Source organism: Triticum aestivum, chromosome 2D, assembly GCF_018294505.1.
Source record: "Triticum aestivum cultivar Chinese Spring chromosome 2D, IWGSC CS RefSeq v2.1, whole genome shotgun sequence".
NCBI classification, from domain to species: domain Eukaryota; kingdom Viridiplantae; phylum Streptophyta; class Magnoliopsida; order Poales; family Poaceae; genus Triticum; species Triticum aestivum.
Window position 1 is genome coordinate 515,079,873 of NC_057799.1, and position 72,089 is coordinate 515,151,961.

Below are 72,089 nucleotides of genomic sequence, written 5' to 3' on the forward strand. Positions count from 1 at the left end.
TGTAACGCCCACGATGCGGCTATATCTCCCACGTGTCGAGGCACGACTTAGAGGCATAACCGCATTGTGGCTTTGTCGCAAAAAGGGTCATCTTCACACAATCCCATGTAATGAACAAGAATGGGATAAAGAGTTGGCTTACAATCGCCACTTCACACAATACATAAATGAATTCATACATCAATCAGAGATACACACATAGGTCCGACTACGGAACCAAAATAAAAGAAGACAACCCAACTGCTAGATCCCCGATCGCCCCAACTGGGCACCACTACTGATCAAAAAGAAAAGAAACAACACAACGAACAAGATCTTCATCGAGCTCCCACTTGAGCTCGGTTGCGTCACCTGCACTGGTATCCCTGGCACCTGCAACTGTTTTGGAGGTATCTGTGAGTCACGAGGACTCAGCAATCTCACACCCGCGAGATTAAGACTATTTAAGCTTATAGGAAAAGATGGTGTAATGAGGTGGAGCTGCAGCAAGCACTAAGCATATATGGTGGCTAACATACGCAAATAAGAGCGAGAAGAGAAGCAACGGAACGGTCGTGAAGCTAGCAATGATCAAGAAGTGATCCTGAACTCCTACTTACGTCAAACATAACCCAGAAACCGTGTTCACTTCCCGGACTCCGCCGAGAAGAGACCATCACGGCTACACACGCGGTTGATGCGTTTTAATTAGGGTCAAGTGTCAAGTTCTCTACAACCGGATATTAACAAATTCCCATCTGCCACATAACCGCGGGCACGGCTCTCGAAAGTTAATACCCTGCAGGGGTGTCCCAACTTAGCCCATTATAAGCTCTCACGGTCAACGAAGGATAAACCTTCTCCCGGGAAGACCCGATCAGTCTCGGAATCCCGGTTTACAAGACATTTCGACAATGGTAAAACAAGACCAGCAAAGCCGCCCGATGTACCGACAAATCCCGATAGGAGCTGCACATATCTCGTTCTCAGGGCACACCGGATAAGTCAAGCTACGAGTAAAACCAGACCTCGAGTTTCCCCGAGGTGGCCCCGCAGGCTGCTCGGTTCGGACCAACACTCAAAGGAGCACTGGCCCGGGGGGGTCTAAAATAAAGATGACCCTTGAGTCTGCAGAACCCAAGGGAAAAGGGGATAGGTGGTAGCAAATGGTAAAACCAAGGTTGGGCCTTGCTGGAGGAGTTTTATTCAAAGCGAACTGTCAAGGGGGTCCCATAAATCACCCAACCGCGTAAGGAACGCAATATCAAGGAACATAACACCGGTATGACGGAAACTAGGACGGCAAGAGTGGAACAAAACACCAGGCATAAGGCCGAGCCTTCCACCCTTTACCAAGTATATAGATGCATTAATTAAATAAGAGATATTGTGATATCCCAACATAAACATAATCCAACATGGAGCAATCTTCATCTTCACCTGCAACTAGCAACACTATAAGAAGGGGCTGAGCAAAGCGGTAACATAGCCAAACAACGGTTTGCTAGGAAGGGTGAAAAGGTTAGGGGCTGACATGGCAGTATGGGAGGCATGATATAGCAAGTGGTAGGTAGCGCAGCATGGCAATAGAACGAACAACTAGCAAAGCAAAGATAGAAGTGATTTCGAGGGTATGGTCATCTTGCCTGAGATCCCGCAAGGAAGAAGAACGAGTCCATGAAGAAGACAAACAGACGGAGTCGAACGAATCCTCACAACTCCGGAACGAAACCGAAGCTAACGAGAGAAGCAACCCGGAAAGAAACAAACAACAAAGTAAACAACCACCACATAAACATGGCATGATGCACAAGCAAGTATGATGCATGTCCGGTTTAATGAGGCAAGGCATGGCAAAGTGCAACAAACAACACTACAAATTAAGTGGAGCTCAATATGCAACGAGTTGCATATTGACGAAACACCACATCAATTATTTAGTTCTCTCTCATTATGTACCCAACAATATTAAATGTTATTAGCCATGGCAAGAGGTGAAGCATAATTAAACAACCTATCTAGGCAAGTTTAAATGAGGCCGAAAATAACAAACGACAATTCCGATAAATCCTCATGTCATTTGATAATTTTAATGCAAACATCAATTTTAGACATTTAAATGTTATTATCATGGTGCGGATGACATATGCAAGGTATATGCAATTTTATGAAAGTGTTGGTATAAAATGATACGAGGCATTTGTTACCATGGTGGAAGAAAGGGGGTGCCACGGCAACGAATCCGAAAATGATGCCACGGCACCATATCGGTTCCGGTGGCTAATGGAGATACCGGCGCAAAAGAGAATTGTGCGGATGTGTGAAATGCGCAAGAGATGGTGGGGTGCTCCCGGATTCCGGGTTCCCACAGTACGGCGGCAGAGGGGGAAGTAGCAGGCAGGGAAGAAGAAGAAAGGGAAGGCACGGGGCACGGGGAACCTCGTGAGATTGCCTCTTGGTGGCGCTGGTCTTCGGACGCGAGGCGAGGAGGAGGCCAGGGACGAGCAGGGCTCGTGCAGGAGGAGGAGGAGCGCTGCGGGATTGGTCCAGTGAAGAAAACGAGGGAGGACTGGATCGGGGAAGAACCCGAGGTGGGAGGAGACAAAAGAGGAGTGGCGGCGGCGGCTAGGAGGATGGGACAAGATCCCTAGATCATAGGGTTGGACCTATATATATCTCATGGGATTAGATTAGAGGCTATTAGGCCCTCCGATTTAAATCGGACGATCGAGAAAAATTGGCTAGGGGAGTCCAACAAAGAAAACGGTGATGTTTTGTAGATGTTTGGGGATGATCCGAATCCAACGGTGACAACAACCCGGGTCGGGTTCGGGGAGGTTCTGGACGCGCGAGAGGGGTCTATGCACTGCGCAAGGAGGGGTTCGGTGGTTGTGCAGAGAGGGTCAAACGGTCAGACAAGAGAGAATCGAAAATCCAGTTGGTCTCGGAACGGTCAACGAAGACAAGGGGAACGCGGCAACTACGAACGGATGCAAATTTTTAAAACATGACGGCAATGAAGTGCCGATGCAATGCAAATGATGCGATGATGAAAGCAACACACAAAATAAATAACCGAGCTGACACGCAAAACATGGAACGCATCTGGAGCGTCGGTCTCGGGGCGTTACACACAAGCAGGGTGCCGTCCGTCACGAACTCTTCCGGAAGGCGATGGGTGCGCTGAGCCAGCTTGGGGAAGAGCTTGTGGATGTTGGTGTTCGCCTTGAAACCGAGGGCCTCCGGCTGGTGGACGAATGGCGTCGACTGAAGGTGGCCGTCAACCTCGGGCAACTCTAGCGTGTGCACGCCAACGCAAAGGCCGAGGCATCCCTCGCAACCTCGCGTGAGGCCAGCGCCCGAGCCTTGGAGGAGGCCAGGGAGGCAGACCATCATCGTGAGGTCGCCAAGAAGCGCAGGCAGGAGCTCCAAGCCCTGAATGCCTCCCTGGAGCAGCAAGTGGAGGCACGCAAAGCTGCCTTGGCGTCGATGAAGGGGGCGCCGTCTGACGAGGAGGAGATCTTGAGGCGCGAGGAAGCGCTAATGCGGGAGGCCACGGAGCGCAGCCTCGAGCTTGAGCGGTTGGAGACGAAGGAGCGTCAGGTTGCCCAAGCGGAGGATGCTGCGAGCGCACGCGAGGCCAGGACCCAGGAGGAAGTTGACCGCAGGGTAGCCGAGGCTCGCGCTGATCTTGCCGGTAGGTACGACCTGAAGCTGAAGTTCGTGGAAGCTGAAGCTGAGGGCAGGACCGCCGCCCTTAGGTCAAGGTTGGCTGAGGCGGAACAGCGCGAGAAGGCCCCCACGGCTGCCTTGATCTCCATGCAGGCCGAGTTAGCCTCTGCCTGTGCTGAGCTGCTCCCGCTTCAACAGCAGGTTACCGTTGCTGAGTCCGTCGCGCAGCAGGCAGGGAGGAGGCGATCCGCCGCAGACGTTGCAGGGCAAGCACACCCCCATGCTCCGGGACCTCAGGACGAGGGCCAACCGGGCGCTATGCGCCATTTGTGATGAACACGCCCCTCATCCCCACGCGGAAGACTACGCCAGCCACCTCCGCTTCTTCACTGATGTCATGACGCGCCTGGAGAACCGGGCTGAGAGGGCTCGCGAGCTTGTCGAGGAGAAGAGCCGAGGCCTCCTCGGCGCGCGTTTTCTCGCGTTTTCAGCCATCTCCAGAACATCAATCCCGATTTTGACTTCGACGCCGCCATCGCCCCGGTGTCCGAGGTCATCCGGGACAACCTCGCGCGCTGGGTGGATGACAATGTGGATGCTCTGGTCAGGGCCTTTGCTTCTGATGATGACGCGGTGGTGGTCGTGGCGGATGAGGGCGGCGTGGTTGACGACGGTGGAGATAGCGCCAATGACAGCGCCAACAGCATATCTGGGAGTGATTCGGGAGACGCGGCGAGTGACATGTCCGACTGAGCCCGCGCTCCTTTATTTTGAACCTGCATGCAAAAGCTCGGGCATGGCCCCTCACGATGTAAGAGCATTTTGGGGAGGGGGAGCCCCTCATGTAAACGGACTGCTATTTTACTCCTTAGGCTAGGCTTGAAACGTGCTTTTGTGAGCTCACGAGCCCCTTGCAGGCTCGCTGCCGTAACTTACCTTGGTCCAGGCGGGCTTCAAACCGTTTTGGCAGCTGCGGATGTGGATTTCTTTTGAGGGGAGTCCTTTGCGGGCTCGCGAGATTTTGGTCTCCTGAGGGGTCTGCTAGTCCGCCCGAGAGGGCCTCACGAGAAGCAAGTGCCAGTCACGGGGGGGTGCGCGCGTAGTGTGTGCATGCCGTGCCCAGCCCCCGCTCGCGAGGTGCTCGGAAGGGGGAGGCAGCAGACGCAAATCTCAAAACAAGGCATGAATCCAGAAACTCACAAAATCAACACGAACAAGAAAAGGTACCCCCCGCGATTGCCAATGAAAATACGGCTTCAAATTCAAAATCAAAGGCTGCAAATTTGGGCTACAGAAAAGAGGTCGAAAGCAAATGGCTGCATCCGGCGCCTAGCTAGTCTTCTTGTCTTCCCACCAGCGTGGAGCTAAGTGCTTTCACTGGCTGTGAGCATAGTCATTGGGGGACAGTGTCGACGGCTAGCGCGGAGCATGGTGCTTTCACTAGGACATGGGCGGGAGCCCCCGAGGCCCGAGGGCGGCACTCCGGAGACTCCGGGGCGTGTACAACCCCACTCATTATTACGTGAGAGTGTCACGGGCGGAGACCTTCACATGCGTGAGCCTTGCTTCATATCGCCAGGCGAGGCCCCCGCCCTGCGCCACCCTCGACGACCATTGGGGCGTCTGGAAACCAGGACAAGACCAAGGGGCAGAGAGGACGCTGGCGACGCCCTCGGCGACCACGGGCCCTCTGCCGGGGGGAGGCTCCCAGCGCTTCCCCCGGCCGAGGGCCTACCTCCGTGCCATGCCTGGCTCTGTGCGGCGCGGGGGAGGGCCTGGCTCTGGGCCTCTCCCGCGCAGCCCCCAGAGCACCACTCCCGCCGTTGGCTGGGCCGCTGCCCTGTGGTCTTCGACTGCTACCACGACCGGGGTTTCCTGCAGTTCAGGGTTAGCATAAGTCTGCTCCTGCGACACTGGTCGTACCCCACCGTTGTCGTCGCTGTAGGGGTCGGCGAAGTCTCCAGACGGCCCATGAAAGGCTCGCGCCCTGGGCCCTCTAGCTACCCATCCTGGCCCGGGGAACGGATCGGAGCCTTCCCCCGGCAGGTATTCCAGGTGCACCATGCGTGGCACGTAGGCGTCCGCGATCGCCTCGCCAGAATCCTCGCCCAGGCGCCCCACGCCTTGGGCCTCGAATTGCAGCGTCTGGCCTTGGTGGCCGCCGCGCGGTATTCTGGCGTGCCCTTGCGATGGGCTGTCAGCACTTGTCCCCCCTGGCAACGACGCGGTCGCGGCAGGACGGCCAGCGGCATTGCCCGCGCTTGTGTCGCCGGATCCCCTCGACACCCCAGGGGGCGCGCGGGCTCGTCGGGGCCTCGCGTGCGCTTCCGCCACAACCTGGGGCGTGGCCATGGAGCAGAAGGGTGGCGTACCTCTACAAGCGGCGTCCAGGAGTTTGGCAACCCGCTCCAGTACCGCGTCGCGGCCGCTCTCCATCAGCCTGCACCGCAGCAGCTCCCGCGCCACGATGAGCGCTGCCCGTATGTTTGCCTGCTCCCGTCGGGTGTGTGTTGTCGTTGCCGCAGTAGCCGGAGGATCGCGCAGCGGTGCGGGTGCGCCGCGGTGCGAGGGTGGCGGGCATCGGTCCACGCTGCCCACGTCTGCGGGCGTTAGGCAGTGATACGTCTCCAACGTATCTATAATTTTTTATTGTTCCATGCTATTATATTATCCGTCTTGGATGTTTATGGGCTTTATTATGCACTTTTATATTATTTTTGGGACTAACCTATTGACCCAAAGCCTAGTGTCAGTTCCTGTTTTTTCCCTTGTTTCAGTGTTTCGAAGAAAAGGAATATCAAACGGAGTCAAAACGGAATGAAACCTTCTAGAGAAGTTATTTTTGGAAAGAAAGCAACCCGGGAGACTTGGAGTGCACGTCAGGAAAGCAACGAGGGAGGCACAAGGCAGGGGGGCGCCCACCCCCCTGGGCGCGCCCTCCACCCTCGTGGGCCCCTCGTGGCTCCCCTGGCGTATTTCTTCCTCCTATATATACCCATATACCCTAAAACCTTCAGGGAACAGAATAGATCGGGAGTTCCGCCGCCGCAAGCCTCTGTAGCCACCAAAAACCAATCGGGACCCTGTTCCGGCACCCTGCCGAAGGGAGGATCCCTCACCGGTGGCCATCTTCATCATCCCGACGCTCTCCATGATGAGGAGGGAGTAGTTCACCCTCGGGGCTGAGGGTATGTACCAGTAGCTATGTGTTTGATCTCTCTCTCTCTCTCTCGTGTTCTTGATTTGGCACGATCTTGATGTATCGCGAGCTTTGCTATTATAGTTGGATCTTATGATGTTTCTCCCCGTCTACTCTTTTGTAATGGATTGAGTTTTCCCTTTGAATTTATCTTATCGGATTGAGTCTTTAAGGATTTGAGAACACTTGATGTATGTCTTGCCGTGCGTATCTGTGGTGACAATGGGATATCACGTGATTCACTTGATATATGTTTTGGTGATCAACTTGCGGGTTCCGCCCATGAACCTATGCATAGGGGTTGGCACACGTTTTCGTCTTGACTCTCCGGTAGAAACTTTGGGGCACTCTTTGAGGTTCTATGTGTTGGTTGAATAGATGAATCTGAGATTGTGTGATGCATATCGTATAATCATACCCACGGATACTTGAGGTGACATTGGAGTATCTAGGTGACATTAGGGTTTTGGTTGATGTGTGTCTTAAGGTGTTATTTTACTACGAACTCTAGGGCTGTTTGTGACACTTATAGGAATAGCCCAATGAATTGATCGGAAAGAATAACTTTGAGGTGGTTTCGTACCCTACCATAATCTCTTCGTTTGTTCTCCGCTATTAGTGACTTTGGAGTGACTCTTTGTTGCATGTTGAGGGATAGTTATATGGTCCAATTATGTTATTATTGTTGAGAGAACTTGCACTAGTGAAAGTATGAACCCTAGGCCTTGTTTCCTAGCATTGCAATACCGTTTGTGCTCACTTTTATCATAAGTTACCTTGCTGTTTTTATATTTTCAGATTACAAAAACCTATATCTACCATCCATATTGCACTTGTATCACCATCTCTTCGCCGAACTAGTGCACCTATACAATTTATCATTGTATTGGGTGTGTTGGGGACACAAGAGACTCTTTGTTATTTGGTTGCAGGGTTGTTTGAGAGAGACCATCTTCATCCTACGCCTCCCACGGATTGATAAACCTTAGGTCATCCACTTGAGGGAAATTTGCTACTGTCCTACAAACCTCTGCACTTGGAGGCCCAACAACGTCTACAAGAAGAAGGTTGCATAGTAGACATCAAGCTCTTTTCTGGCGCCGTTGCCGGGGAGGTGAGTGCTTGAAGGTATATCTTTAGATCTTGCAATCGAATCTCTTAGTTTCTTGTTTTATCACTAGTTTAGTCTATAAAATAAAACTACAAAAAAATGGAATTGAGTTTGCCTCATACGCTTCATCTATTTAATATCTTTCGTGAGTATGATGGAAAGGAAAATTGTGCTCAAGTGTTAGAAGAAGAATGCATTAAAATGTTTGGCACTAAATATTTGTATGATGAGCATGATTGCAATGTTGTTAGTATGAATTCTTTGAATACCCATGATGCTAATGATATGCAAAGCCACAAGCTTGGGGAAGCTATGTTTAATGAAGATGATAGTTTTTGTCCCCCAAGCTTTGATGAGCAGATTTACTATGATGAAAGCATGCCTCCTATCTATGATGATTATTGTGATGACACGTATGCAATAAAGAATAATGATAACCATGAAACTTTTCATCTTGATCTTAATTTTCAATCACATGATAGTTATTTTGTTGAGTTTGCTACCACTATTATTCATGAGAAGAATTTTGCTTATGTGGAGAGTAGTAAATTTACTATGCAAGTAGATCATGAAAAGAATGCTTTAGGTGCTGGTTATATTGTTGAATTCATTCATGATGCTACTGAAAATTATTATGAGGGAGGAATGTATGCTTGTAGGAATTGCAATAATATCAAGTTTCCTCTCTATGTGCTTAAAATCTTGAAGTTATGCTTGTTTTACCTTCCTATGCAAGTTGATTCTTGTTCCCATAAGTTGTTTGCTCACAAAATCCCTATGCATAGGAAGTGGGTTAGACTTAAATGTGCTAGTCATGTTCTTCATGATGCTCTCTTTATGTTTCAATTCTTATCTTTTATGTGAGCATCATTGAAATCATCATGCCTAGCTAGGGGCGTTAAACGTTAGCGCTTGTTGGGAGGCAACCCAATTTTACTTTAGTTTCTTGCTTTTTGGTTCTGTTTAGTAATAAATAATCCATCTAGCTTCTGTTAATATGTGGTTTTATGTTTTAATTAGTGTTTGTGCCAAGTAGAACCTTTGGGAAGACTTGGGTGAAGTCTTTATGATCATGCTGTAAAAAACAGAAACTTTAGCGCTCACGAGATTAGCTAATTTTTTTTACTGGAGAGTGATATTTAGTTGATTCTTTTTGCAGATGATTACTAGACAAATTCCTCAGGTCCACCAATTTATTTTAGAATTTTTGGAGTTCCATAAGTTTGCGTTAGTTACAGATTACTACAGACTGTTCTGTTTTTGACAGATTCTGTTTTTCGTGTGTTGTTTGCTTATTTTGATGAATCTATGGCTAGTAAAATAGTTTATAAACAATATAGAAGTTGGAATATAGTAGGTTTAACACCAATATAAATAAAGAATGAGTTCATTACAGTACCTTGAAGTGGTGTTTTGTTTTCTTTCGCTAACGGAGCTTACGAGTTTTCTGTTAAGTTTTGTGTTGTGAAGTTTTCGAGTTTTGGGTAAAGATTCGATGGACTATGGAATAAGGAGTGGCAAGAGCCTAAGATTTGGGATGCCCAAGGCACCCCAAGGTAATATTCAAGGACAACCAAGAGCCTAAGCTTGGGGATGCCCCGGATGGCATCCCCTCTTTCGTCTTTGTTCATCGGTAACTTTACTTGGAGCTATATGTTTATTCACCACATGATATGTGTTTTGCTTGGAGCGTCATTTTATTTTGTTTTGCTTGCTATTTGAATAAAGTATCAAGATCTGAAATTATTAAAATGGTAGAGTCTTCACATAGTTGCATAATTATTCGACTACTCATTGATCTTCACTTATATCTTTCGGAGTAGTTTGTTGTTTGCTCTAGTGCTTCACTTATATCTTTTAGAGCATGGTGGTAGTTTTATTTTGAAGAAATAGATGAACTCTCATGCTTCACTTATATTATTTTGAGAGTCTTAAATAGCATGGTAATTTGCTTAATCCTAATATGCTAGGTATTCAAGACTAGTAAAAACTTTCTTATGAGTGTTTTGAATACTAAGAGAAGTTTGATGCTTGATGATTGTTTTGAGATATGGAGGTAGTGATATTAAAGTTGTGCTAGTTGAGTAGTTGTTAATTTGAGAAATACTTGCATTGAAGTTTGCAAGTCCTGTAGCATGCACGTATGGTAAACGTTATGTAACAAATTTGAAACATGAGGTGTTCTTTGATTGTCCTCCTTATGAGTGGCGGTCGGGGACGAGCGATGGTCTTTTCCTACCAATCTATCCCCCTAGGAGCATGCGCGTAATGCTTGGTTTTTGATGACTTGTAGATTTTTGCAATAAGTATGTGAGTTCTTTATGACTAATGTTGAGTCCATGGATCATACGCACTCTTACCCTTCCATCATTGCTAGCCTCTTCGGTACCGTGCATTGCCCTTTCTCACATTGAGAGTTGGTGCAAACTTCGCCGGTGCATCCAAACCCCGTGATATGATACGCTCTTTCACACATAAACCTCCTTATATCTTCCTCAAAACAGCCACCATACCTACCTATTATGGCATTTCCATAGCCATTCCGAGATATATTGCCATGCAACTTTCCACCGTTCCGTTTATCATGACACATTCATCATTGTCATATTGCTTTGCATGATCATGTAGTTGACATAGTATTTGTGGCAAAGCCGCCGTTCATAATTCTTTCATACATGTCACTCTTGGTTCATTGCATATCCCGGTACACCGCCGGAGGCATTCATATAGAGTCATACTTTGTTCTAGTATCGAGTTGTAATCATTGAGTTGTAAATAAATAGAAGTGTGATGATCATCATTTTCTAGAGCATTGTCCCAAGTGAGGAATAAAAAAAGAGAAAGGCCATAAAAAGAGAAGGCCCAAAAAAAGAGAGAAAAAGAGAGAAGGGACAATGTTACTATCCTTTTACCACACTTGTGCTTCAAAGTAGCACCATAATCTTCATGATAGAGAGTCTCTTGTTTTGTCACTTTCATATACTAGTGTGAATTTTTCATTATAGAACTTGGCTTGTATATTCCAACAATGGGCCTCCTCAAGTGCCCTAGGTCTTCGTGAGCAAGCAAGTTGGATGCACACCCACTTAGTTTCTTTTGTTGAGCTTTCATATATTTATAGCTCTAGTGCATCTGTTGCATGGCAATCCCTACTCCTTGCATTAACATCAATCGATGGGCATCTCCATAGCTCATTGATTAGCCTCGCTGATGTGAGACTTTCTCCTTTCTGTCTTCTCCACATAAGCCCCATCATTATATTCTATTCCACCCATAGTGCTATATCCATGGCTCACGCTCATGTATTGCGTGAAGGTTGAAAAAGTTTGAGATTACTAAAGTATGAAACAATTGCTTGGCTTGTCATCGGGGTTGTGCATGATGAGAGCATTCTTGTGTGACGGAAATGGAGCATGACTAAACTATATGATTTTGTAGGGATGAACTTTCTTTGGCCATGTTATTTTGAGAGGACATAATTGCTTAGTTAGTATGCTTGAAGTATTATTATTTTTATGTCAATATGAACTTTTATCTTGAATCTTTCGGATCTGAATATTCATACCACAATTAAGAAGAATTACATTGAAATTATGCCAAGTAGCATTCCACATCAAAAAATTTGTTTTTATCATTTACCTACTCGAGGACGAGCAGGAATTAAGCTTGGGTATGCTGATACGTCTCCAACGTATCTATAATTTTTGATTGTTCCATGCTATTATATTATCCGTCTTGGATGTTTATGGGCTTTATTATGCACTTTTATATTATTTTTGGGACTAACCTATTGACCTAGAGCCCAGTGCCAGTTCCTGTTTTTTCCCTTGTTTCAGTGTTTCGAAGAAAAGGAATATCAAACGGAGTCGAAACGGAATGAAACCTTCTGGAGAAGTTATTTTTGGAAAGAAAGCAACCCGGGAAACTTGGAGTGCACGTCAGGAAAGCAACGAGGGAGGCACGAGGCAGGGGGTGCGCCCACCCCCCTGGGCGCGCCCTCCACCCTCGTGGGCCCCTCGTGGCTCCCCTGACATATTTCTTCCTCCTATATATACCCATATACCATAAAACCTTCGGGGAACAGAATAGATCGGGAGTTCCGCCGCCGCAAGCCTCTATAGCCACCAAAAACCAATCGGGACCCTGTTCCGGCACCATGTCGGAGGGGGGATCCCTCACCGGTGGCCATCTTCATCATCCCGGCGCTCTCCATGACGAGGAGGGAGTAGTTCACCCTCGGGGCTGAGGGTATGTACCAGTAGCTATGTGTTTGATCTCTCTCTCTTGTGTTCTTGATTTCGCACGATCTTGATGTATCGCGAGCTTTGCTATTATAGTTGGATCTTATGATGTTTCTCCCCCTCTACTCTTTTTTAATGATTGAGTTTTCCCTTTGAAGTTATCTTATCGGATTGAGTCTTTAAGGATTTGAGAACACTTGATGTATGTCTTGCCGTGCGTATCTGTGGTGACAATGGGATATCACGTGATTCACTTGATGTATGTTTTGGTGATCAACTTGTGGGTTCCGCCCATGAACCTATGCATAGGGGTTGGCACACGTTTTCGTCTTGACTCTCCGGTAGAAACTTTGGGGCACTCTTTGAGGTTCTATGTGTTGGTTGAATAGATGAATTTGAGATTGTGTGATGCATATCGTATAATCATACCCACGGATACTTGAGGTGACATTGGAGTATCTAGGTGACATTAGGGTTTTTGTTGATGTGTGTCTTAAGGTATTATTTTACTACGAACTCTAGGGCTGTTTGTGACACTTATAGGAATAGCCCAATGGATTGATCGGAAAGAATAACTTTGAGGTGGTTTCGTACCCTACCATAATCTCTTCGTTTGTTCTCCGCTATTAGTGACTTTGGAGTGACTCTTTGTTGCATGTTGAGGGATAGTTATATGATCCAATTATGTTATTATTGTTGAGAGAACTTGCACTAGTGAAAGTATGAACCCTAGGCCTTGTTTCCTAGCATTGCATTGTGCTCACTTTTATCATTAGTTACCTTGCTGTTTTTATATTTTCAGATTACAAAAACCTAATCTACCATCCATATTGCACTTGTATCACCATCTCTTCGCCGAACTAGTGCACCTATACAATTTACCATTGTATTGGGTGTGTTGGGGACACAAGAGACTCTTTGTTATTTGGTTGCAGGGTTGTTTGAGAGAGACCATCTTCATCCTACGCCTCCCATGGATTGATAAACCTTAGGTCATCCACTTGAGGGAAATTTGCTACTGCCCTACAAACCTCTGCACTTGGAGGCCTAACAACGTCTACAAGAAGAAGGTTGCGTAGTAGACATCAGGCAGCGCGCGGGCCGCCTGGAGCACGGAGTTGAGGTCTTCTGGAGCAGTTGGTGGTGGTGCCCGGGCAGGCAAAGCCGCCCATCGGTCGGCTTTTGAGTCCTTGGATCCTCAGACATCGTAGCCGCCAGACAGCGACGAGTTGGTTGATGGAGAAGAAAACTTCGGCGCACCCCTACCTGGCGCGCCAAATGTCGGATTACGGTTTCCGGCAAACCCTTGAGGTTCGAACACTGGGGTGCGCATGAAGATCTCTCTTCCCCTAGCTCACACTCTCACAACGATCTCAAGGCCAAGCTCGCCGGACCCAAGGGACAAGGGACACAAGAGTTTATACTGGTTCGGGCCACCGACGTGGTGTAATACCCTACTCCAGTGTGGTGTGGTGGATTGTCTTGCAGGCTGAGGATGAACAAGTACAAGGGATGAAAAACCTCCTGAGGAGAGGTGTTCTTGAGCTCGAGGAGCTTGCTTGGTCGAGGATGGTCGGAATGATCTATCCAAGATCAGTTCTCGATCCGTCCAGATGAGTCTCCCCTCCTATGGTGGTGGCTAGTCCTATTTATAGAGGCACCGGTCCTCTTCCCAAATGTTTAGGCGGGAAGGGATCCCACAATGGCCAATTTGAAGGGGGAGAGCTAGTACAAGCTATCCTGACAAAAGGTGGTCTTCGCCTGCCAAAGGCTCCGGTGGTGACGCCGTTGTGGGCTCCGCAATGACCTCCGTCCTGCCGTCCTGCTGGTCTTGGTCTCATTGCACCGATATGGAAACCTTTGCCTGACGCCTCGGGACTCCTTGCCTGCACCTGCTCCTTTAGCACCAAAGAGGAAACCAGTACTCTGCGCCCGCTAGCGCCCACCTGGTGCCCGCCTGGCCTTGGTCGTCATGGCTCACGTCACGGGAACCTCACGAGGTGCCCCTCGCCTTGATCTCTCCGCTCCTCGCGAGCCAGCCTAGTGAGGCTGCCCCTGAGGAGGTCTTGTGTCGTCCCCCTCGCGAGGCTTGGCCCCTCGCGAGGGTCTTGTGTGTTTGCTGATGAAGATTGGCCGTACCAGGCCGTTAGAGGAGCCACGCCCTGGGCTGTAGGCAGGCAAGCCTGGGTAGCCCGTTCCCAGGACGCCGACAGCTTTAAAGTATGAGATGCACACGCCATGTAATTGCTTTAATTTATCACTATGCGTTAGCGATAGTTGTAGAAGCAATAGTTGGCCAGACGACCACGACGCTACGATGGAGATCAAGGTGTCAAGCCGGTGACGATGGAGATCATGATGGTGCTTTGGAGATGGAGATCAAAGCCACAAGATGATGATGGCCATATCATGTCACATATTTTGATTGCATGTGATGTTTATCTTTTATGCATCTTATTTTGCTTAGTACGATGGTAGCATTATAAGATGATCCCTTAACTAAATTTCAAGGTATAAGTGTTCTCCGTGAGTATGCACGTTGCGAAAGTTCTTCGTGCTGAGACACCACGTGATGATCGGGTGTGATAGGCTCTACGTTCACATACAATGGGGGCAAGACAGTTTTGCACATGCAGAATACTCGGGTTAAACTTGACGAGCCTAGCATGTACAGACATGGCCTCGGAACACTGGAGACCGAAAGGTCGAATGTGAATCATATAGTAGATATGATCAAGATAGAGATGTTCACCATTGAAGACTACTCCATCTCACGTAATGATCGGACATGGTTTAGTTGATTTGGATCACGTATCATTTAGATGACTCGAGGGATGTCAATGTAAGTGGGAGTTCTTAAGTAATATGATTAATTGAACTTAATTTATCATGAACTTAGTCCTGATAGTATTTGCATATCTATGTTGTAGATCAATAGCTTGCGATGTAGCTCCCAGTTTATTTTTGGATATGTTCCTAGAGAAAAATAAGTTGAAAGATGATAGTAGCAAAGATGTGGACTAGGTCCGAGATCTGAGGATTATCCTCATTGCTGCACAGAAAAATTATGTCCTTGATGCACCGCTAGGTGACAGACCTATTGCAGGAGCAAATGCAGACATTATGAATGTTTGGCTAGCTCAATATGATGACTACTTAATAGTTTAGTGCGCCATGCTTTACGGCTTAGAACCGGGACTTCAAAAATGTTTTGAACGCCACGGAGCATATGAGATGTTCCAAGAGCTGAAATTGGTATTTCAGACTCGTGCCCGTGCCGGGAGGTATGAGACCTCTGACAAGTACTTTGCCTACAAGATGGAGGAGAATAGCTCAGCCAGTGAGCATGTGCTCAGAATGTCTGAATACTACAAATCACTTGAATCAAGTGGGAGTTGATCTTCTAGATAAGATAGTGATTGACAGAGTTCTCTAGTCACTATCACCAAGTTACTGGAACTTCGTGATGAACTATAATATGCAAGGGGTGACGAAAACGATTCCTGAGCTCTTCGTGATGCTGAAATCGATGAAGGTAGAAATCAAGAAAGAGCATCAATTGTTGATGGTTAACAAGACCACTAGTTTCAAGAAAAAGGGCAATGGATAGAAGGGGAACTTCAAGAAGAATGGCAAGCAAGTTGCCACTCCCGGGAAGAAGCCCAAGTCTGGACCTAAGCCTGAAACTGACTGCTTCTACTGCAAAGGGATTGGTCACTGGAAGCGGAACTGCCCCAAATACTTGGCAGATAAGAAGGATGGCAAAGTGAACAAAGGTATATTTGATATACATGTTATTGATGTGTACTTTACTAGTGTTCATAGTAACCCCAGGGTATTTGATACCGGTTCAGTTGCTAAGATTAGTAACTCGAAACAGGAGTTATAGATTGAACAGAGACTAGTTAAGGGCGAGGTGACGATGTGTGTTGGAAGTGATTCCATGGTTGATAAGATCACCATCGCACACTCCCTCTACCTTCGAGATTAGTGTTGAACCTAAATAAATGTTATTTGGTGTTTGCGTTGAGCATGAATATGATTGGATCATGTTTATTGCAATCCGGTTATTCATTTAAGTCAGAGAATAATTGTTGTTCTGTTTACATGAATAAAACCTTCTATGGTCATACACTCAATGTAAATGGTTTATTGAATCTCGATCGTAGTGATACACATATTCACAATATTGATGCCAAAAGATGCAAAGTTGATAATGATAGTGCAGCGAATTTGTGGCACTGCCGTTTAGGTCATATTGGTGTAAAGCACATGAAGAAACTCCATGCAGATGGACTTTTGGAATCACTTGATGCTTGCGAACCATGCCTCATGGGCAAGATGACTAAGACTCCGTTCTCCGGAACAATGGAGCGAGCTACTGACTTATTGGAAATAATACATACGAATGTATGCGGTCCGATGAGTGTTGAGGCTCGTGGCGGGTATCGTTATTTTCTGACCTTCACAGATGATTTGAGCACATATGGGTATATCTACTTAATGAAACACAAGTCTGAAACATTTGAGAAGTTCAAAGAATTTTAGAGTGAAGTGGAGAATCATCATAACAAGAAAATAAAGTTTCTACGATCTGATCATGGAGGCGAATATTTGAGTTATGAGTTTGGCCTTCATAAAAAAATGTGGAATAGTTTCACAACTCATGCCACCTGGAACACCACAGCGTAATGGTGTGTCCGAACGTCGTAACCGTACTTTATTTGATATAGTGCGATCTATGATGTCTCTTACCGATTTACCACTATCGTTTGGGGTTATGCATTAGAGATAGTTGCATTCACTTTAAATAGGGCACCGTCTAAATCCATTGAGATGACACCGTATGAACTATGGTTTGGCAAGAAACCTAAGTTGTCGTTTCTTAAAGTTTGGGGTTGTGATGCTTATGTGAAAAAGCTTCAGCCTGATAAGCTCGAACCCAAATCGGAGAAGTGCATCTTCATAGGATACCCAAAAGAGACTGTTGGGTACACCTTCTATCACAGATCCGAAGGCATGATCTTTGTTGCTAAGAATGTATCCTTTCTAGAGAAGGAGTTTCTCTCGAAAGAAGTGAGTGGGAGGAAAGTAGAACTTGATGAGGTAATTGTACCTTCTCCCGAATTGGAAAGTAGTTCATCACATAAACCAGTTCCAGTGATTCCTACACCAATTAGTGAGGAAGCTAATGATGATGATCATGAAACTTCAAATCAAGTTACTACTGAACCTCGTAGGTCAATCAGAGTACGGTCCGCACCAGAGTGGTACGGTAATCCTGTTCTGGAAGTCATGTTACTAGACCATGACGAGCCTACGAACTATGAGGAAGCGATGATGAGCCCAGATTCCGCGAAATGGCTTGAGGCCATGAAATCTGAGATGGGATCCATGTATGAGAAAAAAGTATGGACTTCGGTTGACTTGCCCGATGATCGGCAAGCCATAGAGAATAAATGGATCTTCAAGAAGAAGACTGACGCTGACGGCAATGTTACTGTCTACAAAGCTCGACTTGTTGCGAAAGGTTTTCGACAAGTTCAAGGAGTTGACTATGATGAGACCTTCTCACCCGTATCGATGCTTAAGTCTGTCCGAATCACGTTAGCAATTGCCGCATTTTATGAAATCTGGCAAATGGATATCAAAACTGCATTCCTTAATGGATTTATTAAAGAAGAGTTGTATATGATGCAACCAGAGGATTTTGTCAATCCTAAAGGTGTTAACGAAATATGCAAGCTCCAGCAATCCATCTATGGACTGGTGCAAGCATCTCGGAGTTGGAATATACGCTTTGATGAGTTGATCAAAGCATATAGTTTTATACAGACTTGCGGTGAAGCCTGTATTTACAAGAAAGTGAGTGGGAGCATTACAGCCTTTCTGATAAGTATATGTGAATGACATATTGTTGATCAGAAATGATGTAGATTTTTCTGGAAAGCATAAAGGAGTGTTTGAAAGGAGTTTTTCAAAGAAAGACCTCAGTGAAGCTGCTTACGTATTGAGCATCAAGATCTATATAGATAGATCAAGACGCTTGATAAGACTTTCGATGAGTACATACCTTGATAAGTTTTTGAAAGAGTTCAAAATGGATCAGTCAGAGAAGGAGTTCTTGCCTGAGTTGTAAGGTATGAAGTTGAGTAAGACTCAAAACCCGACCACGGCAGAAGATAGAGAGAGAATGAAAGTCATTCCCTATGCCTCAGCCAAAGGTTCTATAAAGTATGCCATGCTGTGTAACAAACCTGTTGTGTACCATGCCATGAGTTTGACAAAGGGGTACGATAGTGATCCGGGAGTGGATCACTGGACAGCCATCAAAGTTATCCTTAGTTACCTAAGAGGACTAAGGAAATATTTCTCGGTTATGGAGGTGATAAAGAGTTCGTGGTAAAGAGTACATCGATGCAAGCTTTTACACCGATCCGGCTAACTCCGAGTCTCAATCTGGATACATATTGAAAGTGGGAGCAATTAGCTAGAGTAGCTCCATGCAGAGCATTATAGACATAGAAAATTTGCAAAATACATACGGCTCTGAATGTGGCAGACCCGTTGACTAAACTTCTCTAACAAGCAAAACATGATCACACCTTAGTACTCTTTGGGTGTTAATCACATAGCGATGTGAACTAGATTATTGACTCTAGTAATCCCTTTGGGTGTTGGTCACATGGTGATGTGAACTATTGGTGTTAAATCACATGACGATGTGAACTAGATTATTGACTCTAGTGCAAGTAGGAGACTGAAGGAAATATGCCCTAGAGGCAATAATGTTGTTGTTATTAATATTTCCTTATATCATGATAAATATCTATTATTCATGCTAGAATTGTATTAACCGGGAACTTGATACATGTGTGGATACATAGACAAAACAGTGTCCCTAGTAAGCCTCTACTAGACTAGCTCGTTAATCAAAGATGGTTAAGTTTCCTAACCATAGACATGTGTTGTCATTTGATGAACATGATCACATCATTAGGAGAATGATGTGATGGACAAGACCCATCCATTAGCTTAGCATAAATGATCGTTAAGTTTTATTGCTATTGCTTTCTTCATGACTTATACATGTTCCTTTGACTATGAGATTATGCAACTCCCGAATACCAGAGGAATACCTTGTGTGCTATCAAACATCACAACATAAAAGGGTGATTATAAAGATGCTCTACAGGTATCTCCGAAGGTGTTTTGTTGGGTTGGCATAGATCGAGATTAGGATTTGTCACTCCGAGTATCGAAGAGGTATCTCTGGGCCCTCTCGGTAATGCACATCATCATAAGCCTAGCAAGCAATGTGACTAATGAGTTAGTTATGGGATGATGCATTACAGAATGAGTAAAGAGACTTGCCGGTAATGAGATTGAACTAGGTATGAGGATACCGACGATCGAATCTCGGGCAAGTAACATACCGATGACAAAGGGAATAGCGTATGTTGTCATTACGGTTCGACCGATAAAGATCTTCATAGAATATGTGGGAGCCAATATGAGCATCCAAGTTCCGCTATTGGTTATTGACCGGAGAGGTGTCTCGGTCATGTCTACATAGTTCTCGAACCCGTAGGGTCCGCACACTTAACGTTTGATGACGATTTGTATTATGAGTTATGTGTTTTGGTGACCGAAGATTGTTCGGAGTCCCGGATGAGATCATGGACATGACGAGGAGTCTCGAAATGGTCGAGAGATAAAGATTGATATATTGGACGATGGTATTCGGATATCGGAATGGTTCTGGAATGTTTCGGGTATTTTTCGGAGTACCGGGAGGTTACCGGAACCCCCCGGGAAATTAATGGGCCTACATGGGCCATAGGGGGAGAGAGAGGAGAGCCCGCAAGGGGTGGCGCCCCCCCATGGGCTATCCGAATTGGACAAGGGGAAGGGGGCGCGGCCCCCCTTTCCTTTCCCCTCTCCCTCTCCTTCCCTTTCCCCCTCCGAAAGAAAGGAAAGGGGGCCGACTAGCACTAGGAGTCCCCCTAGGGCCGGCCTCCTCCCTCTCCTCCTTTATGTATGGGGGCAGGGGGCACCCAAAGCACATCAATTGTTCTCTTAGCCGTGTGCGGTGCCCCCTCCATAGTTTACTCCTCCGGTCATATCGTCGTAGTGCTTAGGTGAAGCCCTGCGCGGATCATATCACCATCACCGTCACCATGCCGTCGTGCTGACGAAACTCTCCCTCGACACTTTGCTGGATCAAGAGTTCGAGGTACGTCATTGAGCTGAATGTGTGCAGAACTCGGAGGTGACGTACGTTCGGTGCTTGATCGGTTGGATCGCGAAGACGTTCGACTACATCAACCGCGTTGAGCTAACGCTTCCGCTTTCGGTCTACGAGGGTACGTGGACACACTCTCCCCCTCTCGTTGCTATGCATCTCCTAGATAGATCTTGCGTGATCGTAGGAAATTTTTTGAAATTGCATGCTACGTTCCCCAACAGAGACCACCTCAAAGTTATTCTTTCAGATCAATCCATTGAGCTATTCCTATAAGTGTCACAAACAGCCCTAGAGTTCGTAGTAAAATAACACCATATGACACACATCAATCAAACCTAATGTCACCTAGATACTCCAATGTCACCACAAGTATCCATGGGTCAATTGTACGATATGCATCAAACAACTTTAGATTCATAATATTCAATCCAACATAAAGAACCTCAAAGAGTGCCCCAAGATTCCTACCCAAGAAACAAGGATGAAAACATGCATCAACCCCTATGCATAGATTACCCTAATGTCACCTCGGGAATCCGCGAGTTGAGTGCCAAAACATACATCAAGTGAATCAATAGGATACCCCATTGTCACCACGGGTATCCCACACATGACATACATCAAGTGTTCTCAAATCCATAATAGTATTCAACCCGGTAATAGTGAAACCTCAAAGGTAAAACTCAATTCATCACAAGAAGGTGGAGGGGGAGAAACACCATATGATCCAACTATAGTAACAAAGCTCGTGATACATCAAGATCGTGCCAAATCAAGAACACGAGAGAGAGAGAGAGAGATCAAACACATAGCTACTGGTACATACCCTCAGCCCCGAGGGTGAACTACTCCCTCCTCGTCATGTAGACTGCCGGGATGATGAAGATGGCCACCGGTGATGGTTTCGCCCTCCGGGAGGGTGCCGGAACAGGATCCCGATTGGTTTTTCGTGGCTATAGAGGCTTACGGTGGCGGAACTCCCGATCTAGGTTTCTTTCTGGGGGTTTCTGGATTTATAGGAATTTTTGGCGTCGGTTTCAAGTCAGGGGGTCCACGAGTGAGCGACAAGGTAGGGGCGCGCCCTAGGGGGGTGGGCACGCCCTCCACCCTTGTCATTGACTCGGAACTCTTCTCGCCCAACTATTTTGCTCCGGGGGCTTCTTCTGGTCCATAAAAAATCACCGTAAATTTTCAGCTCATTTAATTGGACTCCGTTTGATATTCCTTTTTTGCGAAACTTAAAAACAAGGAAAAAACAAAAACTGGCACTGGGCTCTAGGTTAACAGGTTAGTCCCAAAAATAATAGTATAAAATAGCATATAAAAAATCCAAGATGGATAATATAATAGCATGGAACAATAAAAAATTATAGATACGTTGGAGACGTATCAAGCATCCCCAAGCTTAATTCCTGCTCGTCATCGAGTAGGTAAATGATAAAAACAGAATTTTTGATGTGGAATGCTACCTAACATATTTATCCATGTAATTTTTCTTTATTTTGGCAAGAATGTTCATATCCATAAGATTCAAAAAAAGTTTAATATTGACATAAAAACAATAATACTTCAAGCATACTAACAAGGCAATTATGTCTTCTCAAAATAACATGGCCAAAGAAAGCTTATCCCTACAAAATCATATAGTCTGGCTATGCTCCATCTTCATTACACAAAATATTCAAATCATGCACAACCCCGATGACAAGCCAAGCAATTGTTTCATACTTTTGATGTTCTCGAACCTTTTCAACTTTCACGCAATACATGAGCGTGAGCCATGGACATAGCACTATAGGTGGAATAGAATATGGTGGTTGTGGAGAAGACAAAAAGTAGGAGATAGTCTCACATCAACTAGGCGTATCAATGGGCTATAGAGATGCCCATCAATAGATATCAATGTGAGTGAGTAGCGATTGCCATGCAACGGATGCACTAGAGCTATATGTTTATGAAAGCTCAAAAAGAAACTAAGTGGGTGTGCATCCAACTCACTTGCCCACGAAGACCTAGGGCAATTTGAGGAAGCCCATCATTGGAATATACAAGCCAAGTTCTATAATGAAAAATTCCCACTAGTATATGAAAGTGATAACATATGAGACTCCCTATCATGAATTTCATGGTGCTACTTTGAAGCACAAGTGTGGTAAAAGGATAGTAACATTGCCCCTTCTCTCTTTTCTCTCATTTTTCTGGGCCTTCTCTCTTTTTCTGCCTCTTTTTTTCATCCGGAGTCTTATCCCGACTTGTGGGGGAATCATAATCTCCATCATCCTTTCCTCACAAGGGACAATTGATAACCCACAAGTATAGGGGATCAATTGTAGCCTCTTTAGATAAGTAAGAGTGTCGAACCCAATGAGGAGCTAAAGGTAGAACAAATATTCCCTCAAGTTCTATCGACCACCGATACAACTCTACGCACGCTTAACGTTCGCTTTACCTAGAACAAGTATGAAACTAGAAGTACTTTGTAGGTGTAACGGGATAGGTTTGCAAGAATATGAAGAGCACGTAAATAAAAACTATGGGCTGTTTAGGTAAAGAAGCAATAAAGTTAGTATAGCGAGTGTGGAAAAGTGGTGGTAGGAGTTGTGAAATTGTCCCTAAGAAATTGACTATGTTACTAGATCGATAGCAAGTTTTATGTGGGAGAGGCCACTGCTAGCATGTCATTCCTGACTTGGAATTCTATGCACTTATGATTGGAACTATTAGCAAGCATCCGCAACTACTAACATTCATTAAGGTAAAACCCAACCATAGCATTAAGATAGATTGGTCCCCCTTCAATCCCGTATGCATCAATTTCTATGCTAGGTTGAAGCTTCTGTCACTCTTGCCCTCCAATACATAGTCCTATCAACATACAAACCCTATGGTGTGATCCACGCGCGCGCTCATATGATGGGCACCAAAGGACAGCAACATAACCACAAGCAAATTAAACCAATCATAGCAATTCACCAATTACCGATAGGACAACGAAAATCTACTCAGACATCATAGGATGGCAACACATCATTGGATAATAATATGAAGCATAAAGCACCATGTTCAAGTAGAGGGTACAACGGGTTGCGGGAGAGTGGACCGCTGTAGATAGATGGGGGAAGGTGATGAAGATGTTGGTGAAGATGACGGAGGTGTTGGTGTAGATCGTCGTCGCACGATGATGGCCCCGTCGGCGTTCCGGCGCCACCGGGAGAGAGGGGGAGAGGGGGCCCCCTTCTTCTTCCTTGACCTTCTCCCTAGATGGGAGAAGGGTTTCCCCTCTGGTCCTTGGTTTCCATGGCATGGGAGGGGCGAGAGCCCCTCCGAGATTGGATCTGTCTCTCTGTCTCTCTCTATTTCTGCGCTCCCTGATTCTGCCCTTTCACCATTTCTTATATTCGCAGAGATCCGTAACTCCGATTGGGCTGAAATTTGGATACGATTTTTATCCGGATATTGGCTTTCTTGCGGCGAAAGAAGGGCACCAACCGCCTTACGGAGTGGCCACGAGGGCGCAGGGCGCACCCCTCACCCTCGTGGGCCCCTCGGGCATCGTCTCGCGTTGATTCCACTTCCAAAAATTCACATATATTCCAAAAAAATCTCTGTCAGTTTTTATCCCGTTTGGACTCCGTTTGATATGGATTTTCTGCGAAACAAAAAACATGCAACAAACAGGAACTGGCACTGGGCACTAGATCAATATTTTAGTCCCAAAAATAGTATAAAAAGTTGCCAAAAGTATGTAAAAGTTGTAGAATATTGGCATGGAACAATAAAAAATTATAGATACGACGGAGACGTATCAGCATCCCCAAGCTTAATTCCTGCTCGTCCTCGAGTAGGTAAATGATAAAAAGATAATTTTTGATGTGGAATGCTACCTAGCATAATTTTGATCATGTAATATAATCATGGCATGAATATTAAGACACGAGTGATTCAAAGCAATAGTCTATCATTTGACATTAAGACAATAATCCTTCAAGCATACTAACCAAGCAATTATATCCTCTCAAAGTAACATAGCCAAAGAAAGCTCATCCCTACAAAATCATATAGTTTGGCCATGCTTCATTTTCGTCACACAAAATGCTCTCATCATGCACAACCCTGATGACAAGCCAAGCAATTGTTTCATACTTTAGTATTCTCAAACTTTTTCAACTTTCACGCAATACATGAGCGCGAGCCATGGACATAGCACTATGGGTGGAATAGAATATGATGATGGAGGTTGTGTGGAGAAGACAAAAAGGGAGAAAGTCTCACGTCGACGCGGCTAATCAACGGGCTATGGAGATGCCCATCAATTGATGTCAATGCGAGGAGTAGGGATTGCCATGCAACGGATGCACTAGAGCTATAAATGTATGAAAGCTCAACAAAAGAAACTAAGTGGGTGTGCATCCAACTTGCTTGCTCATGAAGACCTAGGGCATTTGAGGAAGCCCATCTAGGAATATACAAGCCAAGTTCTATAATGAAAATTCCCACTAGTATATGAAAGTGATAACTCAAGAGACTCTCTATATGAAGAACATGGTGCTACTCTGAAGCACAAGTGTTGTAAAAGGACAGTAACATTGCCCCTTCTTTCTTTTTCTCTCATTTTTTTTGTTTTTTTGTTTTGGTGGGCTTCTTTGGCCTCTCTTTTTTATCTGGGCTTCTTTGGCCTCTTTTATTTTTTTAAAGTATGGAGTCTCATCCCGACTTGTGGGGGAATCATAGTCTCCATCATCCTTTCCTCACCGGGGCAATGCTCTAATAATGATGATCATCACACTTTTATTTACTTACAACTCAATATTACAACTCGATGTCTAAAACAAAGTATGACTCTATATGAATGCCTCTGGCAGTGTACCAGGATGTGCAATGATCTAGCATAGCAAAGATATCAAAAAACGGACAAGCCATGCAAATATCATGCCAGCTATCTTACGATCATGCAAAGCAATATGACAATGATGCTCAAGTCATGTATATGAAGATGATGGAAGTTGCATGGCAATATATCTCGGAATGGCTATGGAAATGCCATAATAGGTAGGTATGGTGGCTGTTTTGAGGAAGATATAAGGAGGCTTATGTGTGATAGAGCGTATCATATCACGGGGTTTGGATGCACCGGCGAAGTTTGCACCAACTCTCGAGGTGAGAAAGGGCAATGCACGGTACCGAAGAGGCTAGCAATGATGGAAGGGTGAGAGTGCTTATAATCCATAGACTCAACATTAGTCATAAAGAACTCACATACTTATTGCAAAAATCTACAAGTCATCAAAACCAAGCACTACGCACATGCTCCTAGGGGGATAGATTGGTAGGAAAAGACCATCGCTCGTCCCCGACCGCCACTCATAAGGAAGGCAATCAAAGGAACACCTCATGCTTCAAATTTGTCACACAACGGTTACCATACGTGCATGCTACGGGACTTGCAAACCTCAACACAAGTATTTCTCAATTTCACAATTACTCAACTAGCACGACTCTAATATCACCACCTTTATATGGCAAAACTATTGCAAGGAATCAAACATATCATATTCAGTGATTTACAAGTTTTATGCAGGATTTTATGACTAACCATGTGAATGACCAATTCCTGTCATCTCTCTAAATAGATATAAGTGAAGCAAGAGAGTTTAATTCTTTCTACAAAAGATATTCCCACGCTCTAACAAATATAAGTGAAGCAAAATAGCATTCTACAAATGGCGGTTTTCTATGTGAAGAGAAACAGGCAATCCGAACTTCAAATGATATAAGTGAAGCACATGAAGCCTTCTATAAAGCCATACTCAAAAAAATTTAAGTGAAGTGCAATGAGCATTCTATAGATCAACCAAGGACTATCTCATACCAGCATGGTGCATAAAATAAAAGTGAAAACTAAATGCAAAAGGCGCTCCAAGATTTGCACATATCACATGAACGAAACGAATCTGAAAACATACCGATACTTGTTGAAGAAAGATGGGATGCCTTCCGGGGCATCCCCAAGCTTAGACGCTTGAGTCTCCTTGAATATTTACTTGGGGTGACTTGGGCATCCCCAATCTTGAGCTCTTGCCTCTCCTTCTTCTCCTCACATCGAGACATCCTCGATCTTCGAACACTTCATCCACACAAAACTCAATAGAAAGTTCGGTAAGATCCGTTAGTATAATAAAGCAAATCACTACTCTAAGTACTGTTGCAAACCAAATCATATTTTGTTTTTGCATTGTAGCTACTGTAATATAACTTTTCCATGGCTTAATACACTGATAGAAATCGATAGTTTCATCAAAACAAGCAAACTATGCATCAAAAAATAGAATTTGTCTTAAACATGACAGTCTGTAGTAATCTGAACATTCACCATACTTCTGGTACTCCAACAATTCTCAAACAATTAGGAAAAATAAAAAATTTGTATAGAAAGACAGTGCAAAAAGTTTCAGAACCGTTTGACGTTCCAGTAAAAAATGTAAAATCGCGCACTACGCCAAAGTTTCTGTTTTGCACCGCACAAACCAACAAGCAATGTAAACATCCTAAAGGCAAATCTTGGCACATTATTTTTATAATACAATGGAATTGTACAAGGGGATAATTATTTTTGTTGAAAAGTTTCTGTAATCAAGATTCACAAAGTTTCTGTGAGCACGAACAAAGTTCAAGGAGCTCCCCCACTTCAACAATGCTTGTCTCTCTCACTTTCACTTTCCTTTTTGAAAAGTTTTGGGTTCCCCTCTATATTTTTTTGTTTTTAAACTTCATAAAAGCACTCAACAGAAATAAACGACTCTCTAATACTTCCGAGTTGTCTCCCTGGCAGCGCTTTCTTTAAAGCCATTAAGCTAGGCATAAAGTGCTCAAGTAATGAATCCACCCGGATCCCAAGGTATATCAAAGCCAATTTTAATTAACAATGATTTGGCATTTAGTAGTGAGCACAAAGCAACATATATCAAGCAATGACGAAGTCTAACTCTCTTCCTATGCATCGGCATGTCATACAAGAACAATTCATGCACATCAAGTAAAGGCCAATACATAGCATAAGAAGTTTCTTGCAATTTTTTCGTGTTGGAAACATAGAGAGGCGGAGATGTAGTTCCTCTCTCATAATAATTGCAGGTAGAAGCAGCAAGCACATGCATATTATATTCATCAAAATTATCATGTGCAACGGTAAAAGGCAACCCATCAATATAATCCTTAATAAGGGCAAACTTCTACGATATAGTGTAGTCGGGAGAATTCAAAAAGATAATAGGACTATCATGCGTGGGTGCAATAGCAACAATTTCATGTTTAACATAAGGAACTATAGCAAGTTCATATCCATATGCATAATTCATATTGGCATCTTGGCCACAAGCATAGCAAGCATAATCAAAAAGGGATATTTCAAAAGAATCAACGGGATCATAACAATCATCATAGCAATCATCCTTCGGTAAGCACGAAGGGAAATTAAACAATGTATGAGTTGAAGAGTTACTCTCATTAGAAGGTGGGCATGGGTAGCTAATCCGCTCTTCCTCCTTTTGTTCTTCTCTCTCCTCATCATCTTTTTCATCCAATGAGCCCACAGTTTCATCAATTCCTTCTTCCATAGACTCCTGCAAAATATTAGTCTCTTCTTGGACAGCGGAGGAGTCCTCAATATATGATTTAACATAGGCATTAGAAGCATAATTATCATAGCAATATTTAAGTATGGCAAAATTTTCAGATTTGTAAAGAGTAGCATCATACGTTTCAATCAAAGAAGCAATTTCATAAGCACCCTTAAAAGCAACAAATTCTTCAATTTGTTGAACATCATAGTAATTATAAACACCCTTAGCATACGAAGATACGATTCCATTATCACTAAACTCACATTGGTAGGGTAGGTGTTTCTTAGGGTTTTCAGAACAACAAGTAACATCATATATTTCACATAAATTCCAAGCATAGCATTGCAAACGATGAATTTGATCCAGTAAAAGTTTCCCTTTTCAGATATGCGGTGTCGCACATAACAAGCATGCTCATCTAAAGATTTGCCCTCAACTAAACTAGTTGGGGTTTCAGCACGAGCACAAAGGGATCGAATATGATCCAAGTAAAAAGCTTCAGGAGTGTGATAGATTTTGAGTGGTTCTTCAACCATTGGTGTAGTAGGTACAACTAATTTTTTGGTATTTTGCGTTTCCTACCCATAACTAAAGATAGAAAACAAGAGCACAAAATAAAAACTACTTAGTGATAAAGCAAACAAGCACACACGAGAATATTCACCCCATGCTATAACTCCCCGGCAACGGCGTCAAAAAAAGGTCTTCATAACCCACAAGTATAGGGGATCAATTGTAGCCTCTTTCGATAAGTAAGAGTGTCGAACCCAACGAGGAGCTAAAGGTAGAACAAATATTTCCTCAAGTTCTATTGACCACCGATACAACTCTACGGACGCTTAACGTTCGCTTTACCTAGAACAAGTATGAAACTAGAAGTACTTTGTCGGTGTAACGGGATAGGTTTGCAAGAATATAAAGAGCACGTAAATAAAAACTAGGGGCTGTTTAGGTAAAGAAGCAATAAAGTTAGTATAGCGAGTGTGGAAAAGTGGTGGTAGGAGTTGTGAAATTGTCCCTAAGCAATTGACTATGTTACTAGACCGATAGCAAGTTTTATGTGGGAGAGGCCACTGCTAGCATGTCAGCCCTGACTTGGAATTCTATGCACTTATGATTGGAACTATTAGCAAGCATCCACAACTACTAACATTCATTAAGGTAAAACCCAACCATAGCATTAAGATAGATTGGTCCCCCTTCAATCCCGTATGCATCAATTTCTATGCTAGGTTGAAGCTTCTGTCACTCTTGCCCTCCAATACATAGTCCTATCAACATACAAACCATATGGTGTGATCCACGCGCGCGCTCATATGATGGGCACCAAAGGACAACAACATAACCACAAGCAAATTAAACCAATCATAGCAATTCACCAATTACCGATAGGACAACGAAAATCTACTCGAACATCATAGGATGGCAACACATCATTGGATAATAATATGAAGCATAAAGCACCATGTTCAAGTAGAGGGTACAGCGGGTTGCGGGAGAGTGGACCGCTGTCGATAGATGGGGGAAGGTGATGAAGATGTTGGTGAAGATGACGGAGGTGTTGGTGTAGATCGCCGTCGCACGATGATGGCCCCGGCGGTGTTCTGGCGCCACCGAGAGAGAGGGGGAGAGGGCCCCCCTTATTCTTCTTCTTCCTTGACCTTCTCCCTAGATGGGAGAAGGGTTTCCCCTCTGGTCCTTGGCTTCCATGGCATGGGAGGGGCGAGAGCCCCTCCGAGATTGGATCTGTCTCTCTGTCTCTCTCTGTTTCTGCGCTCCCTGATTCTGCCCTTTCACCGTTTCTTATATTCCCGGAGATCCGTAACTCCGATTGGGCTGAAATTTGGACATGATTTTTATCCGGATATTGGCTTTCTTGCGGCGAAAGAAGGGCACCAACCGCGTTAGAGAGTGGCCACGAGGGCCCAGGGCGCGCCCCTCACCCTCGTGGGCCCCTCGGGCATCGTCCGCGTTGATTCCACTTCCCAAAATTCACATATATTCCAAAAAAATCTCCGTCAGTTTTTACCCCGTTTGGACTCCGTTTGATATGGATTTTCTGCGAAACAAAAAACATGCAACAAACAGGAACTGGCACTCGGCACTGGATCAATATGTTAGTCCCAAAAATAGTATAAAAAGTTGCCAAAAGTATGTAAAAGTTGTAGAATATTGGCATGGAACAATAAAAAATTATAGATACGACGGAGACGTATCAACAATGCTCTAATAATAAAGATCATCACACTTTTATTTACTTACAACTCAAGAATTACAACTCAATACTTAGAACAAAATATGACTCTAAATGAATGCCTCCGGTGGTGTACCGGGATGTGCAATGAATCAAGAGTGACATGTATAAAAGAATTATGAATGGTGGCTTTGCCACCAATACTATGTCAACTCAACTACATGATCATGCAAAGCAATATGACAATGATGAAACGTGTCATAATAAACGGAACGGTGGAAAGTTGCATGGCAATATATCTCGGAATGGCTATGGAAATGCCATAATAGGTAGGTATGGTGGCTGTTTTGAGGAAGGTATATGGTGGGTGTATGGTACCGGCGAAAGTTGCGCGGCACTAGAGAGGCTAGCAATGGTGGAAGGGCGAGAGTGCGTATAATCCATGGACTCAACATTAGTCATAAATAACTCACATACTTCTTGCAAAAATCTATTAGTGATTGAAACAAAGTACTACACGCATGCTCCTAGGGAGGTAGATTGGTAGGAAAAGACCATCGCTCGTCCCCGGCCGCCACTCATAAGGAAGACAATCAATAAATAAATCATGCTCCAACTTCGTTACATAACGGTTCACCATACGTGCATGCTACGGGAATCACAAACCTCAACACAAGTATTTCTACAATCCACAATTAATCACTAGCATGACTCTAATATCACCATCCTCATATCTCAAAACAATCATAAGGAATCAAACTTCTCATAGTATTCAATGCACTTTATATGAAAGTTTTTATTATATCCCTCTTGGATGCCCATCATATTAGGACTAAATTCATAACCTAAGCGAATTACCATGCTATTTAGAGAGACTCTCAAAATAATATAAGTGAAGCATGAGAGTTCATCAATTTCTTCAAAATAAAGCCACCGCCGTGCTCTAAAAAGATATAAGTGAAGCACTAGAGCAAATGACAAACTACTCCAAATGATATAAGTGAAGATCAATGAGTAGTCGAATAATTCTGTAACTATGTGAAGACTCTCTAACATTTAAAAAGTTCAGATCTTGGTATCTTATTCAAACAACAAGCAAATACTAATAAAATGAAATTACATCGCAAGGATAGCACATATCATGTGAAGAAGCAAAAACTTAGGCTCAACCAAAACTGACCGATAGTTGTTGAAGAAGAAAGGTGGGATGCCTACCGGGGCATCCCCAAGCTTAGATGCTTGAGACTTCTTGAAATATTAATTAGGGATGCCTTGGGCATCCCCAAGATTGAGCTTTTGTGTCTCCTTAATTCTTCTCATATCACGGTTTCCCTAAATCTCAAAAACTTCATACACACAAAACTCAACAAGAACTCGTGAGATAAGTTAGTATAAATCCATGCAAAACCTTATCATTCTCCACTGTAGAAAATCACTAAAATTATAATTTGACATTGCATACTAAATGCCTTCGCATATTTAATACTCCCATCCTCAAATAGAACCATTGAACATGCAAACATATGCAAACAATGCAATCATAACAACAATCTGTCTAAACAGGACAGTCTGTAAAGAATGCAAGGGGAATCATACTTCCCTAACTCCAAAAATTCTGAAAAATTACCACACTGTATAATTTTTTTTGTTACTCATTGTGTAAAAATTTCAAGATTTTATCATGTTCTGACTATTCACCAATATTCAAAACATAACAACAAACTTTCTGTTTTCAAACAGCAACATATAGACTTGCAAAATAAGCATGGTAAAGGCTATACTTGACATTTTGTTGAACTAAAAGATAGAAAACATGTCTCTGAATAACAGCAAGCAAATATAAACAGAAGAAAATGATGCTCCAAGCAAAACACATATCATGTGGTGAATAAAAATATAGCCTCAAGTAAGGTTACCGATGATCAAAGACGAAAGAGGGGATGCCATCTGGGGCATCCCCAAGCTTAGTTGATTGGTTGTCCTTGAATATTACCTTTGGGTGCCTTGGGCATCCCCAAGCTTAGGCTCTTGGCACTCCTTATTCCGTAGTCCATCGAAACTTCACCCAAAACTTGAAAACTTCACAACAGAAAATCATATGAGATCCGTTAGTATAAGAAAATAAATCACCACTTAGGTACTGTTATGAACTCATTCTAAATTCATATTGGTGTTATGTCTACTTTATTCCCACTTCTCCATTGTTCGTACCCTCCGATACTACTCATAAATTCATCAAAATAAGCAAACAACACATAGAAAACAGAATCTGTTTAAAACAGAACAGTCTGTAGTAATCTGGAAACTCTCCATACCTCTGTAACTCCAAAAATTCTGAAAAAATAGGACAACATAGAAAATTTGTATACCAATCATGTGTAAAAAATTCAGATCAAAATCATGTTCCAGTGAATTTTTAAAATTCCTGGACTGGGAGCAAAAGTTTTTGTTTTTGCACAGAATCAAGTCAACTATCATCCACACTATCCCAAAGGCTTTACTTGGCACTTTATTGAAACAAAAGCAATAAAACATGATTACTACAGTAGCATAATCATGTGAACACACAAAAACAGTAGGGGTAAATATTGGGTTGTCTCCCAACAAGCGCTTTTCTTTAATGCCTTTCTAGCTAGGCATGATGATTTCAATGATGCTCACATAAAAGATAAGAATTGAGACACAAAGGGAGCATCATGAAGCATATGGCTAGCACATTTAAGCCTAACCCATTTCCTATGCATAGGGATTTTGTGAGCAAACAACTTGTGGGAACAAGAATCAACTAGCATAGGAAGGTAAAAGAAGCAAAACTTCAAAACTTTCAACACATAGAGAGTAAACTTGATATTATTGCAATATGTAAGAGCACATGTTCCTCTCTCATAGTAATTTTTAGTGGCATCATGAATGAATTCAACAATATAGCTATCACATAAAGCATTCTTTTCATGATCCATAAGCATAGAAATTTTATTACTCTCCACATAAGCAAAATTATTCTCATTCGGAATAGTAGTGGGAGCAAATTCAACAAAATAACTATCATGTGAGGCATAATCCAATTGAAAATTAAAATCATGATGACAAGTTTCATGGTTAGAATTATTCTTTATAGCATACATGTCATCACAATAATCATCATAGATAGCAACTTTGTTCTCATAATCAATTGGAACCTCTTCCAAAATAGTGGATTCATCACTAAATAAAGTCATGACCTCTCCAAATCCACTTTTATAATTATAACAATAAGATTCAACACCCTCCAAAATAGTGGGATCATTATTTCCTAGAGTTGACACTCTTCCAAACCCACTTTCATCAATATAATCATCATAAATAGGGGGCATGCTTTCATCATAGTAAATTTGCTCATCAAAACTTGGGGGGCTAAAAATATCATCTTCATCAAACATAGCATCCCCAAGCTTGTAGCTTTGCACATCATTAGCATCATGGATATTCAAAGAATTCATAGTAACAACATTGCAATCATGCTCATCATTCAAATAATTAGTGCCAAACATTTTATTGACTTCTTCCTCTAACACTTGAGCACAATTATCCTTTCCATCATTTTCATGGAAGACATTAAAAAGATGAAGCATATGAGGCAACCTCAATTCATTTTTTGTAGTTTTCTTTTATAAACTATACTAGTTATAAAACAAGAACTAAAAGATTCAATTGCAAGATCTAAAGATATATCTTCAAGCACTCACCTCCCCGGCAACGGCGTGAGAAAAGAGCTTCGTTGATGGGATGTGAGTGCCGCTTACCTAGCCTCCCCGGGAACGGCGCCAAAAAAGAGCTTGATGTCTACTACGCAACCTTTCTTCTTGTAGACTCGTGTTGGGCCTCAAAGCGCAGAGTTTTGTAGGACAGTAGCAAATTTCTCTCAAGTGGATGACCTAAGGTTTATCAATCCGTGGGAGGCGTAGGATGAAGATGGTCTCTCTCAAACAACCCTGCAACCAAATAACAAAGAGTCTCTTGTGTCCCCAACACACCCAATACAATGGTAAATTGTATAGGTGCACTAGTTCAGCGAAGAGATGGTGATACAGGCGTAATATGGATGGTAGAAATATATTTTTATAATCTGAATAAATAAAAACAACAAGGTAACAAGTGATAAAAGTGAGCGAAAACGGTATTGCAATGCTTGGAAACAAGGCATAGGGTTCACACTTTCACTAGTGCAAGTTCTCTCAACAATGATAACATAATTAGATCATATGGCAATCCCTCAATGTGCGACAAAGAGTCACTCCAAAGTTCCTATCGCGGAGAACATAAGATGAAATTTCTTGTAGGGTACGAAACCACCTCAAAGTTATTCTTTCTGATCAATCCATTGAGCTATTCCTATAAGTGTCACAAACAACCCTAAAGTTCGTAGTAAAATAACACCATATGACACACATCAATCAACCCTAATGTCACCTAGATACTCCAATGTCACCACAAGTATCCGTGGGTCAATTATACGATATGCATCAAACAACTTCAGATTCATAATATTCAATCCAACATAAAGAACCTCAAAGAGTGCCCCAAGATTCCTACCGGAGAAATAAGGACGAAAACGTGCATTAACCCCTATGCATAGATTACCCCAATGTCACCTCAGGAATCCGCGAGTTGAGTGCCAAAACATACATCAAGTGAATCAATAGAATACACATTGTCACCACGGGTATCCCACGCAAGATATATATCAAGTGTTCTCAAATCCATAATAGTATTCAATCCGATAATAGTGAAACCTCAAAGGTAAAACTCAGTTCATCACAAGAAGGTCGAGGGGGAGAAACACCATATGATCCAACTATAGTAACAAAGCTCGCGATACATCAAGATCATGCCAAATCAAGAACACGAGAGAGAGAGAGAGATCAAACACATAGCTACTGGTACATACCCTCAGCACCGAGGGTGAACTACTCCCTCCTCGTCATGGAGACCGCCGGGATGATGAAGATGGCCACCTGTGATGGTTTCCCCCTCCGGTAGGGTGCTGGAACGGGCCCCCGATTGGTTTTTCGTGGCTATAGAGGCTTACGGCGGCGGAACTCCGGATCTAGGTTTCTTTCTGGGGGTTTATGGATTTATAGGAATTTTTGGCGTCGATTTCAAGTCAGGGGGGCCACGAGTCAGCGACAAGGTAGGAGGCGCGCCCTAGGGGGGGTGGGCGCGCCCTCCACCCTTGGCGTTGACTCGAGACTCTTCTGGCCTAACTCTTTTGCTTCGGGGGCTTCTTCTGGTCCATAAAAAATCACCGTAAATTTTCAGCTCATTTAATTGGACTCCATTTGATATTCCTTTTCCGCGAAACTTAAAAACAAGGAAAAAACAGAAACTGGCACTGGGCTCTAGGTTAATAGTTAGTCCCAAAAATAATATAAAATATCATATAAGTGCATATACAACATCCAAAGATGGATAATATAATAGCATGGAACAATCAAAAATTATAGATTGGACGCGTCGGCCATGGCTCTAGGCGGGAGGGTTTTGGGTGAGGAATGGTGGAAGTGGAGATGGTGTGCCACCGACCGGCGAGCCAGGGGAGGTCAAGGGGAGAACGTCATGGGCGTGCACGACGTGTCCGGGTGGACGCAAACCCGACCCAAATATGGGCCGGAAATGGCTTAAAGCGGACATGAAAACGGACCCTTCCGTTTGCATTGGCGAATTGGGTCGTGCTTTTTGTCTGGACGCAAACGAACGCGGGTGGACGAAATGCGATGCCTCATTGGAGTTACCCTTAGCCCTCGGCCTATTTTTGATTTACATGATTTGTAAAACACAGGAATAGATAAAACAGAGGAATATAGTGGCATGTCATCCTCAATTCTATAGGATTAGCATGAGCGTTTGATATGCGCATGAAAAACGTAGGATTCTTCATATGAGGTTGGAGTCGATGAAAATTTTCCTATAAAAACTAGTACAAGTGAATCCTATAAAAAATCCCATGGATAACAACCCTATGATGAATCAAACAACCCATAGAGGAAAAAAATCTTAAAGATCAGAATCCTTCAAAATTCTTTTAGAGATCTTTTGAACCAAAAGAAGACCTAGGGCCTTCCACGACGTTATCGATGCCATATCACCATTAATGCCCAAGAAAAAAGTTATGACACCAGCTTCACAGTGGAGGGCACCACATGGTGTAAAATAAGGAATAAACAAGTTCATTGATCTAGCTACCGGCGGCTTCCAGCCAGCTTTGAAGAGTTTAGCATTGGAGCAAGTCTCCGATGCCCAGATTTTTTTTTTTTGACTTCGGCTGAGCAACATAGGTCATCGGTGCCAAAAAGGCTGAAAAGTGAATTTGGCACCTCTTTTGACCTACGGTTTGCCAAAAAAAAAGTAGTAACAATTGGCTTTTATGCCATGGACACCATCACCGACCGTCCAAACATAATCTGACGCTTCAGCAGAAAACCGCAAAATTCTCTTCTTCCTCGGTTCGGTTCCGGCGCTCTCGTTGCTCTCCTCCGGTTCCTCGCCACTCCCTTTGCCGGGGCTGCCAACCCTCCGGCCATCCGCACCTCGCCGCCGCTCGGCTCTCACCACCATCCGCCCACCTCTGCTCCCGTATCTCTTTATCTACGCGCGGAGCTACACCACATTGGAGAGCATACCATAACCCTAGCTAGGGTGATAGACCTCCGGATGGAGGCCGCCGCCTCCAGCCTCTCGTCGCTGCTCGTCAGCCTCCGCGTGGACGGCCCCTGGACGCCGCCTGCAGCCTGGGATTCCATCGCCCCCGAGAGCGCGTCCGCCGGTGTTCCTGACCCTGCAGGGCGTCCCTCTCGGGATCCAATCTACGAGCTCACCTCCGTTCCTGTGAGTGAAATATCTGAACCCAGCTAAATTCAGCATTATGTTACGACCCGCTGTGGCTACTAAACCAAAACTACTTGTGGGAGTTGCGACATTCATAGGGAGAAATTTTGAGTGCAGTCTGCAGTGCCCTTCAGCAGAAAAAGCGAGAGGACGCAAGTTAAAACAAGTTGCTCCGGTTGGGGATTGGGGCCAGAATAAGTAGGCAGGTAGGTATGTAGGCAGATTGCTGTGAAATAGGGTTACTCGAAATGGCTACTGAGTGTGGGTAGTGAAGTGTGGGAAGTTTTGAATTATCTGTTCTGGGATCCTGAAATGTGGTATTGATAGGTGTGAAATGTTTTGACAATCTTCAAACTAAGTTTTAATCTGATGCAGTAAGTTAGGTGCGAATTGCTAAAGATGTGATGATTATTAGTGATGACATCTCATAACCTGAATAGATTTTTGGGAAGCGATTATAGATGTGTGTGTGTTACATCTTCTGGGTAGTGCCATTCTATTTCGTACTAAAACCACGACACTTATTTTGGACTGAGGGAGTATTATATTGCTGATGGGTGTGAGGATCATCTTTATTCTGCAGGATGCTGCTTTGGTTCGTTTGGCTTTGCATGCACTGCATGGTGTCAAATCATCGCTAGATGAGATTGACGAGCTTTCTGTGTTGTTCTCCTCAAGTCCGGCAGACAGGACATCTCATCGCATTGCAAATGTGTGGTCACGGTCATCTAGCACTGCCTCTATAGGACATATTCTCAATTCTATAGGCTCTACAGGTCTTGCAGTTTTCTTCCTGCGCAAGTTTGTGCACTATTATCTTTTCCAAAGTCGAGAAGTAAATTGTGGAAATAGAGAAGGACATGGACATGATGTTTCTGATGACAAAGATACTGAGCATTCTCCTCCTTATAGTCTAGTGAACCAAGCATTTGCTGCAGCAGTTGAAAAAGTTCTAGAAGGCTATTTCTGTTCCTTGAATACTTTACCACCTTCAATTAAGCTGAGGCGGTCAGTGGGACAACCTGATAGACCTTCCATGACCTCAGATAGAGCTAGTTGTAATTCTAGCTCTGAAATCACTCTTCTGGAAGTTTATCTCCACACCGAGGAGTTGAGAAGGCATATTAAGTCCCTTGGAAATATTTGTTTTCCTAAGTTTGCAGGTCTTGCATTATGCCAGGAGGGTTTGACTACTGATTCTAACTTGGAGTTTGAGAATTTTCCGCGGGGCACTGATTTGCTTTCTTATTTGTATGTCCGCCTTCGTGTAAGCAATCATCTTATTGTTTAAATCCTACTATTCGGTTTAACTCAATTTAAGCAATCGTCTTATTGTTTAAAACCTACTATTCGGTTTAACTCAATTTAATAAACTTTTAAAGGGATTTCCTATTGTCCGCTACTTTGTATCTATATTTTATCTTGCCAATGTCTTTGGTTTGCATGCTCAATAGCAAGATCTAAGCTTTACGTATGATACTGAACATTTCAGACTTACCAATGCCTTGTTTGAAACGGCCATGGAATTTTAGGTCATATTTGCTGTAATTATCCAGAAAAGGAACTTTTTGAGAGGGAATCTATTCAAGTTTTGGAAATGTTATCAAATAAAATTTCCTTTCAAGTGATTCTTTGCTGCTTTTTATTTATCTAAGTTTTTTGGTAATAATCGCCCTGAAGTGTTGCCAACTTTTCATACTCATTGTTCTAGAAAATAGCTGGCAGAGATATTGGTAGCAATTTCTGTCCTCCATGAGAAGCAAATAAGCAATGCAAGATTTAGGATGGTGTGATAGCCCCTCCCATATTTACTTAATAAAATTTAATGACACTGTGGAACTTACCGCTTCATTTTTTTGTTGATATTCTCTGTTCTATAGACAATGCATTTACTCTCTTGTTTGTATGGTGCTATGAGCCCTGGGCTATGTTTAGTTTCATATTCTACGTAGCCGAGCATCTTATTTCTCTTATGCTTTATATGTGTACGCAGTTGCTTACTTGGTCTCTGCTGGGATGGGTTAATTTCTTTGACATTTCTTTGTAACATGGCAATCAACGCCACAGTTTTGTAGATTACCAGCTACCACAAGATCATGCTAGTTTTTCTTTATCTGATGGCATAAATTTGTGCTTCTGTACTGAAAGTTTCTGTTTGGACATATCCTTCTGTTCACGTTCTACATATGACAAAGGTTTTGAAATGTCCAATGATTTCCCTTCAATTGTAGGATGCTGATCCAGTTCACTATGCTCTTTTGAAATATCTCTTCATTCGTTCGTGTGAACCATACTGTAACTTCATTAAGTTATGGATTTACCGAGCTAGTGTTGACGACCCTTATGAAGAATTTCTCATAACACAAACCGAGAACAGCCAGATTCAAGGAGGTTCGTTGGGCCCACTAGGTGTCACTGCATTGCCCTTCAAGGTAAGACATCACTTCTTGTCTTTGTGAAGCTTCAAGGAAAAACGCCTAAACGGTCATTATTGACCTAATTTATTCTCAACATCAGAAATTCAGATATATGCTCCACTCTTCACATAAACCCATGCATTTGAACCATGAAAATGTTATTCCTTTTCCAGTAGATCTAATTAAGTTTTTATCATGTATCGCTGCCAACAGGGAAGTAATCATGTATCTGTTCCATGTTTTCTGAAAGATATATGCAATCCTCTTTTACGCACTGGGCAGCAGCTTCAAGTGCTCATGAAGGTTGTAAAGTCATGCAATCTTTGTTCTACTGGAGGAGATAATTACGACGCTAGTAAAACTATCCTTCTGGAGGAAATTCTCCCATGGTTTGGTACGCCAATTGAGTGCTCAGTGAATTCATTTACTTTCTCAAAAAGCAAGGCTGATGCAGTAATATGTCAGAGAGACGCTATGTACAAGTCAATGCTAGAGAAGCTCCATCATTATTTCTTAAATATTGAGGTCTGGTTAGCACTCTAATTTTAGTTCCAGAATTAACTAGTCTGTTTTTCGCCCTTGCCAAAGCAACAGTACTAATATACTGGGTCAACTATGCTTTTAAATCACACTTTATGACATGATGTTTCAGATAATTCCTTTTGGTCCTCCGTCAAACTCCCTGCATAAAAGTAAAAGCCCTCTAGACACATCAGTTTCAGATGTGGAGCTATTGTATGGCGGCATCCATGCTCTACCAACTTGTGATATGTACGTCCTGGATCTACCTTTGTAGCAATGTTAAATCTGCCACTCTCATTCACTTCTTCTGTATTTTATTGTGCATACTCTCTTTTTACTCATGCGAGCAGTGTACATCATAAGTCTTCACCACAACAGATTAGTCTGATCTGTCCTTTCTCACAGTATGTCTGCAGATGAAAAAGACAATGATGCTTATTCAACATCGCAAGAATCTTCAGATAAACTAGATCCTCTGGAATCTTCAGAATGCTCTTCTTCTTATAGTTCTATGGATGAAATTGAGGTTGAGAGTGGCATCACTTGTGGTAATTTGTCTAGTTCCAGGTTTTCGTTGTACCATGCAAGTACAGGTGAAGCAAAATGCTCCTCAGAAACCCAAAATGTGCTTTCACATCAAACTAGTTCTCGTCACAACGGGACAAACTCTTCAAGCCCTAATGATGAGGACCATAGAAATGTTGATTTGGGTTGCAGCAACGTTCCCATGCACTCGCAGAATGTGGAACATAATGTGATGCCTGATGCTCTAGAACTGGATTACCAGTATAGTAAATTTTGGCCATTTGGCAAATTTCCAAAGAACACATTTAATAGTTCCCCTGGAAAAATGTGTTTAGTTGATGAGTTTCTGTATACGGACAATGAAAGTGCAGTGGAGCAAGTATCACATGATGATGTAGTTTATCCATCACACACAGATAAGTCTTGCAAGATAAATCATTCATGGAATTCTAGCATTTCTTACAATCTCAGCACCAATCCCATTCTGAAGAATGCGGCTGGTCATCATATGGAGAGTGACTTGCGAGGAAAATGGAAAAATCAAGCACTTGAAAGCTTTGCTTTCGAGTCAGTCACAAATCCATGTGAAGTATACTGTGAAAGAAGTACGTCCCTTGTGGAGTCTGAAGCCGGAGCTACAAAGGTTGTACATTCCACTGCTCAGAAACAGCCTGATTGTTCCAGCGAGCTTCTTCAAGCTAAGACAGGGAGTCAGGGATACCTTGCTTCATCAGGAGAAACGGAAGCAAGTGATAATCTTCCAAAATATGTCTGCGGGGGAGCATTATGGGAGAAATTGTTAGAATATACTGCTAAATCAACAGAAAAGATAGCTGGAGATAGTAGTTCAGCATCTGATATGCCACTTGATATAGCTATTGACAAGTGCATTATACAAGAAGTTCTGCTTCAGTATCCTTAATTGTATATGCTTGTACAGTGCAGTTCATAATGTCAGATTGATCATAATGCCTCTTGTTCATTCTACTATTACTATCAGCATAACATCATAGACTATTTCACGAACGCCAATTTGTGATGTACTGTCTTTTAAATGCCTTTTTTTTGTGTCAAACTTAGTCCATCTGTCATGTATTAGGTTCATCAACTGCTTTTACAAGTAAAAAACCATCTTGTTGGGGAAAAAATAAATCTGATCCAGGCTATGATTCTAAAGCTTATAAACCACTAAAGTTGTTGGCCAGTATTTTTCTTTCTACCTGTTATTCCCTAACTGTAATAAAAGATATAAATATGTTAGCAGCTTCACAATGAAGTTGCTTGAGGAGGGTTTTGATCTTTGTGGACATCTACTAGCACTACGACGGTACCATTTCATGGAACTAGCTGACTGGGCAGAATCTTTTATTGTTTCCATTTATCATAAGGTAATTTTATCCAACTGTTTTTTTTTAGCCTGTACGCCATGCACTCATGTTTATATGCACAAATCTGTTAAGTCTGACTTCCCCCCATGCAGAAATGGTTCTCTGTTAAGTCTGAGCAGAAAAGAGCAGAGATCCAAGGGCTTCTTGACTTGGCCTTGCAGAGGTCTTCATGTGATACCGATCCTTATAAGGAAAAACTGTTTATATACATGAAAGAACAGCCAGTCATTTCTGTGGCAGCCTCTGAACAAGGTAATAATTTGATCTTGTCCTTGACTATAGTTTTTAGAACTGAAGGTTTGTTTCTCAAATTATTAACGGCCCAACTTTTGGCGGCCAGGTTTCCACATGCTGGATGACTTCTTGCTGGGTTATAAAGTTGATTGGCCAGTGAATATTGTCATTACAGAGGAGGCACTTAGGAGATATGCTGAAATATTCTGTTATCTTGTTCAAGTCAGGTTTGCAGTCTTTTCACTGACTGAAGTATGGCGGTTTCTAAAGGTGATTCCTTTATCGATGTCTTAATTCATTGAAATGTACATGCCATGTAAGCTTCTGTTATTATCTGTATGTATGGCAAAACCCACAAGGCTGCAGCTGGAGGCAATTAGGCAAGAGAAAATAAATAAATAAATAAGCACTACACAGAAATTTAAGGGGTCGTCATTGTTAGTTCGCATCAATCGGGGGACAGAGAGTTCTCAGACCCAACCCAGATGTAGGATCTATTTGAAACTGAACAAGTTTGTGGAGTGCCCTTTGTTCACATACAAAATTACCGTCGAGTGATTTTTACTAAATTTTCTTCAAGAGAAGTTACAAGAATATTTTTCTGTCAACAAATGTGAATATCCATAATTGTGGTGACGTGGGACTTATTTGCTGCTATGTGACTATAATATGGTAATTTATTGTAGGAGTTGACACAGTTAATCAGTCGCTCTGGCCGCAGTAGACCTGATATATTGAAAAAATTAAACTCTGTGATGAAAGTGAGGTACGCACATACAAAACCTTTCCAAAGCTTTGTGGCATTCAAATATTCCACTGAAGTGTTAAGAACATAATGTCTGATTTGTTTCGAGTATTTGAATGTTTGATCTGTTGGTAAATCTTGTTATTCTAAAAATATCTCGAAATGCAATACATGTTGGCATATCCAAGTCATAATAAAAGTAACTGTTGCATTCATGTTTGATTATTCATTCAGTGGTTTTCTAGTATTAGATAACCATAGCCAAATAGATAGTGGTTGATGGTCAGGAAAGTAGTCCCTTAAACCTGCTATAAATATGACATTTGTAATTGCCACATTTATCAAAACAAAATCGTTAATTTTATCTTTTTTGTACTGCCGACTCATTAGTCACTGCAAAATTGTCCTGTTTCTACCAAACAACATTCCAAAAAGTAGAATTAGTCAGATGTAATTCAAGTTACATCATGTACTGTTGAAAACATTGCTGGAGGGTTGAACCTTTTAATCTTCTGAGAAAAATATTGTCATTTTGGATGGTTAAATTATTGATTTGCAATTGCACAGACCAACGTCCATATTATCTAAAATAGCATCCTCCATTTTTATGCGGAAGCATAATGAATTATCTCAATGTTCTCATGTATAGTTGCTTCTACTATGCGAATGCCTTCTGTTCCTCTACTCTTGACTTATGTGTCCTTATTTTATTGGTTTGTTTCTTGACATAACTATCCTTTCTTTTATCAGACATCAAGTTTACCATTTTCTATCAACATTACAGCAGTACCACCATTGCAATTTGTCTGATATATCATGGCGTCGTTTTCAACATTCCCTTAAACATCAGGTATAATATATTTGTTGGCATAGTAGTTATGTTACTTACATTCAAAGAGGATGAAAATATACCTTTTTAAACATCATGAGTTTATTATCTATTAACGTATTACCTCTTTTGAGATAATGATCTTACTTGGATTGAGCTTTTCTGGGTGGCTGCGCGTATACTGATCTCAACTATTCTGTAGGTTAAAGATATGCGGGATATCGAGTATGTGCATTTGTGTTATGTTACAGACGCACTTCACATGTAAGGCCTTTACCCACAAAAATGAAACTAGTTTTCATTTTACTACATGTATATAGGCAATTTATGCAGCTGTTTTTTTTTTAATTGTGGTTCATGCCATGAACTAGTGTGATTTATTGCAATGAGCATAATAAAGATAATTATTAGACTACTTTCTGTTTTGTCCTGTCACAAACTCACATTTGGCTGTTCAATTGAGTATCTAATTCTTCCAAGTAGGATAGAAAGCAAGGGAATCTGGTACTTCTGACATTATCTCTTAGCTGCCAAGAGAACTTCGTTTATCCCATTTACTTGGTGTCTATACTTCCTGAGTATCATCTCTTTTGCTAATTCTGTACTGACTATAATATTGGATTTTTTCTTGTGTTATATTACGTTTGCTTCTAACTGCATGGTGTTTTTTTTCCAGATGTTTCTTATCCAATGAGACAAAACCAGTTGCCACCATAATCAAAAGCATGCTTCAACAAGCTTTGGAGTTCCGGTCATGCTTTAAGAGTCTTAATGACCTTTCCGAATCAACAGTTAATCAGCTTAATCTGCATTCTCTTATAAACTTCTCTCAGGTATTCTCTTGATTTCACATGGACAAAGTTGTCTGGAAGTATTACATTGTGTCTTCTGGGTTTATTCTTTCAACTCCAGCATGCACATAAAAGATCTTTACTGATCTGATAATCATTATTGATTATTCTCCCTAAGAACGATGTATGTATCATAGTTCTGGGAACAAATAATCTATGGTTGAGTAGGTCTGTCTTTAGCTCCCTGTCTGACTATCCGGAAAATCCTGATATAATCCATTGAGTTTGATTCTAATTGTAAACGCCAGAAACCCTCTCAAAGTTATGGTAGTATACTGGGTGCTTCCCCTTTCCTTTTTCCTTTTCCTTTTTGGAGCTTAAACTGTTAATTGTGCCCGAACCAAACACCATAGATGAAGATTGGTCACACTAAAGGGATATTCTGTCACATTGTGAATAGTTGGTAATTGATGGAGCAGAAACCCGTCAGTACCCTCGGTAGGGTGGCGAACATGGCCGGAAGTACCAGATCAGAGGTCGCACGAAGAGTTTACCTAGGTTTGCGCCTCCGGGTGTTTGTATTCATGGTGGGATACCTCGTGCGAGGGTTACAATGAGGGATGAAGTATGAGTCTACCGAGAGTATGGTTCTACGGATGTAGATGGGCCTTGCTACCCCCAGCCCCCACCTTATATAGATGACAGGGGATAGGGTTTTACAGGAGATCAATCTGATCTAAGCCGCCACCACCTTGACTTGCTTGCCAAGGTAGTCTTTTGCCGCCTCTCCGGGCTCCGAGGGTCCCTCCTGTGGTTAGGTCTTCACCTATCTTTGTGGGCCTTGAGACGGGCCTGTTGTCGGGCTCCCCACCAGAGGAGAGGTTGAACGTGGCGGCACCTTTGTTGCGGCGGATGACCCGAGCTCTTGTCCATGTGTCGGGGTTGATGTGGAACCCGGACACAATGGAGTGGACGTTCGCCCGCGGCCTCTGATTGAGCTCGTGAACGGAGCACCTAATTGTGCTGCAGGAGTTTGCTGCTTTCGAAGGAGCTCGGCCCATTCTTGCGCAACTAAAGGTGCATCGCCCCGATATTTCCACGGAGGTCGTCGCCACTTTGATTCCCGAGATTGTCAGTTATTCGACTTATTTGAGGAAGGGAGGGAGGCCTCCATTATGGTGGCGGCGGACTGCGACCTGGATGTAGGCTTGGAGTAGCTTGAAAAAGATGTAGTGGTCGTTGCGGCTTGGGTGATGCCCATCATAGACAAACTTATTCATGTGATGCATACCTGAATCAGTTTCTTGTCCTTTAACAGTTTTATTTGGAGATCAAGTGTGTTATACTGCCTGAGGCCTCTTTGTTTTTGATCGGGGAATGACGCGACCAGAGGTTATTCAGCCTCCGTCTTCCCTCGGCTATGCCCTTTTTATAAGGATTACCAAATCGTTTTCTTACGTCGATGCAGCCCCGTGTTGGTGGCACTAGGAGGTCGGCAAGGGCCAATCAGCCCTCGGGTCCAGACTAATAGAAGGAATGCATGATGCAGCCTCTGTGCAGACCGTGGGGAGGTCCACGATGCTAGTACAACCCCCGAGCCTGGCAAGCAGAGAGATACGTTTGTTTCTACCTCTAGGTCTATCCCATTGTGTTCGTTGTATTAACAATTGAAATAGCAAATCACCATGGGAACCTAGAATGATTCCTTTATTCAGCAGTTTATTTGGATCGAGCTAAAACAAGGGGGCTAAAAACATAAAAAATGCTTATGCTTGCTAAAGAGTAACTTAATAAAAAAGACGTAGTTGGGCAGCGTTCCATGGACGCTTCGTGATCCGGCTTGTCTTGCGGTTGAGGAGGTAGTAAGCCCCATCGCTAAGGGCTTCGTGAATGATGTAAAGCTCTTCCCATGGGGAGGAGAGCTTGTTCTTTCGTGGCTTCTGCTTAAGGTGGAGGATGAGTCGCCGCCGTTGAACTCGTACGCTCGGACATGCCTTCCATTGTATTGGTGTAGTTTTTGCTGTAGACGGTTGTGCGTTCGAGGGCAATGAGCCGAGCTTCTTCCTTGGTGTCGATGTCGTCTTTCTTGAATTCTTCCATGGCCTCCTTGTACACACAGACATGTGGTTATTCGTACTCTTATGTTGGAAGGGAGTATCACCTCGGCCCCGTAGACCATAAAGAATGGTGTGTCCAATTGATCTGTTTGGAGTTGTCCGTAATCTCCATAGGACGGATGAGAGCTCATCAACCCATTTTCCCTTTGCTTGGACCAAAGGGGTAATGAGGCGGAGCTTCAGACCTTGCATGATTAACCAATTGGTGCACTCCACCTGCTTGTTGGACTGTGGGTGTGAAACCGAGTAATCGATTTGGATCCTCCGGTTGCGACAGAATTCTTTGAATGTGTATTGTGAAATTGGAGCCATTATCGGTGATGTCGTGGGGGACTTCAAATCTGTGGATTATACCAAAGGTGAATTTATTGCTGTGTCAGCCTCCGCATTGGTGACGGGCTTGGCTTCTATCCACTTTGTGAATTTGTCGACGGTGACTAGAACTTGAAACAGCCTGGCGTTGTGGCGAGGGGCCCGACCATATCAAGCCCCCAACGATGGAAGATGCCTGTGACACTGTACTTGTACAACTCTCCTTGGATGACTGTGTATGCCTTGGACCTGCAAACAATGCACCGGACTTCTTTTTTGTCTTCGGGTAGGTCCTGTTTATCAAGTATGCGAGGAGCGACCGAGTCCAGGTCGGGGTGACCACGAGAGTTTCTTCCGCGAGTTCCCCTTCTCCAGCCTCATTTTCTGCGTCCGCAGGCTTTGGTCCACCGGAGGTCGGAGTCTTCTGCGATTTCTCGTAGCTGCACAAATGGCTTGTGTAGGACCTCTAGGAATGCCTCAGCCGGGACTAGTTTTTGGGCTGCCCCCATGCGTGCCAAGTTGTCAGCTGCCACGTTGTCAGTATGCTTGGCGTGGTGTAGTTCGGTGCCATCGAATTTTCCTTCTAGTACATAGACGACAGCACAGTATGCGACCATCTTTGGGCCTTTGGTGTCGAATGTCTTCATCACCGTTGAGCGATGAGGTTGGAGTCACCACGGCAGATGAGGTGACAGATGCCATGGAGGCCGCAATGCGAAGCTCGTGGAGGAGGGCTTCGTATTCTGCCCCGTTGTTGGAGTTGGGGAAATGTATCTGTAGGTCGTAGTTCATCCTATCACCGCACGGTGAGATCAGGACGATGTCGGCCCCCAATCCTTGGATGACCATAGAACCATGTTCGATAGCGGGGCATGACTGACAACCGTGATGGGATTTGCCTGGAAGTAGTGACGTAGCTTGCGGCCGCCATGAACACGCCATACATGATCCTCTGATAATGTGGGTAGCGGGTCTTGCATGGTGTCAGCACTTCACTAACGTAGTATACGGGATGCAGAACCCGATGTCTCTACTGCTATAACTACACTGACTACCTGTGTGGTTGCTGATATATATATATAGCGGATCAGACTGCAACAGCCAACGCAACCAAAAGTCCGAACTGATGGAAAGGGCTAGTGCAATCCACATATACTATAACAGCTGATATATAGCGGATCGGGCTGCAACAGGGAGGCCAGCTGCGGGTTGGATTGCAGGAGACGCTTGAGGTCGACGAATGCGGCCTTTGGTTTGTTGCTCTAGTAGAACTTGTCATTCTTCTGTAAGAGCCGGTAAAGCGGAAGTGCTTTCTCCCTGAGCTGGGAGATGAACCGACTGAGGGCTGCAACGCACTCGGCGAGCTTCTGGACTTCCCAGATCTTTTCTAGGGGCTTCAAGTTGATGATGGCTTGTATCTTCTCCGGTTTGGCCTTGATTCCTCGTTGAGCGACATGAAGCCGAGTTGTCCCGAGGGTACCCTGAAAACACATTTTCAGGGTGCTTTATGCTGAAGCCCCGTAGGTTGGTGAATGTCTGCTCGAGGTTGGAGAGAAGGCTGGAGCCATGTCTTGACTTGATGACTACATTGTCGACGTATGCCTCGACGTTGACGCTGATCTGGTCGTGAGGACACTTTCGCATGGTTCGTTGATACGTTGCACCGGCGTTCTTGAGCCCGAAGGGCATGGTGATGTAGGAGAAGGGCCCGAAAGGTGTAATGAAGGAGGTCTTCTCCTGGTTGGACTCCTTCATGCGTATTTGGTGGTAGCCGGAGTAGGCGTCCAGGAAGCACAGAACTTTGCAGCCCGCGGTTGAGTCTATGACTTGGTTGATGCGGGGTAAAGGGAATGGGTCCGTTGAGCATGCTTTGTTGAGGTCGGTGTAGTCAACGCAGGCAAGCCTCTCTGGGTGCGTGACTTCTCTGATGAACCTGGCGGCTAGGAGCCGAGCGATCTCTTTGCTGATGGCTCGCCGTTTCTCTGTGGTGAAGCGGTGGAGGGCTTGTTTGACTGGTCTGGCGTCCTTTCGGACGTCGAAGCTGTGTTGTGCGATCTTTGTGGGAAACCCGGGCATATCTGCGGGTTTCCAAGCAAAGATGTCCCAGTTGCTCAGGAGGAATTGCAGGAGTTCGGCTTTCTGTTCCTTTGACATGTCTTCTCTGATAATCATCAATTTCTTCAAATCTTCTGGGTGCACTTGGAATTTTTTGGTTTCCTTTGTCGGCTAGTACGCGGGCCCTGACCTGGGTTTGGTTGGGAGCGTTTTTGTAGATGTGTCGACGAACTTCATGATGTGCTCGAGCTCCGCTAAGGCCAGCGCTTCCTCGGCGAGCTCTACGTTGACGACCTTCGTTTGGAGTGCCCTCTCGGGTCTGTCATGTATCGTGATCGTGCCATTGGGACCTCGACATCTTGAGCTAGAGGTACGCATGGGTGGGCAGTGCCATAAACTTTACGTAGGCCATCCTGCCGAGGATCACGCTGTAGTCGGTTTGGAACGGGGGGACCTCAAACTGGATCGTTTCTTATTTGTAATTTTTCTCTTCCTCGAAGACGACCTCTAGATTGAGCCGTTCGAGGGGGCGCACCGGCCCACCCGGTACGAAGTCGCGGAAGCCGGTGAGCGAGGGCTACAAGCTGTGCTGGGAAAGACCCCCGTCTTGGCCAGCGTGTCGGGGAGGATGATGTTTACGCTACTGCCACCGCCCATCAGAAGTTCAGAACCCATGGGAGGCCGAAGCCCTTGATGATCGGATTTACCACCAAAGCAAACTTGCCAGGATGGGGAACGTAGGCCGGATGGTCGGTGCAGCTGGAGGCTATTGTGGTGCCTGACCACTCTAGGAGGTCGTCGGGGTTGGTGTGGCCTAGAAGATCATGTTGACGCTGATTGTTTGGGTGGGCTGGTGGGTTGGTGAAGATCCAGCAGCCCCGAGACAGGTCGAGATCGATGCCTCCTTTTTTGCCAGTGGTGATGAAGGGGCATTGACGCATGTGGTGTTGCCGTGTTCCTCGAACACGAACTCAATGTTCCCGAAACAGTTGTAGTTCACGAAGGGGTGAGGCGTTACGTCATAAAGCAGCCCCTGATTGTCAACCTTGAGGTCGAAGGAGCCGAAGATGAAGGTCTGGCCCGGCATGAAGTCTTCGGGCATGTATAATGATCCGATATGGGTTCGTTCTCCGACCAGCGTAGCCCGTGCCTCGCGCGGCAACTGACGGAGCAGAAACCCCTCAGTACCCTCGGTAGGGTGGCGAACATGGGCGTAAGTACCAGATTGGAGGTCGCACGAAGAGTTTACCCAGGTTCGGGCCTCCGAGAAGGAGTAAGATCAACTCCAACGCAGGACCCCAAATGGTCTGGCCGTGCCCGTTTGGGGCTAAACGGACAGAAATCGCGGCCCAACGCGCGGGAGCAAATGGACAAATGTCCGTTTTTTGTCCGCTTTCAACCCATTCTTGGCCCAAATTTGGGCCGCGTTTGCATCGAATGGACAGCCCGCGGGCGGGCGGGACGCTCACCCTTGTCCTCCCCTGGCCCACCTGTCGGGGACACAACCCCTTTTCTCTTCCCCTCCCCCCGCCATCGCCGTCGCCACACATTTTTCTGGCCGCCCAAACCACGACCACCCCTTGCCATAGCCGCCCCATGCCTGTGTTTCGAAGGAGTTTTTGCCGGCGTTTTTGGCCCTTTGTCGCCTCATCCGGTACTAGGGAAGCTACGGCCGCTGGCGACGCCCATTGACCCCAACACCTTCCGGCAGGCGCTGCATAGCCGCCGGCTGCCATCGCCAACCTTGCCTGCTGCCTGTGAGGGGAGCCCGGCCGCATCTCCACCATGACCGCAAGGTGTTCGAGACTTTGCTCACAAGGTACCATGGATAGTGGGGACGAGTATTTTTTTTCACAACTTCATTTTGTTCATCGGATGACGAAGAGCTTGTGGTGGCTGCTTTGGTCGTCAATGACCACATTTCTCGGCAGCGGCCTCGGTTCAGGGGATCAATCCCGGGTCATGCTCCGGCCTTGAACCGCAATAGGGAGAGTGGCCACGCCCTGCTCTATGCCGGTTACTTTGAGAATACCGCGCTCTTCAGACCACATCAATTCTGCCGCTGCTTCCGTATGAGGAGGCATGTGTTCAATCGTATTGGGGAGGGAGTGGTCGGATATGACCCACACTTTGAGTGCAAAGAGGATGCCCTTGGCAAGATTGGCTTCTCCTCTTACCAGAAATGCACTACGGCTATTCACATGCTTACATATGGAATTCTAGGCGATCTTGTGGATGAGTATGTGCGTACGAGTGAGTCCACATGTCTCCTATCAATGTACAATTTCTGCAAGGCCGTGGTGGCAGTGTTTGGCCTTGAGTACATGAGAGAGCCAATTGCCATCGATACAGAACTGTTGTTGACGATCAATGCATATAGGGGCTTTCCGGGCATGCTTGGCAGCATAGATTGTATGCACTGAAAGTGGAAGAGCTGTCCATTTGCTTGGCAAGGGCAGTACATGGGGCATGTGAAAGGTACCACTGTCATACTAGAAGCGGTGGCTTCACACGATCTTTGGATATGGCATTCTTTCTTCGGCATGGCTGGTTCTCACAATGATATCAATGTGCTTCAGCGTTCTCCAGTGTTCGCAAGGCTTGCAGAAGGCCACTCCCCAGAGGTCAACTTTGAGATCAGTGGCCACCATTCATGGTTTTTGAGTCGCGACTAGTCAAGTCGCCGCCAGCCCTACGGCTCGGCGATTAGTCGACCCAAGTCGCTGTATAGTCGCGAGTCGCCCTGATTTCTAGAAAACGACTTGGCGATTAGTCGGCGACTATACAGCGACTCAAAAACCATGCCACCATTACAACAAGGGATACTACCTAGCTGATGGTATCTATCCTCAGTGGTCAACTCTTGTGAAGACAATACCCAATCCGCAAGGAGAGAAGAGATAGAGATTTGCCCAAATGCAAGAGAGTGCTAGGAAGGATGTGGAGCGTGCTTTTGGCATGCTTCAATCTTGATGGGTATCGTTCGAAACCATGCACTGACATGGAGCACCAAGAAGCTTTGGGAGATGATGACTGCTTGTGTGATCGTGGAGGATGAGCATGATGACATCATCTATGATCAAGGGTTTGATTTTCAGGGTGTAAATGTTGAGCCTGAGCACCAAGAACGACTGCTTGTGTGATCGTGGAGGATGAGCGTGATGACATCATCTATGGTCAAGGGTTTGATTTCCAGGGTGTAAATGTTGAGCCTGAGCACCAAGAACCGGCAACGTTTGAATAGTTTGCCCAATTCCATCGTGAAATGCGTGGTTGGCATACTCACATGCAGCTCCAAGATGACTTGGTTGAGCACATGTGGAATCACATTGGCAACCAATAGATGCATCGGTTCATTTTCTTTCCATCTATTGAAGACAATTTCGACTGGGTTATAAAACCATTTGATTGTGTTTTTTTGGATGTGGAACTATTTGTTTGTAAGACTATTTGCAATGTTTGATTTATTTGGTTGTGAAACTATTTTTACAATGTGCATAGTTAAAATGTCAATATAGGGGCTCCAGCCGGCCGTGCCGGACCAGATGCGACAGCGCGTTGGGAGCACGGCCAACGCATCCAGGAAAACGGCTGGACGCTGCCCCATCGCCCTACCCAAACGGACAAAATCCAGACTAAACAGGCGTCCGTTTGGGGTCGACGGTTGGAGTTGGCCTAATACCCTACGTCCTGCTTTGTTTTTGTATTCATGGTGGGATACATCGTGCGAGGGTTATAATGGGGGATGGAGTATGAGTCTAGCGAGAGTATGGTTCTACGGATGTAGATGGGCCTTGCTACCCCCAACCCCTACCTTATATAGATGACAGGGGATAGGGTTTTACAGGAGATCGATCTGATCTAAGCCGCTGCCACCTTGACTTGCTCGCCAAGGTGGTCTTTTTGCCGCCTCTCCGGGCTTCCAGGGCCCCTCCTGTGGGCCCCAAGACGGGCCTGCTGCCGGGCTCCCCACCGAGCGGCCACCCCCGTATTACACCGTCAGTAATAGATTTGTTGGTGTGTTCTATCAGTAGTTGCTGAGATTTGCTAAATGTCTGCTGTCATGCACTTTACTTGCTGCAGTACTATTGATGGTTTCCATTTCCTCCAAATCTTACCTAGCACTATGTAGCAGCTGCTAATTATATACATGTCCTTTCTGGTAACATAGTAATATGAAATTTGAGAGCATCTATCTTCCTGCACAGGTGGACGCAATTAGAACGAGGTTTGAGAGTAACATCAAAGATTTGTATATTTTGCATTCGAAGTCTTCAAAGTATGAGGAGCTTGGTCTTTCTCGCTTCTGGGGGTATCTGAACTACAATGAGTATCACTCTTTGAAAATCACCAAGGATGTGGGCTGCTTCTACTTCTGACATGACAATGTGAAAAGAGGTGCATCCATTTATCTTGCAATTTCCGGAACTAGTTCACCTTTTGCATCCCTACATGACAAAAGTTAGTGAGTGTGATTGTGTGCTAGTTGTGAGGTCTCTTTGCTTGCATTTGCAAGCAGAAAGAAGAAGCAGAACGTGGGGGGAGGCTTCTTCATTCAGAGATACATATTGTTAAGATCAGCAGTTCTTGTATATTCCTTTCACTAAAGAGATTGGAGCTGTGTTATTGATTAATTTATGGAGCTTTTATACTTGAAGATGGAATGCTCGGTTGGGAAGTTATAATGTTGGAAATTCATTTCAAAATTTTCAGTGAAAAGGGGAAGTTACATGACTTGAAAACTCTGGCAATATTGTGGGTTTACTTGGACAATGAAGGTCCTTGCCTGCCCTCTGGCCTCCTGCCATTGACGGTGCATCCAAAGTGCGGGCATCCAGGCATAGTGATGCCGTACCTGGTATTTGATGTCCTGACTCCTGACCTTACTGGGGCCTCCTTGTTGCCCTCTCAGCAATTGCAACAAGATCACCACTAACTGGGCGACAGGACAGATTGGTTATGGGACTCTGTTCTTTGGTAAAATTTGTTGAACCTACCATAAAGACATCGCTGCCAAGTCACTACTAAAATCATGTCCATTCGGGACGTGAAGTTGTACACCATATGTCATCAAATGCTAACCAAATCCAGTGGTCTGTCCCCCACAAACCACAATGGATGGCTTGGTGCTGCTGCCTTCGAGGGATATGATACTGTCTACTCGTTTCTCACTGTTGAAAATTTGAAGTTGCTGGATGAAAGTTGGTGTTCCCCTCTTGAATGTCAGATTTTCTGGGTTTGATTCTGGTATTTTTCATTTGAAAGTTGGGTACTTTTGGGTTGATAGTTCTAAATTTGTTCAATGAAAAATTTGGTGGTTGGAAAATTGCACACTCCCATTGGAAGTTCTGGTTTTCGAAACTGCTGAATTTATGCTGAAGGCTACCACGATCTGCAATGGTCAAAGAGATGTTATCTGACCTGCGAATCAGATGTTCGCAGAGCTGATAGTTGCAGATCTAGCTGAAATTGTAAACACTGGCAGAGTGGAGTTCTTGGAAGAATGCGGAGCGATGCTCTGTGAGACACCCTAGCTCAGCTGTCTTATCCTTTCAGGTGCCAATTTGGTGCAACTGGTACCCTATACTTTCCAATGCAATATCCTATGCCGGCATACAAGTATGTTATCTACTTGTCTCGATGTTTTGCTTGGTCAGCGTGCCATCACTTCCATGTCCTGATACCTGTAGTTCAGACATGCGCTTTGTGTCTGCCTTATAACAGTGTAAAATCGAGGTTAGTTTGTGTGGTTTCGTGTACATTGATTGTTTGTTAGCTCGCAGAGAGACCATGTCAACTCCGTAGAACTTTTCTCTTAGTTTTCACTCCAGCTTTGAAGTAGTCGGCACACGAATGGCCCATCCATTGCATCAGGCCCGAACAAATACATCGTCGTACATGTCGATGCCAGCATGCTGGCGTATAAGTAGGGCTAGGCTAAGATCACGGCTGATGAGCTATCCGTTGGATAGCTACATTTCTGTCTGGAATCCCTTTCAGAACGCATATGAAAATCCACAGAACACGTAGCCTGACAGACGCACAACCACCAGACTGCATGCATGCGTACCACGCCAGTATTAAGCAAACCAATAGCGTGTACAGATAGACACCATCACAAAGCTCACGCCTGAAGAGTCGTACCCTAGCATTTTTCAATGGCTGGCGCATGAACACATGTGGCTCAAAACCGGGCGAGTCACTGTCGTAGGAAGAAACAAACAAATGACGGGACAAAAGGCTTGCACGGCACATGCAGATCCTGCGTGGCAAGTGCATATTCCTCCCCCCTGCTAGCTTAGCTGGCTAGGCCATCCGGCTACTGTACGTTAGCAAGTAGCAGCTGTTAATATAAAGCTTAATTAGGCGCTGTGCAGCACGGGGCATTTTCGTTAGGCGATTGATCGCCGCTAGGGTCCAAAAGGGCATCCCAGGTCGCAAGCTTGACAATGTGCCCTTGGATCAGCGAGCGCAGACAACAGCTAAACTGCACAGATGACCTTTTCTCGGTACGACGACGCTTCCGAACTGGCATCCTGATTAACTTGGCAGGGATTTAAGAACTCAGAAATAGGAAAACCGTAGAAATTATGGTGTTGTTTAGTACTTTAGTTTTCAGTAGGGACAAAACAAGGGTTTTTTTAATATTAAAATTGACTTTTCTATGTCACCTAGAAAACACAGGAATTGTTGACATAACAAGAAGAAAAAGATAAACAGCCCATTCCTCCATTTTTTTAAATATGGAATAGCCCATTCCACGGTAATACTGAAGAATCCTGTAAGCTAGTCACATGTTCAGATGGCAAATTATGAATTTTTCCTATCGGAATTCAATCAACCAAGATTGCCACGTTTTTTTTTTCATTTGTTCCAAATGGGACCATTGATATCTCAAAGAGGTTGGAGTGAGTCTTGGGAGCGAATTCTCATCATGATTATAGTATGCATAGATCTATCTGTTATCCAGATGTCCTATGATGTACTGAAGATCTCGTTTGCAAGGACCTTTTCCTATGCAAGTCTTCATATGTCCTCATGGAGGATGTGGGTAACAGAACTATTTTTCGTTCAAGATATAATTAACCAATCAAGTTAAGATAGTTAAAATCATGTAAAATTATTATTTCGATGTTTGATCAGGACACTAATGCTTAACAATGTACACTTGAAACCAATTTAGGCATACAAAAGTGCAGGAAAATGGCTATGTACCTTGCAAAAGTCATCCAAGCAAAAGGCATGGCAATACCAAAGAGGTTATAGCTCTTTCCAAAGAAGAAAAGAATACGGTGCCAAAAGCTGTCGACGTATAATATGAGATATCGTGAAAAGTTCTAACAGCTACATCCTTTCCGCGGGTTCATGTATAGCTTATATCATAATTGCTAAGCACAAATGTGCCTATGTTTTATTCAAGATCAAAGAGAGAAATCATACCGCAAATGCTTATAAAGCTGTTCCTATTAGTCTCTAACCACTAATGCTTACATGGCTCATAGCCACCTGCACTATAATTTCGTAGCCGTAGGTAGACCTTGAGAAAACAAGTAAATCTGGCCAATTTATGATAGTCGCCTCAACAAAGCAAATGTATGAAGTACTAGTCTTGAGTAAGGAGAGTGATATTAAAACGATCCCTCTAGTAGTGGTAGAAATCTGAGACCCCCCTACTTATAGTCCTTGGCTAGCTTGTTATCTTGGAGTATCAGAAGTACAGAACACTTACCATGACTATGACAATAACCAGTCCCCCTCTGTCAACAGGATCTCCACACAGGACTCCTCTCTGAAGGAAGAATACATGAGTGATATTGGTTCGGCTCACATCTCATCCGACGATGTGCTCGACGAGGACATGAGCCGAAACAATACCAGCATGTCGTCTTCTTCTTTCTCCGTCTTCCGTCGTCCCGGCCTAGGTTCCTAGGCAGCAGCTTGCTCAGAGGATGCTGATGGCTAAGCTACCATAGCTTGGCCTCAAAACAGTGTCTTCTTTGCTGATGGCTAAGCTACCATAGCCTGGCCTTTTAATGGAGGTGTGTGTTGGTGGAGTGAGCCACGTATGAGAAACTTTAGCAGCCTACCCTCCCCACCGGAACTTCTATTTCGGCGTAGAGAATTGCCACTTGCTCCAGGATATGCTAACCTAATCGTCCATGGACCAATGGTACGGTTGGCTCACTGACCTTGCGATCCAGCTCTCCGGTTTTGTTCTGTTCTTCAGTTATATCTATTCCATTGGGTTACAATTGAGGTAGTCGTCCTGTCTACGTAGGTTCGCCGGCCTTTACAGCTCTATACAACACGCAAAATAAAGTGGCGATCTGGCACTAATTTTAAAGGACCTAGCTCTGTAGCCACAGCGTGTTGAACAATTTAGTAGATGCGCAAGTTGAGACCGTTATCTAGGCTTATCGTCAGTACTCTTATGTATCATAGGACTCTAGATTCCGGGAATAACATGATACTCACTCGATGCTGTCGCCCTTTTAGACGATCTTTTGGCAGAAAATTGCCCCATATGATCATTCTTTTAGGCCGCGCCAACTGCTAGCGATTCGGTAAGTGGCAGGCCACTTCGCAAGAGATCCACAGTATCAAGTTGAACAAGTTGACAAGTTTCATTGGTTGATTTCACACTCAGTTTTCGTACCTTGGCAACAACTCCCGTCGCTATTTCATGTCCCTTGTGCGAAGCCAAGTTTTCATTTTTCTTTAAATTATATAAAACTATGAAGTCAAGTTTCTTTCGTATGTTGTCACGTATAGTACATACGTTCTCACTTCAGATAGGTATTCATATGTCCTATACACATACCAATTTATAGACATTCAGAAACACTCCTAGATGGCAAGTTCACATGGTTTCCTCTATGCACAGCCAGCAAATTCAGCTGCAAGTTGATACAGTATGTAGTAGAAATCATTCCGTACGAATCACAAGTTGATCGCAGAAATACTACTGATGACAATATCACATGGTTTCTTCTTCACAAGGGAGGGCTCTGTCTTTAGATGTTCCTTCAAGTTTTGTTAGGGTTTGTGTCCTGCTCAGGAAGACGAGACTACGACGGCTTTCTGAAAATGGAATAAGGTTCTCCCCGCCTAGTCCCCATTCCGGTGGACCGGTGGTGCATCTAACATCGTCGGTGGGTGTGTGGTGGTGTGTCTCCGGTGGATCTGTCATTGGTGGATTTGCTCGGATATTGTCGTAGTTCGTCTACGTTCGTGTGTCTTTAGGTTGGATCCTTCCGATCTATGCTACTCTTCAATTACGGCGGTTGCTGATCTGGTGCGCTGGTCCTATGGGGCCTTAGCACGACGACTTTTCGACTGTCTACTACAACAAGGTTTGCCCGGCTCCAGCGAGGGAGGGACGATGACGGCGGCGCGCCTTTGGCTCGGTTCAGTGATTGTAGTCGTCGCTAGGTGGTCAACGGATCTGGATGTAATTTTTATTATTATTTCTAATGTCTGTTGTACTACCATGATTGAAAATGAATAGATCGAAAGTTTTTTGAAAAACAAGTTGATTCATTAAAAAGGACACTGTCAGCGCGAGATGCGCACCAGTCACCGAATCCCTTCCACTCCAACCGGAGACCAATCCGCTCGCAGATCGGTCGGCATCGGGGGCCCAAGCGTGCTCCATCTTCGCTTGCACCCAAATGCTAGGCTGTATATATACTGAAGCTACCACTAAGTGTAGATTATGGGAGGGAGGGAGTGCGTAGCAGCTAACTAATCTACAGATTAGTTAGTCATACGGCACAGCGGCTGCGGTTGTTTGGGCCAATGGCGAAGCAAGGTCGTCGTTTAGGCAAATTGTTAAGGTCGCCCGACGAATTGGGCGTACTATCTTGGTTGCCGATCTGGTCGCCATAGTACTTATTATAGTAGTGCTGTACCACTGTCACAGCGTTTCACAAGGATGGAATCAAAATTGGGTCACAGCCTTTTAATGGAGCGTCTAGGGTGGAGTGGTTTCGGTGGAGTGAGCCACGTATGGGAAACTTTAGAAGCCCACCCTTTTCACCGGAACTCCTATTCCGACGTAGATAATTGCACTGATGCTGCCTGATATCACATATTCACATTAGATACATACATACAGATAATATATAAAGGGCGTCCGTACGAGTGCCGCACGACAAATGCGCCCGCGAAATCAGCTCGCTCCCACTTTGACTATGAGTTTGTAGTAGTAGTACCTTTGATTATTATTATTTTTTGCGAGAAATACTTTTTTTTTGCGAGTGAGTAGTACCTTTGATTAGACGTGGAGGTTCACGAGACCGATGGAGCTGAGCCCGTCCTTCTTCATCATCGCAGACTAAAAGAAATGGGGACACCGTCGGCGCGAGACGCGCTGCAGTCACCGGATCTGTCCGCACCAACCATATGTGATTGGTTAGCGGGTAGAAAAATTTGCACGCACGCATACGGCACAGTGAACGGCTGCTGCTGTCTGGGCCGACGGCGCATCGGAAAAGGGTCGCCCTATCAAGAAATCGTTGCTTGCCGCATTTTGTTATTGTTGAGGTCGCCCGGCGAATTGTGCCTGTTCGTGATCTGGTCGCATTTTGTTATATACTAGTAGTACTGTACTATAATGTCCCTGCTCTTCGAGTAAATAGCATAAAACTACTAGTTTACAGGCTTTGGTTTCAAAAAACTACCACTTTTTAATTTTTCTCAAAAAGCTACCGAACGCGCGGTCCGCTGTTTCAAAAAACACAAACACGCGGTGACTAGCGATTTAACCCGTTTCCTGATGGACCGGGCCCATCTGTCAGCCCACGTGGCCACGCGCGCTGACGGCGCGGCCGTTAACGGCCGTTAGCCGACCCGGGTCCGGTCCGAACCAAAGTGGGCGGTCGGCCACACACTCTCTCACTCCCCCTCCTCTCCCCCGCGGTGACCTAGGTGGGCGATGGCGGCGGCGAGCTATTGAGGCAAGGCGGCACCGGCCAGGAGGGCGGTGGACACTCAGAGGTGGACAAATGGCTAGGCAGCTCGAGCTTCCCGGCGCAGCGGTCGCAGCAGCCATCACCGCCCGCAGCTCATGTGGATCCGGCGAGCTCAGATCCGGAAGTCCGCGCGGCTAGGGCAGTGGCGAAGCGCATCCACACTGATCCAGCAGGCGGCCACCATTGGGCGTCGTCCTTTGGTGGAGTGAGGTAGGCACTGGTCAATGTTTCTGGGTCCTTTAGTTAAAATTTCCGTGTGCTTTAGTTCAAATTAGAACTAGGGTTAGTAATTGTTTGTTCTTGGCATGCTACTGTAGAAGAAAGTGCATTTGGTTAGTTCATTTGGTCAGTGCATAGATGTTCTTGATATCTGAAGAAAGTTCAGTAATGTTCAGTGACTTAAAAAATAATTGTTTGTCAATTTAATCCTACAGCTTAGATGATGAGATTTGGGACTTGAGGCTACATTTTCAAGGAATAGATAATATGAAGAAAAAGTATTCAGTTTCCTCAGATATCAGTTATCTGACCATATTAGCATTGGTTGAGTTGGAGGGCTATGGCATGGATGCATTTCTGACTTATGTAAAGGAAGAGGGAAAGGGGCTGGAGGGTGTGGAGGCCCTGGATAGTGAGGAGGCATTAGAGGAAATGCTTGACTTATTTGTTGATAAGAAGGTACTGAACATCAGTGTCAGAAAAGCTACTGATCCAAGCCCAGCTGATGAGGAACAGATCCCCATTGATCATGTTGGTGAACCTGTTGTTTACAGAGTTTCACAAGAAGGTGTTCTGTACCCTGCCTTTAATGCTAGCTTGCCATCTTTAACCCCTGATGAGCCCTACATGAACACACAGCAAAGCAACAATTTGAACAAGGGGAAAACAGTTGTGGAAGAAGAAGATGTAGAAGAAGAAGCAGATGAAGAAGAAGAAGATGTACCAGAGGAAGAAGATGTACCAGAGGAAGAAGATGTAGTTGAAGATGACAAATCATCTTCAGATTTTGAGTTCTTTAGGGGTGATTACAGAGGGCAGAAAATTTCTTACAAAGCTTGGTGTAGGGGTGAAGATGAGGCTGGCACTGATACTGCAGAGCACTATTGTGCAACTAACTCAGAACCTTCTGAGTTTTGGGAGGAAGAACCAATAGTTTCTGAAGATGAAGAAGTAGTGGATCCTGCTGCTGTAACTACAAAAGCAGCCAAAAATCTTAAGCCAGTTAGAAAACCTGGCCCAACTAGCAAGTCTCACAGTGAGCCTGAGCACAACAAGTTTGAAGATTATGTCCCTGAAGCTGATGAGTACTGTTTTCCAGGTGATTTTGGCATAAGTGATGAAGAGGATGCACCAAGGCTGCCATCTGGAAGAAAGAGTAGGAAGAAGCAGAAGAAGGAGAGGAGATGGTATGATCCAAAAAGGCCTGATGCATATGAGCAGTTTTCAATGCATTTGTGCTTTGAAAATGTAGTTGAGTTCAGAGAAGCACTTAGAAATTTTCATGTGAGGACTCTTAGGAATTTTGAGTATCACAGAAATGAACCAACTAGGGTTATTGCTTGGTGCTCTGAGAGAAAACATGGTTGTGAGTTTTACATAGTTGCCTCCAAGATAGCTCATGAGGCAACTTTCAGTATCAAGAAGATGAACCTGGATCACACTTGTGGAGCAAGTGGAGAGAACACAAAGGTGACAGTCAATTGGGTTGCTAAGGTTTGTGAGGATACAGTCAGATCCAACCCTGGAGCTGGTGTTGACACAATTATGTCATACACAAAGAAGAAGTTTGGTGTGCATGTGCCTAAAAGCTTGGCATATAGGGCAAGGAAGCAAGCAGTTGAGGTTGTGCAAGGAGATCACAAACTCCGGTATCACAGAATAAGGGACTACCTGCAGTGTGTGCTAGATACTAACCCTGGCAGTAGGTGCATAGTAACAACACATGAGGACCCACTTAACCCAACTCCTACCCCAAGGTTTCACTATATGTTTTACTGCTTGTTTGCATGCAAGGAGGGTTTTCTGAATGGATGCAGGCCATTTATAGGTAAGTATTCAGAAATTTATATGATTTGTAAACATTGATGTACTTAGGCACTCATGTTATCATGTTAGCAGGTCTGGATGGTTGCTTCATCAAGCTAAGCACTGGTCAGCAGATGTTGGCAGCTACAGGGAGGGATGGCAACAATAACATCTTCCCAATAGCTTTTGGTGTTGTTGATAAGGAAGAGACAGACAGTTGGACATGGTTTCTCACACAGTTGAGAACAGTCATTGGAACTGGCAATAAGTTTGGCAAATACACAATTATGTCTGACATGCAGAAGGTATTTTTCTGAACCTAGTGTTTACATTTGCCATGAGTAAAATGTTATTCAGTAGTAACACTTAAGATTACACTACATTGAACATGGATTGTTGAATGCAATAGATGATGTATTCCCTGACTCTCCACAAAGGTTTTGTCTTAGACATATTTATGCCAATTTTCAATCTGCTGGTTTCAGAGGAGAGGAACTTAAGAAACATTTAGATCAGGTTGCCTATTCCTTTACCAAACATGGACATGATTTAGGCATGGAGAATTTGAAAAAAGAAAGTTTAGAAGCTTGGCAGTGGTTGTCACAGATACCAGAGCATACATGGGCTAGGTATAAAATGGACACTGTGTGCAAAACAGACCTGTTAGTAAACAACCTTAGTGAGGTTTTCAATAGAATGATATTGGATGTTAGGAAGAAACCAATCAGGACTATGTTAGAGGGCATAAGAACAAAGCTGATGATTAAGTTTCAGAAGATCAGAGAGAAGACAGAGACATGCAGATGGGAAATCACACCTACTTATTCAGAGATTTTAGAAGAGGGGAAGAAGTGGGCTAAATATTGTGAAGCATACATGGCAGGGCCAGGAATATGGCAGGTCACTAGTAGCTCTGAAAACACATATTGTGTTAATTTGAACAATGAGACCTGTGACTGTAGGAGGTGGGACATGACAGCTGTCCCCTGTAGTCATGCCATTGCTGCAATGCAGAAAGTGAAGATACACCCTGAAGACTATGTTTCTGCTTTCTTCAAGAAACCCATGTATTGTGAAACATATAAGCACATAATATTCCCTGTGCCAGGTCCTGACCATTGGCCTCATACACCTGGTGATGATATTTCTCCCCCTGTTTTTAGAGAAAAGAAAGGTAAAAAACAAACTGCCCGGAGGAAAGGCCTGTTTGAGGTGCCAGCTAAAAAGGATACTTCTAGGATTGGTACAGTGACATGCAGCAACTGCAAGAAGCAAGGGCACAGGATCAACAATTGTGGTGTCCCTTTGAAACCTAAGTTCGAGATGAGGCTGAACAAGCACCAGGTATGTCCATTCATTCCATTGTTACATTCATTGCATTGTTACATTCATTGCATTGTTACATTCATTGCATTTGTAGGAAAATAGTTCTAACTAATATTGTTGTGTAGGAAAATAGAGCAAACTACTCTGAGGCTGGTTCTTCAATGGCTGCAACTGCACAAAGGCCACCAAGGGTACCTGCTGCCTCTGCACCTGCACCAACTCCTCCTCCAATAACAAGTGTGTCAACACAGACAGCTTCTAGGTCAAGGAAAAGGGCAGCTCTAGCTACAACAGCAGTACCACCACCTCTCAAGAAGAGCAGGCCCAACACCTCTTCTTCAACACTAGTACCACCTCCCAAGAAGAAGAACACAACTATTTCTGGCAATGGATCAAGGTCTTCTCCAGCAAAGAACACAAGGTCATCAAGGTCTTCTCCAGCAAAGAACACCAGGTCAGCTACTGCCAATAGAGCTGGCAATGGATCTTTCATTGCTCCTAGACAATCTGCTACAAGTGCTGTGCAGGATGGGTCAAAGAGGGTCAGGAAGCCATCTGGGAGGCTGAAAGATTACTTTTATGCAAGTGGTAACTAGCTGAAGTGGTTGAACTACTCTGTATGCAAGTGCACTGTTTGATTTGGTTTGTCATAACACTGCCTCACTAAGTACTTGATGCTGCACTGTTTGATTTGGTTTGTAATATGGTACTTTATGTGGATTCTGCACTTGTCTGCAACTTCAATTCATCTGCAACTTTTATCTATATGTGGATTCAACACTTGATAAATTGATGGTGCTGCTGACCAAGTGCATTATAAGATACTGAGATATACATAACTGACCAAATGCATACATTTATTTAGAAACATCCAAATGTTACATAGATAGAAAGATAGTCCCATAGATTACATCCAAATCTCACAAATACTACCAAAACTATCTCTCAAATTGACTTACAGATAGCTAGAAAGATAGATTACATCCAAATCTCACGAATATCAGTCATAGCGCTCAAAGAAACGGACCCACTTGGCCCTAGTTGCTGGATGAGGAGCCATGACTGCCCTCATCCTTGCCCACCTAATTATCTCCATGAATGACCTTCCCCTGCCGCCAGTGAAAACCAGCTCTAGTTCTTCATCATTGCACTTCTCCAGTACCTTGTCGGAGAGTCGGCGGTTGAACTCCTCTTGCTGCTCATCCTGGGCCGCCTCTAGTGCCCTCTGCCTGCGCCTCCTCCTCCTCCTCTGTGCTGCTGCTGCTGTCCTAACCTCCACAGCCTCCCCCTCTTCCTCTGTGACATCTCCCATGTCAGGATCCATCTGTGGTTTTCTTTTGGGTGGCGGCTGGTGGAGTAACTGGGAAAGGGTGGGGGTGGGGAGGGGTTTATATTGACAGATGGATGGGGTTGGGTTTAGCAGGCCTAGGGTTGCATTTGGTCAAAGACTAGTGGGCCAATAAGCCCAAATACCCACAGAAATAATATTAGTAGGCTAACAAATAACATATAAAAGATATAAGATCAAGTTGAACACTTAATAGCATATATTCTACATTTCCACAACTTAGTAGCATAAGAGATCCATTTCCACTACTTAATAGGTGATCCATTACAACTTAACAACATAGGAAATAAGGTTCTTGCACTAGGTTAAACTTCACATTCCCCCAAAATGTACACCCATAATCACTTGCAGTCATGCCAGGCCACATCCTTATATAAAGGCCTTTGGATGTACTTACTTCACCAAGATCAAGCTTCAAGACTCAAGGATGGCCTTGATTTGCTCTAACTTCTCCTTGCTGCCATACCCTTCTTTCAGCAGCTCAGCAACAACAAGCTCAAGCTTTGCCTTCTCCTTCTTAAGAACATCTCTGTCAACTTCAACAGCCTTCATAGCCTTCCCGGTGTTCTTGATGATATCAGCTTGGCTCTGCAAAATGCACCTATGCTCTTTTGCAAGTTTGAGCTTTTCCATCTGCACCTCCAACATAGCTTTCTCCTCTAGCTCCTTCTTCTTCTTCTCAAGTTCTTCCTCCTCCACTTGTTTCTGGTACACCTTCTTGTCCACCCTACCATCCTGCCAATCAAACATCTTGGATACATCATCAACAAGCTTGGTGTACTCAATGCAAAGCTTGTCATTTTCAGTCCTAAGCTTGGCCAACTCCCTTTCATGTTCACTCTTAAGCCTGGCCAACTCCTTCTCAAACTTCTCCTTGTCATGTACCCTTCCAAAGTTCTGCTCATGGAACATCTCCCATAGTTTGCACAAACATCTCTGAAGAACAGTTGGCCAAGGCCCATCAACCCACTCTACAACACCACAATTCACACCATTTTCCTGCATTTGTAAATGTGATAAGACTATGGCCCCACTCTACAACCTACTTGATAAACTGGAGATTTTCTAACTATGAATAACATAAATGAGATATGATAAGTTATTACAATGCCATGATTAAGTTACCAAAGTGACAAAAATACATATGTGACTGTCATATCAAACAAAATGCTGCATCATATCAAACATCCATAACAGAAAACTTAATGGGCATCTAACCTGGACTGGGCAGCCATAGAAACGCCTTCCTGTTACAGGCCCTTCAAAAGCAACACGCTTAATAGGCCTCAGTTGATGCAGAATGCACTTGGGATGAGCAAGCTCAAGTTGGCCACAGAAAAGGGGCTCCACAGTGGTGTCTGGTTCCTCCTGCAACCATAATAACCAACAAACACTGGTTTCAATCTCCACTCAATACCAGAATCAACAAGCACTGTTCTTTAAACTTGATCACTAAAAAATCTCCAAATCAGCATGAACCCTAACACTGTACAGAGATGAACCCTAGGTTACCTCAATCCTACAATCAAACCCCACCCTCACTAATCAAGAACAGTATCACACACACAACAACAACACTACACTCAGCAACATCCATGGCTAGAGCCTAGGGCTACTAGCACCTAACCCTAACCCTAACCCTAGGTGGCAAAGAACTTACCATAAGTCCCATGTCCATGCTGACAACCTCGCACTCCTCCTCCGAGCTGGTTTCCTCGTCGTTCCAGGAAGGCATTGCGGCAAGGAGGTCGACCGCCACCGGCCTCGAAGACGGCGAGCGGCGGCGAGCTCGTACTGGAGCAGGGGAGTGAGAGCAGGGGAGTGAGCGAGCGAGCACGAGAGAGTGTGCGAGCGGGTGGGTGCGCCCGACCGACCGAGCGGTTATTTACCCCAATTCCGACCGGGCCGGTCGGCTAACGGCCGTTAACGGCCGCGCCGTGAGCGCGCGTGGCCACGTGGGCTGACAGATGGGCCCGGTCCGTCAGAAAACGGGTTAAATCGCTAGTCACCGCGGGTTTGGGTTTTTTGAAACAGCGGACCGCGCGTTCGGTAGCTTTCTGAGAAAAATTAAAAAGTGATAGTTTTTTGAAACCAAAGCCTGTAAACTAGTAGTTTTATGCTATTTACTCTGCTCTTCACTGGGATGGAATTAACAAATGGGCCACGAGTCAGCCCGCATGGGCATGGCGCATGCATTTTTGGATTCTGGGTTGCTTCGGTGATTGGAGTCTAATGATATTTTTAGACTAACACGGAGGGAAAGGAGTTTGATGATACGCAATTACGCATGGTCATCGGTTTTTGCCCAACTCCACAACCTAAAGTCGTTGCTGTTGACATTTCTCAGGCCGGCAGTATATCGTTTTAAAATGCATTCTCCAGACTTTTTTTTTGCGAATAGCATTCTCCAGACCTGACCTAACATATACTCCTTCCTTTTCGTCCTGTTTGGGTGGGCGCTTATAATTTACTTATTTTGAATCAAGACAAGGACAAGGAGGAGACTTGCAAGTGGACAACTTTCAAATCCACCTCTAATTTTTCTATTTTGATTTAGTGATCTTTTATTGAGTTGAAACCTTGCACAAAGGAGATATAACCGAAAAAAGTTTACACCTGAATCTAAGATAACATGGCGTACACAGCCCAATTTATAAAGTGTATCCAACATCAATTACATGCCTAGGCTTGACTTTCTTTCCCCTCACGCATGGTGACTAGGGAAAGCCTTCCTCCCCTCGATCTTCACCGACGAGTCCGTGGATTCGCCTCCCCTTCGCCTGCCGCTCCAGCGGCCGGTGGCGGAGAGGGGATTCCTGGTGCCTCAAATCCGGCTAGTAGATAGGTAGGGTTTTAGTGCTCGCAAGGGCGGCCTTTGGATGGATGGCGGCGCTTCTTCTTCGAGTCAGTCTTCGGGGCTCCGATCCTCCTCAAGTTTGTCCGTTGGGACGGATTAGATGGAGCTCTGGTGTAGATTCCTGCCAGCTCCACGGGGCAGCAAGGTTAGGGTTTCTCGTCGTGCGTACACAACGGCGATAGTTGGTGTCAGGTTCTTCAGATATATTAAAGGATTTACAGCACTGACTGTGTCTTCGGGGTGCTGGTCCTTAGGGGCGCGTGCACGAAGACTTCCCGACTGTCATTGACAAGGTCAGGCCGGCTCCGGTATGGCTGCGGCGACAGCGGCGCGTCGTCGGTACGTTCTGGCGGCGGCAATGGTCATTCTGCGGTCCATGGACCTCGATGTAATTTTTATTATGTTTGAGGTGCTTTGTACTTTCGGTGAATCTTTATAACAAAAATGATCCTTTTCGCAAAAAAAACATCAATTACATGCATTCTAGACATAAACCAACATTTTTTTAGAGTGCTAGATTTGCTATATACTAATTCTGATTTTCTTTTCTTTCCTTTTTCTTATGAAAATGCTTACTCCAATGCTAGACATTCTCAACAATTTTTATGTAGTAATATACTCCCTCCGTTTGGAATTACTTGTCTCGAAAATAGATGTATCTAGAACTAAAATACGTCTAGATACATCCATTTCCGCGACAAGTAATTCCGAACGGAGGGAGTATCTGCTAATCGACAACTATTACATAGACCTGCTATAATAGTTCAAGTGTAACATCAACCTATGATCATATATTTTATATTATTAGATAACTAAGCATACCTTGCTACAAAAAAAAAAGTACACAATCACCATGATTGACCTCTCGGTTGTGTAAAGATGTTAGTGTATTTTCTTAAACACACATTTTAAAAAGGTTGCATATTTAGAATATATTCATATGTAAAATAATAATATTGTTTTGCAGATCTAAAGAATATACTTATATATTGAAAATTATTCATGAAGTTTTCAAAAAAGAGTTACTGCATTTTGAAAAATGTTCATGTACATTAATGAATTAAAAATAAACATTGAAGTTTTTTAGATGTTTGCATAATTTATATAGTGTTCATATCTTTAGAAAAAATTGTTCGTGAAATTTTAAAATGTGTTCAAGCATTTTTTATAAAGGTTCAGGAATTTTGAAAAATATTCATGAATTTATTTATTTATAATTTTCAAGTACTCACATGTTTTAAAAGATGCAATTTAAAAAGCGCTCATGACTTTTTTGAAAGTGTACATCCTATTTCAGAAAATCTTCGTGCAATTTGAAAAAGCATTAACGATATTTTTAAAATGTTCAGGTATTTCATCCATACATTTCATAAAAAAGGGGGTTAGAAATAAGGGGGAGTTGAAAAAAAGAAAATGGAAAGAACAGAAACAGAATGATACTTGTGGAAAAGCAAGCAAAAAACAATACCTGTCCGCTCTACCTCCACACTCGCACCCCACCACTCCCAAAAACCTTGAAACCGGACCTATCGCACGCTCAGCGCAAAAACAAGGGCACCGCTATCTGGGCTGCTTCCCATGCTGAACGGTAGGAGTGGCGTTCGCTATTTGTCGCTAGAAGTGGCATATATAGTATTTATGCGCCTCTCCTCTATTGTGTTCTTGCCATGTTCGTCCCCGGCAGCTTCTATTCTATGTTTTATTTATCCATATAATTGCCCCCGTGTCCGGCCAGCCCATTTTGCCCCCCGTGGCTCGTTCGCTCCATTGGAAAACCGTCTCGCACATTATGACCTTCAGTACACAAAACTTTTGTTGTTCGCTCCATGATGAAAACCTGGTTAGCTGCTCAATTCGAAGAAAACCAACGGCGGTTCTAACAGATTTTTCAAATGGTCATGAATTTATTTTTTCACATTTTATTTAAAATTATGATTTTTAAACATTCCATGTGTTAAAACGAGGACTCCGTGGAGCTCGGCCTCCAAAAGCAATTTTCGCTAATCGACCAACTATTACATAGACCTGCTATAATAGTTCAAGTGTAACATTAACCTATGATCATATATTTTATATTACTAGATAACTGAGCATGCCTTGCAGTTGGGGTACAAAAAAATGTACACAATCACCATGATTGATCTCGGTTGTGTAAAGATGTTAGTGTATTTTCTTAAATGCACATTTTAAAAAGGTCGCATATTTAGAATATATTCATATTTAAAAATAATAATATTGTGTTTGCAGATTGAAATAATATACTTATATATTGAAATATATTCATGAAGTTTTCAAAAAAGAGTTACTACATTTTGAAAAATGATCATGTACATTAATTAATTAACAATAAACTCTGAAGTTTTTAAGATGTTCACAAAATTTATATAGTGTTCATATATTTAGAAAGAAAATGTTCGTGGAATTTTGAAATGTGTTCAAGCAATTTTTTATAAAGGTTCAGGCATTCTGAAAAATATTCATGAATTTTTTAATATTTTTATATAATTTTAAGGACTGTGCTAATGTCCATACGTACGGACTATAAGCGATAGATCCGCACGATTCATCTATGGTAGCTCGGCCTACTGTTGCTGAGTGTTGATTTCTTTTTTAATACAAAAGCAAACACATTCAGTCCAATCTTTTCCCTAATAGCTGCATACATGCATATAGGACAAAACTGTTGATGTCATCGAAGATTCCATCAAATTTAAAATTTTAAAATATTTTGTAGGTCAAACCGTCGCTCCGATTGAAAAATTGTTTTCACATAAAAGATTTGTCGCGACGAGACCTTCGAAACTAGATCCCATGTTGGTATGTTTCGACGACTTTTTTCAGATAAAAAGTTACCAGGCATGTGCGACGTAAGTTATCACAACTGCGACACATAAGTTACCAAGTTGTTTTCATAGTAACTACCAGGTATGAAAAGATGGTCTTCCAACTTTTCTTTCCACGTACACATGCATATATGCACTAGACGATATGCCATTCTAAATTCTCCCTATTTCGAATTTTCAAAAAAAATTATAGCTCAAACCATCGCTTTGATAAAAAAAATTCACATAAAAGATCCGTCACAACAAGATCTTCGAAACTAGATCCCACGTTGGTATGTTCCAACGACTTTTTCCAGATAAAAATTTACCACGCATGTGCAACACAAGTTATCATGCCAGTTGAGCGTAAGTTATCGTGTTGTTTACAGATAACTTACTAGGGCATAAAAAATTATTTCTTCTACATTCTTCACACAAGCACATTCGTGCCCTAGGGAACCAAAAATGCTAATGTCAGGGAGGATCTCACCGAAACTCAAAAAGAAAAAAAATGTTTTGTAACTCAAACAGTCGCTCTGATACAAAAATCATTTTTACATAAAAAATTCGTTGCCGTGAGACCTTCAAAACTAGATCTCATGTTGGTTTGTTTCAACAACTTCTTTGGGTCAAAAAGTTATCAAGCCTGGGTTAACTAAGTTATCAACTCTCTTGTGTGTGTATTACTATGCTATTCACACACAAGTTACCGAAGGGTGTTTTTCAACAAGCCCCCCCTCGGGTGAAAAGTTATCACACCTAGACTAAGTAAGTTATCAAGTCAGTTGTGCATATATCATAATGTTATTTAATCATGAGTTATCGGGTCAAAGTTATCATCGTGGTTGTACGTAAGTTATCAGGTCTGCGGTGCATAAATTACCATGTAATTCGCACAAAAATTACCAGGGACATGTTTCTTCAACTTTGTTTTCATAAGTCAAAAGTTATCAAATATCTTGCACATAAGTTATCAGGTCTACGATGCATAATTACCATGCTATTCACGCAGGAGTTATCGGGGATGTATTACAAGAACCCCCACCCCCGCCAAAGTTATCATTGTGTTAGTACATAATTTATCGGGTGTGTGATGCGTAAATTATCATGCTCTTCACACAGAAGTTATATGGATATGTTTTCAACCCCACCCCACCCCCTCCCCCCCCCCCGACTAGGGGTCGCGGTTGAAGTTACCGCAGTATTTGTACGTAAGTTATCAGGTCCGCGGTAACTATATTATATTCCTACTTACACAGAAATTACGGGGTATACTTCAACAATTTTTCCCGGGTCAAAAGTTATCATAGTGTTTGTACGCCTCATTGGCTCATCGAGAAATTGTCCTCATTATCATTGTAGTGTTCAAGGGGAACAAAGTGTATGTACCATGTGAATGATACAATGGAGAAATGTCGCAAAAAATCATGATGAACTGATAGCTTTTATACCCAATATTATGCATTTGTTTTCTTGTAAGTGTTCTTCCTACTAAACGCAAGAAATTTGGGGTTAAAAAGGCCTCAACCTAAAAATACTAACAGAGCAGCCAAGCCATTTGACTATTAAAATGAAGAAAAAACAGTAGGAAAAAGAAGGAAAATTCGGTGAAAAAAAGGACACTTTATTATTCACGCCACATTTTTACAGGTACAAGAATAACAAAATCTGAATGT

The 72,089-nt window shown here is 43.8% G+C and overlaps 2 protein-coding genes across 5 annotated transcripts; one reads left to right on the forward strand and one right to left on the reverse strand.

Moving 5' to 3' along the window:
* The first annotated feature begins 36,709 nt into the window (after positions 1-36,709).
* On the forward strand, positions 36,710-54,844 carry LOC123054153 (uncharacterized). 4 transcript variants are annotated; one of them, XM_044477850.1, is made up of 15 exons: positions 36,710-37,127; positions 37,711-38,394; positions 39,359-39,559; positions 39,758-40,069; positions 40,197-40,315; positions 40,472-41,503; positions 41,838-41,979; positions 42,072-42,231; positions 42,320-42,483; positions 42,900-42,979; positions 43,709-43,808; positions 43,990-44,051; positions 44,464-44,620; positions 53,271-53,460; positions 53,776-54,844. In XM_044477850.1, the coding sequence occupies exons 1-14, from the start codon at positions 36,954-36,956 to the stop codon at positions 53,439-53,441; spliced, it is 3,558 nt and encodes a 1,185-aa protein (XP_044333785.1). In that variant the 5' UTR covers positions 36,710-36,953; the 3' UTR covers positions 53,442-53,460; positions 53,776-54,844. The 4 variants fall into 4 exon arrangements, with proteins under 4 accessions (XP_044333785.1, XP_044333784.1, XP_044333787.1 ...); XM_044477851.1 differs by adding an exon at positions 37,226-37,333 and having other exon boundaries at positions 36,711-37,127; positions 53,271-54,844; XM_044477849.1 differs by having other exon boundaries at positions 53,271-54,844.
* Positions 54,845-65,148: 10,304 nt separating this feature from the next.
* Positions 65,149-66,469, reverse strand: LOC123055881 (uncharacterized). The gene is made up of 3 exons (XM_044479703.1): positions 66,395-66,469; positions 65,953-66,102; positions 65,149-65,733 (listed from the first exon to the last, which is right to left on the reverse strand). The coding sequence occupies exons 1-3, from the start codon at positions 66,467-66,469 to the stop codon at positions 65,149-65,151; spliced, it is 810 nt and encodes a 269-aa protein (XP_044335638.1).
* Positions 66,470-72,089: the final 5,620 nt, after the last annotated feature.

What these genes read in the sequence shown, in the direction of transcription:
- LOC123055881 (XM_044479703.1), bottom strand. Translation starts at nt 66,469, where the DNA reads ATGCCTTCCTGGAACGACGAGGAAACCAGCTCGGAGGAGGAGTGCGAG. An exon ending in GCATGGACATGGGACTTATG is followed by an intron (nt 66,103 to 66,394) that starts GTAAGTTCTTTG and finishes TTATGGTTGCAG; the next exon opens with GAGGAACCAGACACCACTGT. An exon ending in TCTATGGCTGCCCAGTCCAG is followed by an intron (nt 65,734 to 65,952) that starts GTTAGATGCCCA and finishes TTACAAATGCAG; the next exon opens with GAAAATGGTGTGAATTGTGG.
- LOC123054153 (XM_044477849.1), top strand. Translation starts at nt 36,954, where the DNA reads ATGGAGGCCGCCGCCTCCAGCCTCTCGTCGCTGCTCGTCAGCCTCCGC. An exon ending in TCACTGCATTGCCCTTCAAG is followed by an intron (nt 39,560 to 39,757) that starts GTAAGACATCAC and finishes CGCTGCCAACAG; the next exon opens with GGAAGTAATCATGTATCTGT. An exon ending in AAGTATGGCGGTTTCTAAAG is followed by an intron (nt 42,484 to 42,899) that starts GTGATTCCTTTA and finishes AATTTATTGTAG; the next exon opens with GAGTTGACACAGTTAATCAG.